Source organism: Lineus longissimus, chromosome 13 (genome assembly GCF_910592395.1).
Source record: "Lineus longissimus chromosome 13, tnLinLong1.2, whole genome shotgun sequence".
NCBI lineage: Eukaryota > Metazoa > Nemertea > Pilidiophora > Heteronemertea > Lineidae > Lineus > Lineus longissimus.
Window position 1 is genome coordinate 11,320,874 of NC_088320.1, and position 60,833 is coordinate 11,381,706.

Consider the following 60,833-nt stretch of genomic DNA (forward strand, 5'->3'; position numbering starts at 1 on the left):
TCATCCTAGGCGAGACATGTCCTAACGTCACAACCAGTTTGTTCGGGGACTGGGATGACAGTGCATAGGGGAAATATTGTCCTCTCGGAGGCATGTCCAAATGTAAGAACCAAGCTATGCACAATCGCACATAATGATGACCGGCGAAACAATGTCCATTCTGAGATAATATGTCCTAACGCCACAACTAAAGCAACTAGGATGATACTCGGAACATTGATAGGGGAACAATCAACATTGTCCTCTCGGTGTCCTACTATGTACTGCCCTATACCAAGTCCTCCATGGGCTAGATGACGGTGTAATAGGGGAAACATTGCCCTCTCTGATGTATGTCCAATCTTCGAGGTATTTGAGGATAATGTATGCTATTAATTGTATGTACAGGCATGATGAGGTGCTAAGAAGCCAACCTCTTTTTCCAGGGGGTCAATGAGCTCCCCACTTCCGGTGGTCCTCTTATTAATCCCTGGACACATCTAAAAATAAAAGCTCTGTGATTAGTTAATGACAATTTACATAAATATCGATGACGTCACTCGCTATCATGTGTCATTTTCTCATTAGCATATGATGATGAACACATAATTTTTTATTTTGCTTCTGGTGATCATATGAAGAGCAATCCAATCCTCTGGGTTGAATTCTCGTTCTTGACCTTTGGTTATAACTACTGTGTAAATTTCCCAATTGCGGCAAATAAGCAATGGATTGCGCTAAGATATTTTTACGACACTAACGAGAATATCAATGACACATATTTACCATTTGCTGCATGATTATTGTGAATTAACTGCAACAAAAACTTGTCATCAGGATTAAATGACAGTCGCGTAGATTTCTTTATATTGTCATGTTGGGATCGTACATCATAAATGGAGCTGACGAATCACATTCTTTTATATAGTTTATTCACCACAAGAATCCTAACAGCGGTGCACTTCACGGCAAAGGTTGGATGACCAGCAAGATAACTAACTCAAGGGAAACTCAAGCATGGCCTATACAGACGGAGGTCCGCGCACTTCTGATGGCTTGACCCAGTTTATACCTTGACTAGCATCCTTCCACGTGGTCACGTGACGGAGGGTCCTAATGCTGAGGCTCCTCATGGAGGGGTCTAAACTATACATAACATCCCCTTTGTTCAAATTACGGACTTGATTAAGACAATAATAGTTTAGACTTAAAGCAAGAACAAGTTGTTTTAAAATCTTTGGAAGTGTTTATACATTCCGACCACTGAGGCATTCAAACTTCCAAAGCGTTTATACAGATAATCGGAAACAGGGATACCGTGCTTGATAGTCAAGGGAAACTCAAGCATGGCCTATACAGACGGAGGTCCGCGCACTTCTGATGGCTTGACCCAGTTTATACCTTGACTAGCATCCTTCCACGTGGTCACGTGACGGAGGGTCCTAATGCTGAGGCTCCTCATGGAGGGGTCTAAACTATACATAACATCCCCTTTGTTCAAATTACGGACTTGATTAAGACAATAATAGTTTAGACTTAAAGCAAGAACAGGTTGTTTTAAAATCTTTGGAAGTGTTTATACATTCCGACCACTGAGGCATTCAAACTTCCAAAGCGTTTATACAAATAATCGGAAACAGGGATACCGTGCTTGATAGTTTAAGTAATAACGTTTAAGATGCTGAGCTAATGTCAACTAAGTTTAACAGAGTCAGAGAATGCAGTTCCACAGTGGAACATAATTAAACTGGTCATCCGAATACATCGAGATAGTAGACACAAAAGCACAAGAAAGCGAGCACAGCTGGCCTGAAATGAAATTGTTAGTTATGCAGGGCTTAGTATCACTACTATAATCTTGAAAGGATTGGCCTTGTTCCAAAAAAATGTTGTTAAAAAAAATTTGAAAGAAAAAATTTGACAACAGACATTGCCGAAAGATGAGAAATTTCTACTAAAAACTTCTCAAAAGTTTGTACAAATTCACCAATAATTGCACAAAGTTTAATTTATAAACACAGTTCTGCGCGAGAACAACAACAATGATTATCAAAGAATGCACTGTCATTCTAATGTCTATGCATCAGTGTAACCATAGTGACTGTGTACAAATGTATGGTGGCTATGGCTAATGTACACAATGTACTTTAAGGAATGCCAATATTAACATCACATGACTTTCCTGGAACTGAATCCTAGAAACAACATTGAGTGCATTGTTAGACAGAATTTTTGGCACTTGGCCCAAATAATGCAATGAAAAAAATACCAAAACACTATGCTCCAAAAATATTACACACTAATACTCACAAATCCACAAACACGCTTTATAGTGAGGCGATATGATGCTACGTACTCAAATTACCATTAAAAATTGGCCATTTATTTTTAATGAGGTAATTATGATATTTTTATTCAGTAGTTGGAGCACACCTGTGTGTACTTTCGATCCTCATTTATGACCGAGCAAAGCTTTGTATACGCATAGGTATCAAGGCATTGACTTGAAAAGTAATGACTCCATTGTTCACTAATAAAACTACTTTTTTGTACTGAACTCTGAATAATGAGCACTGCTCGCACACAATTGTGGAAGAAGAACAACCCTATAACCACAAAAGGCAAATTTATACCTCACTAATGACTTCAAAAAGTCTACATGAAATCTAACAAAAACCTGATGGTTTTCTCACCGATATGAATACCTTGAAGATTATACACATGCATGGTTTCTCTACCATGCGAATACTTGTATGCACCGTTGTAAATATTGTATCACTTACAAAGAATACAGGTGCTTGATCAAGTTTTGAGGCGATCCAAGACATCTGACTCGATTGTCTGGATCCAGGATGGCTTCAACTACTTGTGGGCAGTTGATATCACACTGCGGATCCCACCGAAATCTGTATGGCTTGTCACGCAATGGGACAGACAATAAGAGCTGTATGTTGGCTCCTTTGAACCTAGCTCTTTCAACAGTATACACAGCCTCAGAAGATGGGGCATTTTCTAAGACCTTTAACAATGTTGTTGCTGATCAGAGAGTTTGCACGGCGCAGCAAAACCATTGTTGTGTTCCAAACATTCCGCATAAGACTCCAAATCCAAAGGATTTGCCTTAGCATAGAATATCATTTCACAATCCTGAGCGGAGGGGAGCTGTTGACCAAGCTCATCTATGAAGTTGTACTCAGTAGTACAGTTTGTCGACTTGACCTCAGTGTTCTCATTGAACCTCAAAGCCTGTCGCAATTTCTGCAAATTGCTGATGTTTTCATGATCCGTAGCTTTCAAGAATGCTGGTTTTAACCGGTTGAAGTTAAAAACATCCTTCAGAATTCTACCTTCCAAGTCTGACAAGATGTAGTGGGTGCGATCAAGAACCTGATGAATGACAAAAGGACCTACCCAAGACGCAGTGAATTTCTTTGCGTTTGCAGTCAAGGAGGAGCTGGATGGTTTATGCAGATAAACCAGTTGACCTTGTTCATAAACCTGACACTTATGAAGCTTTTGAGCAACCTTCTGATACTGAGTTTGTTGTTGATGCTCTTGCAGCTGTAACATTAGCTTAGAGACATTCTGAAATTTGTCTTTCAGATGTTCAATATACTCAGATTGCGAGTGTGACAATCCCAAGACTGGTTTGAAATTTAGTCCGGTAATGTCTGTGGGTTCACGCAAGAAGACAAGGTAGAATGGGCAATGACCACCGAGGTAACTGGAGCAGAATCAGTTGAATGAATACTGAGCAACACTGTAATAGCGAGCCCAATCTTGTCCATATTGGCTGAGATTCACCTTGATCAAATTGGCAACTGACTGAATTTGACGCTCAACATGAAGAGAGCCGTGATTCCCGACTGAAATGATTTTCTGAGAGATGATAAGAGTTTCACACAACAGAGTAATGATCTTGCCGGTCAATGATGTCGCTGCATCACAGATAATGACTTCGGGAATACCAAAATCACACAGAACACGCTGAATGAGAACTTCAGCTATTGTCGCTGCCTCTAAATTCTTTAGGGGCACACAGACAATAAAACAAGTTGCTGCACAACTTACTACCATTAAGTTACGGTAACCTGATCTGGACGGAACCATTGTTTTGAAATCAAGTGAGATTGTCTCAAATGGACAATATCTCGCAGTAATCCGCTCATGGTATGGTCTGTCCTTGTCGGCTTTCCCTTTGAATTGCTGACAATTGCTACTTCATTGAATATATGATACACTCCTCTGGTACATCAACGGAAGAAGAATGGTGACGTCTGTTGGGCAATGCGAAACTGTTGACCGTCTAATGGCAAATTGTAATCCCGAATGACCTTACGCTTGATGACTTTTAGCACTTTGTTCAGTTCAGCTTGATTAGGTATGTGGCTTGCAGTCATGCGATCAATCTGTGGTACTAATGGCTCAGGTGTTAGCAAAAATTCCGGTGGACACTGTTTGATGTGTTCTTCCTGAACTTGATCATTCCTGTTTATCACTCTGTCAACCAATCTTGGCTCTGGTACTGTAATATCAGCTGGCTGGGCCTGTTGTTGGACTCCTGGTGGTGTCATCATTAGTCTCGGGGTCCTGGCAGGACTGGCTTGGCGTATGGGTGGCCGGGGTGCAGGAACAGGTCTTGGTTGAGGGACGGCCCTGGGAGGCGGTGGCACAGGATGATCTACCCCTTGTTGCTGGACTTGGGGTGGATTCACAGCTGGACGTCCGTCTTTGAACAATGTGCAACGGGTATTGCATTTTGTCGTGCAAAGGACCTGGTTACGGGTCTTGTAGGAGCACTTAACACTTTAGGATAAGCACAATCTAGGCAACCAAAATGACAACTGTCTGAACTACAGAATTCAAGATGCTGAGACCTGGGCACATGCCATTCTTGGGCTGGGAATGCAATGGGCATGATGCGATCAAATTGATCATCATCATCCAGTGGTGCTCTTGACAAGAAATCACTGACAACTAGATATGTACCTTTTTTATAGGCCAACTCAAATGAATAATGAGACAATCTCTCAAGAAGCTTTTGTAAGCGTAGTGTGCATGGCTCACTCTTACTCTTCACAATCTGAACAAGACTACTGTGATCAACATATGCTAAGAAGGAATGTGACTGCAAAAGATAACGAAAAGCTGTAATTGATGTACAGTTCAAATAACTCAAGCTCACTGGCTGAATATGCTGCTGCGGCTGGAGGAAGACGCTTGGAATAGTACGCAATGATACGTTCTTTGCCTTGAACCCTTTGTGCCAAATATGAGCCTGTGGCTATAAGCGATGTGTCTGAATACAGAACAAACTGACCTTCTGGTGCTGGGGCATACAGAACTGGGGGTGAGGTAAGAAGTTCCTTGACCTTCTGGAAGGTTTCTTCGTGCTCAGCTTGCCAGCTGAAAGTGGCATTGCGTTTGGTTAAATCATGAAGGGGTTTAACCAATTCTTGGAGGCGTGGCAAATAGAGACTGAGAAATCCAACAGCTCCGATAAACCATTTGACCTATTTTGGGGTCCGAAGCTGTGGCATGTTATGAATCGCTGAACATTTATCATTCATAGCCTGCACCTGAACTACACCTTCAGCATTGATGCTGATTATGTGGCCAACAAATGTGACTCGTTGTCGAAACAGTTTACACTTTTGTGTAGACAATTTGAGTCCATGCTTTTTCAATGCCAAGAATATGCTTTCTAAATGCCTTGCATGTTCTGCATTACTTTCACTGAACACCAAGAAATCATCATGAATGGGAATGACAAATGTGTCCGAATCAGGAATTTCAGCAAGGATTGAGTTGCATTTTTCAGCAAAGATACCACTTGATACAGTGAGACCCATTGGTAATCTGCGATACATGTAATTGGGAGAGCCAGGATAAGGACAAATGCCAGTGTAAGATTGAGATTTTTCCGAGAGGGGCAGACTGTGAAAAGCGCTTTTGAGATCAATTACTGACAAAACTTTACAGTTTGAACGACCTAAACGAGCTAGAACACTTTGTAGGCTGACAAAATTTTGATTGACAGCTTTGCAACGACTATTCAAATACCTGAAATCACTGATTATCCTCTTGTCAGTTGTACCCTTTTTGCCAATCAGCATGACCGGGCTGCTGTAGGCAGAACAGCCTTTCTTCAAGATACCAAGATTTACCAGCTTATTGAACTCTTTGTCAATTTGCTTGCGATTTTTCTCTGGGATAGGATACGGGCGGACGAAAAATGGACTGTCATCCTTCAATTGGATGTCCACTTCAAAATTGGGGCACGTGCCAATTTCGCCGTATAGGCTGAATGCCTCTTTGTTCCGTAGAAGTAGCTCATACAAGTGCTGCTTCTCAGCCGCACTAAGAGTGCTACCTTGCAGCGAGATTTGCTGCTCAATTATATCCTGGGGTGACAACTTGGAGATAGTTCATCGATATCCAGGTGAGGGTACCTGAGCAGATTTTTATAATGAAGGTCAGATACGCACTGTTCGCGTGTGACCCTATTATTCAAGGAGCCACTAGGGACTTAGTGGGTAGCATGAATATGATCTGACAAATCAGTGAACGCAACAGGAAGATTATCACGGAAAGTGACATTTTTCTTTGAATTGTTCGTAACCCGGAGAATGGCTGCACTTTTCCTGAGCTTTACCAACATGTATGATGGACAATATTTGCTGAACTGCTCGGTAGACTGCAGCAAAACCTCAGTATGCTTGAGCAACTTAGGAACTTTGCCTTTGACTACAATACTCCTAGTCTGACCTGGTCTCAGTGACTGTCTGTACAGGGGTGAACTGGATACGCCTGGGTCTGACAGTTAAGGTACTGGTTGAAAAGTCAAGTGTACCATTCAATTCCGACAGGGTCCGAGCACCCAAAAGCAAATCTGGTCCGGTAAGGTTGTCTGCAACAACAGCATGAATGCGGAGCTTATGACCTTGGATAAGAAGCTCAATATTTATAGCCTTTGTGGCATGCAAGAATTCACCGTTTCCTATGCGAAAATGTATTGGATCAATGTCCATCTTGGGCAATTTTGAAAGATAAGGAGACTTGTTGACAGATGAACCAGAAACTAAAGTGCGTGTTGCACCTGAGTCAACAACAATTACTAATCCCTGCTTATCTGGGAGGTAGCCTTTTACATAATTTTGTGTAGTGAGTTTTAGATCAATTGGCTCTGGTCCCAAGTATTCAGATTCATGGGATGAAGAATGTCCAGGATTATTATTTAAAACATTGTTACAACTAGGGGGCGACACAATATAGCCTGTTGACCGTCCCCTATCTAAAAATGTGGCTGATAACTAGTATAGTTGGTCGTCTGTTGTTGTCCTTGATTGTTGTTAGCAGAAGGGTCCCAGTAGTTTTGCTGTTGATATGGCTGCTGCTCAGACGGGCTATATGTAGGCTGGTGCTGATAATTGTAGCTTGGTGGACGTGGTCGTTGAAACCTGGTATTTGCTTCTCGGGCTGCTGGTGGGACGAAGTCAGAGGGGAGCTCTCCTCGGGCGACTTGAACCTGGAAGCGGTGGCACTAACGCCAGAAATGACCAGTGCGGCCGCAAAAATTGCAGGGGTGGCTTTCACGGGTTCGTGGACGGCTTGGGGATTGCGACCGTTTTCGCTGCTTGTGGGCGTAGTCGTCGCTTCGAGACGGGCGGCTGGATCGCGGGTATGGCGATGTGGGTCTTGGACTGCGTGGTGCGTCTATGTCCTGGCTTTGGAAAGCTGCCTGGGCCTACGGTGGCGAAGCTTTGTCCATCTTCAGGTCGTCCAACTTGGCTAGGATGGCATGGAGGACGTGGTCTGTGGCATTGGTGGCGTGAACTTGGTCCGCTACTGTTGAGAAATGTACGCGCTGTGGCGTGATATCAAGGAACCGCTGCGCACATTCGGCGATGGCGTTTGAATCGTCGTCAGCATCCATTGCCATGATAACGGCTTTCTGACAATCAGGAAGCAAGGTTTGTAGCAGTTTGTTTTTGATCTGGTTATCATCAGACCCAATGTGGAGTGCAGCCAGCCTTATTTTACTTAGGTGCTGTTGTGCAGTCTGGTTTGCGGTGTAAGTAATCGACTCAAACTGCTGTACATTGGCAAAGTGGGGGTGGGTAGGGGAAAACCTACTCAGAAATTGTGCCTTGAGGTCAGGCAAGTCCTCAAATTCTTGGTCCTCGGCCCAAAGGCGAGCATGTTTAGACAGGCGACACTTGAGAAGGCGCACAACATTGTCCATAGCATCGTCATCACCTGGTTCATGCAGGTTATGTGCCTGAAGATAGTCATGGAATGACAGCCACCAAGATGTGGAGAGTTCATGACTTAATACTTCACCATCAAAGTATGGAGGCAATAAATCAGTGGGGCGCAACGCCATTTTGGTTTATGTTGTCAATCTATTATATTATGGGAAAAAGATAATTCTCTATTGGAGGATGGGGGTGGTGATACTGTTCAGTTGGCTGGAAGAAAATGCTGAAATGGCGGTGAAAAGTTAGTTACATCAGGATGTTGCATGTACTGGAATGGGCGGAAAAGTCAGTTACAATACATTTCAGTGGCGAGGGGCGAAGGGGCTGTCTTGGTGAACTGAAACAGGGCAAGAAATTTTATCACAGCATGGTAATCATAAGGCAAATCAACAATCACATGTAAGTCTATTAAGGAACAGTTGATCCATAGTCTCTGCTGGAATGTCACTTGGTGATGTCACAATCACTAACAGTCGGCAAAGTCTTGAATGAAGATTATGATGAAACACACAGTCTTGACTAACGGAGGAGACACAGTCTTGGAAGCTGGATGAAGATTACGAGGAAACACAGTCTTGGATGATGATCATGAGGAAACAGACGAAGTCTTGGAGAATACTTGGTACTGGCATATCATGGTAAGTGTAGACATCAGGGTCAGCTGATAAGACAGATAGTGACGGCTGTCAAAACAATTACAGTGTCTCGGAAACGGGGATCACAGAGTTGAATCCACGGCGATGAAACACGTTTGCGTATAGATTTGCATGGTAATTAGTTACGGTAGAGCCAATCAGAGGCGGCGCTCACAATCACGTGGTGCTGTGACGTATAACAATCCATCGAGCAAGGCGCTCAATATGGCGTCAAGAAATCGGCACGACCAGTTTCTAAAATGATGAGTTCGGGACGGAATTGGTGATATACAACCTGGCGGCCTGTTGAAGTTGAAAATCGGTCCTACAGTAGAGAGTAGTCCGTTATAAGATGTTCCGCTTGAATATATTTGCCATTAAAGGGCATTTTGAAGGATGATGGAATATCCTAAAGTCGGAAGATAGCACATGAGCACGTGTGAGAGGATTCACGAAGTCCCGATCAGAGAAAATTTACGATAAAGCCGGTTCTCCACCATGTCATGTTGGGATCGTCAACAGAATTCGAATAGACTAAGAATATCCTCTTATCATGTTATAAGTTTATTCACTATAATGTCCTAGACAAGAAGCCACATCAGGGCAAGAGTCGGATGACCAGCAATAGACAATAGATAGGGCAACGCGTGACCTGTAGAGACGGAGGTCCGCGCACTTCTGATCGCTTGACCCAGTTTATACCTGGAGATCAGCCTCCTTCCACGTGGTCACGTGACGGAGGGTCCTAACGCTGAGGCTCCTCATGGAAGGGTCTAAACTATATATAACACTAAATTGTAGACTAAAACCGAGGCAGAGCCGAGATTTTGACCAACATTTGAGCTCCACCCGAGCTAGAATTATGCCCTGCAATAATTCATATTTATACCTTCCTATAAATTCTAACCTGAACGTCGCCTCTTTTTCATACCGGTACTTACGACGTATTAAATGTTCTACTCCCCCCCCCCCCCCCCCCCCATCACACAGCTGAGCGCAAATTTACAAATGCTCTCCTCCCCCTTACCTGCGTGATGGCCAGCTAAGTTAAAAAGTTAAAGTCAGCCTGGTAACCTTATACTAATGGGTGGAGAGAAGCAAGTAGGGTGAAGTGTCTTACCAAAGGACACACAGATGAAACAGTGTTGATTCGACTTAGTATCGAACCTACGACCTCCTGGTTATAAGCCCGGCGCTCTAACCACTTTGCCACTGATCACCGAGAGCCCTGCATTAAACACTGTGTACATTACATGTACATGGCTGTTCATTGGTTTTTGTAAAAAAGTACCCCTAGAGCCGATCAATCCTCACAAAATTTTATATGTGTTAAGAAGAACCCTTTACCAATATCATGATAAAATTTAACATTATTCCAATACTAAATGCCATGACCAAGTTGTCCCTTTAAATGCGTTACCAACATGCAGTGACGACCTGACAGTAACTTGTGTACGAGGTGCTGAAAAACATGATATAAAATTGTATAGCATCAAAATTATTGCTTAGTTCTTTGCAGGTTCACCAGTTGCAAGATGAAGGGAATTTTCGTCCTAGTCCTTCTGTTGGTGACTTCCTCCTCCCTTGGTAAGAAAATCCTCCTCCTGCCGCTAATGATCAAGAGCCACGTTTTGCAGTTGAGTTCAATCGGAGACGGGCTTCTGAAGAATGGCCACGAAGTCCCCATAGTGGTCCACTCAGGTCTGAAGGTCCCCAGTAATATCCTAAAGTCGGGCGTGAAAATCATACGATACAAAACTAGTGAAGAAGAATTAAAACTGGACACTGTTGAGTTCCAAAAGGGCTTGGCTATAGAAGGGACTTCCACAAAATTGCAAAATATATTCAATATCTTCCAGACAGATAGTGAAAACATGGTTGACAACCCGACCTTATTGAAAAGTTGATAAAAGAGAAGTTCGACCTCGCAGTTGTGGATGGCTCTGCTGGCATTTTTACCTGCCTGTACGCCATTCCATATAGATTGGGAATAGAACATGCATCCTACAGTTGGATTATGCCGTTCAACACCTTGACGATGTCACTACAGGTTCCGTTTCTGAGTCCCTCACAGTTTCATACTCTGGTCGTGTTGTTAGTTTCCTACTGGTCGATGAGTGCGCATGTGGAATGACGTCAATGGTAAGACCACTCGCCGACCGTTTATACAGGTTGTCTCATAAAATGAAGCACCTTTTAGATTGATCCAAACCCCCCAAAACAAAAAAAGTCCTTATTGAAACTCTGAAGGAAAATCTACGAATGCTTGCATTAGTAAAGCAAAGTGAGATTCAGGCAATGATAGTAGTCGCGAAATTCCGAAGAAAAACGAGTTTTTCTACAACTCTCTTTTTTTGATTTAGACTCCCTTGGCCTACGTGGAAACAGAAACGAAGTTTCTAGGATTTGTGGTTTTCTTGTGTAATTCTTGGGCCTCTTAGGCCTATAAATGAAGCCCAACTGAGGGTACCCACATTGCAGACAACCTGTGCGACAGTGGATGCTGTAGAGCTGCTGAGAAAACGACGCCCGCGCTACACCGCGACAGAAAAACTTGCCTACCTGAGAGACCGGAAGGAGGCACTGGTGAACGGTACAGTGCGCAGTATGAGAGAGTTCGCCTCCCACTATAACATCCCCGGGAGACGTTTAGAAATTGTAATATCGAGGACCTCGAGCAGAAGCAAGAACAAGGGCATGGCCGGAAGAAAACGGTGATGGAGCCCCGTGATCTGTTATGGCCACAGGTTGAGGACCTGCTTTACCAATGGCTGCAGCAGATGAGAGAGCGTCGCCTCGCAGTCTCCGTTCTCGACATTCAAGATAAGGCGTTGGTAGTGTGGCAAAGCTGGTGGAATGAGTTAGCCCAAGATGTCAGAGAAGGGATTCAGCATTGTCGCCCTCAGCTATGATATTTCAACGCATCCATAGGCTGGGTGGAGTGCTTGATGAAGAGACGCCACGTGTCCCTACGGAAGGTGACCAAGAATACTACGACCGTCCCCGCTGATGCTGCTGCAGGGATCCAGACCTTCCGAGATGCGGTTACTGGGAGCATCGATCGTCTTGATATACAGATGCAGTTCTTCTTTAACATGGACCAAACCTTTGTCCTGTTGATATGATAACCATGTACACGGCCAACACCACGGGGGAGAAGGCCATAGACGTCCGATCATCCAGGTCCAATACGAAGCTGGGATACACCGTAACCCTCTGCATCGCAGCCGCTGGAGCAAAGTTGCCGGCGCACATCACTTTCCCCAGAAGAGGTTTCGTCCGGGTGTTTGCATCCCTCCAAGACAACCCACCAGCAGATGTAAAGATTACCCAATCGGAAACTGGTTGGATGAGGGAGGAAACGGCGCACCACTGGTTAGATGAAGTCCTATCACCCTACGTCACCGACAACGAGATCGACCAGTTCCTGTTAATTGTTGATCATTATCGGGTCCACCGGGCAGAGAACTTCCGGGCGAGAGTCCGCGACATGAGAGGCAGCCTGGATTACGTACCTGCTGGTTGCACATCCCTCGTACAACCGTTAGACGTTGCAGTCATGAAGTCCTTCAAATGTCACGTACGGCGACAATGGAAATCGTGGAAGAAGGACCACACGGACGAACGAGGAGACTGCCCTCAAATCGGCCTTAGAGACGTGACCAACATCATCAGAGATGCCTGGGATGGTGTTAATGAGGTCGTTATCGTCAGCTGATTTAAAGCATCGTTTCGACCAAGGCAAATCGAAGCTGGACCACATGCTATCTTGGAGGAAGAAGAGGAGACTGCCGTGGATGGACCAGAGTTCGTGAATGTAGTCGAGGAGGACATTGTGATGGAATTGAATTGACTGTGGGTGTTGTGAATGATTGTGGGTACGATTCTGAAAGCTGGACAATCTAATAATGTGTATCTTTAGCTTTGAAAAAAAATTTAATCGGGATTCGCATCGTTCTTTTTTTTCCTTCACTGATCACTTCGGACAAGACTGTATATTCAGAGGGATGTTCGGTTTTTTCTCCCGATATGTGACGGACAACTTCTCATTCTTACCAATTTCGCACTGAAAAGTATCTTTGAAAGCCCGAAGCTGGTAAGGGATGATAAGACCCGAAGACATGCTCCATTACCTCCCTGAGCAGTGCCTCACTTTGAAAGGGCAGGTCAGTCCCTAAAACCAGCAGAAGCCAATATGTCAGTTGGACTTTTTTCATGGACACCCTGTACACTATCAGCCATTAGCACTGGGACACCCTTTACACTACCAATGACGATTAGTTGAAAATGTTCTTGGACACTCAGTACAATGGCCGAAGGCCCGATCCCATTATCCTATTCATAGGAGACCTACGAATCGGTTTCAACAACCCAAACAATAAGGATTGGACTCGAAACTGAAGTATATTGGATATGAGGCCTGGACAACCCTCTCAGGAATCCCAGCCAATGATCGGCCTTCTCAACAGCTCTGTTCGCCACCCTATGAGTCAGGGGCGGCGACACCGGCTGTTAATTAAGTGGTGTTATTTTCATGAAACTACAGTATTTATACACTTCTTTCCCATACTGCATATCTCCCATGGTTTAGATGGTACACGCACGCACAGCGCTGTATCGTTAGTTGACGTACAATGTACCTGTGAATAAACATCAAACAACACGATTAAATGCAAACATCTTTGTACTATAAAATCTCAGGTTACATAAGCTGACTTGGAATAAGACTACTTTAAACTTTATTTGTGCTAATTAGCGAAAATTGATCACAAAATGTTATTCCGACTACAGCGCTCCTTACAGCCAGTTGATAAACTATCAGCACCTCATTCCCTCGCCAATTCGTTGTGGTCGTCGGTGCAAAATTTCCAGAAAGCTCAGCACTTGTCGCAGTGGTTAGGTGAGGAACAAGGCCGGTGTAGGAGTTTAAAATGTCCTAGGATAGAATGCCCGGGAAACAAAGGATTATATTATGCGCTTCGATCTCTGAGCTGTTGACGGTCAGGGTCTCTATAGAACAATATTGCAGAATACAATAGGGCCGGACACTTTTTCCAGGGGGGCATTTGTTACTGTTACACCGGCCAACAGCGTCCGCAGTGTACCAAATTCCTGCATGAGTCATTACTATGGAATTCTACTGTTCATGTTCAAACTCTGGGCACAAGTTGATCAGTGAGTGATGAATGAGCAGAAATGATGCATGTCGACTAACACTGCGCTTTTGAGGCAGAATATATACAATGAAATAGCTTGATTGATTCCCGATCAACCCAAAGTGTATCGGCACTTCCTGTTGCCATAATATTGTGAGAGAACAGGTCAAGTCCTATTTACACTGTGTACAAATATTCCATGTCTCGTGAATGAACGTAGTTAGCTAGAAATGCATTCAACGTATACGAAGGCCCAGAATGCTCATTCAAAATTCAAAATTTGAAACTCCCATCAAATTTATCTAGTCTCTACAATATATGACCACGGCGTGCATTAGCTGCGTATTGTGTACATAATTCAGGGGCGATGGTGTCAGCGGAAAGATAGTCCCTCGAATCATAGAGACCTTCCCAAATACCTGTGAGGAATTCTAGTCCTAAATCCATGCCAGTTATTCCAGATTACAAATCCTGGCTTCTCAAATCCGGGCCCTGTCACCGTGAGTGTATACCTATCCTTACAATTTGAAAGATGTCAAGTGAGTAGGAGTAACAGGTTGAAGTTGAAGACGAGTGTCATTAGCATTTTTGCAGATATTGCAGTGACGAAGCAGAATTAGCAAGTATTCACGAGAGCTTTGTGCTAAACAACCCGACGGACATCCAGAATAAGCCCTGCCGGGCCTGGCTACAAATACTAAACCTTGCCCGAACCAACACCCATTTCAGTCGTTGGACTCCAAGCGTAGTGCGGTAGCATCTTTTCAAAAGGTAAGTGTATTCTGCCAAAAATTCTCTCATTGCCATCAGCAGAGGGTAACAACGTAGGAAGGAGGTTCTCCCTGACCAATGTGTCACCACAAAGCTATTTTTCCATACTGGTCCTTTTTTTTATTCTTCATTCGACATGTTATTCTGTACGTCAAAAAGAGGTGGTTTTGTTCTTTTTTCATCTTATCCATGCTCTACGCTTTATACCACGCTCTACGATGCATGAAAAGCCAATCACCAGGGCAAGGAGAGAAGGCATGACTGCTTTGGAGAATGGTTGAGGTATGATGGCTGCTTTGACAAAACCTTAGAGAGCAGTTAGAAACACGAGCCATCCTTTAGGAGGACTATAGAACTGCATGTTCGCGCATTCGAAGTTCTTCAGCTTCTCGGAATTCTTCATGTGACTTTATATTGGTTGATCAGGCGTAAACACACCACAGACTGCTAAGGATCCCCTGTTTATTGTGGCGATGAAAGCAAACTGGTTTAGTATACGTGTGAATTTCAACGTATTGAGATTTTGGATTTGTTTTAGGGCAGTACAATGTGGCGTAAATTGAAAAAGCATTGCATGCGTTGTCGTTTTCTGTCCGTTCGGTTTGTTTAAGGGGGCGCAAAAAGACGATGCCAAGAGTCATTTGCATTCATTGAGGTTTCCACTACATGAAATTACGATTGCGGCAACGCACGCAATTCATACGGCTTTGTTATTTTACGCTCCACTGCTCGCCCAAACACCCAGACAAACGATTCAAGCAAATTCGCGTTCGGCGACAATATATATATCTAACTCCTACACCTTTATATGGTAGGTTACCACTGAATGAAATTGCGAGAACGCACGTGCCCGCCTTTGCTCAGTTCACCGAAACCGAACCATCAAAAGCTTTTGCTTTGCGCCATTGGAAGTGGATAAATGCGATTCCGACATCGCAAGTGGCAGTGCACCATATACAGTGCAGAAATAGTTATTGTATTGGCATTTTTCGCAACATTGCGTATGTTGGCATTCTTTCAGTTAAAACCCACCTCATCCCTGGACTTCGACAGATACATGAAAATAAAAACTCCTTTGCTCTATTATGCTTCAGTTCACCCAAACCGAACCAGCACTTCAGATTATATTGGATGGAGAAATAATAGAAATTGCCAAGTGATGCACGCGGCATAGAAGTTAAGATAAAACCTTTCAGTTAATGCATGTATGTTCATTGGAAAATTGTATATAAATTGTATAAAAAATGTATTTTAGGGAGATATTCTATAAATCGAGTATTTTAAATCGGAAGAATAGTCGAAATATGATTATGGAAGTTTTTTAAGTAACTTACCTTGAAATGACAAGATCGGTAAATTGAAATAAGATTGGAAATTGGTAGTCTTCGTTGTGATCTTGTCGGCTGAAAGTTCCCTGGGTATCTGCATGCTTTTGGGAGAACTGGTTTTATAACACGAATATCAGGTAGCAGGGCGGCAGAAGATTTATGACGGTTCCTTCCATTGACAGGTCGACTGAGCTAGTACAATTTAAAAACCAGAGTCAGGCTACTAGACATGACTCCTTTCGTGAGCATGTCAGCCCTGGCTCATTTTTTGAGGAACTTTCGTGTTTTGTAGCCGAGCCCGAGTAGGAAATAGTTCAAAATACTCAATAGTAAATAAACTGAATACAATACTTCTTCTTCATCATCATCATCATGTCCCGCAGCCATGCGGCCATTGGGGCGACAATAAGCTGTTAAAGATGCGACACCACGCGGTTCTGTCCTCGGCGAGGGGTCTTTCATTCCAGTGCGTCACGTTATCCACCCGCTCTTTGGAAGGCCGCGATGGCGGCTATCTCTACTGAGCCCTGCAAGATGGCATATGCTAGTGTTCCCTTGGCTCTCGTGGCATATGGACGAACCGCCTCAGCTTACATACTTATACAGGCGAAAATGACAATAATTTAAGACAACTCTCGTTCGGGAACGAATGCAATTCTTCTGTATTGGGATATGCCGACTGTTCTAGTCAGGCCTAAGCCAAGTGGAGCTCAGGCATGAAACATCTCTGTGTTTCCCGTATTTCAGTGTTAACCTTTTTGTTCCCCTATTCACGACAACCATTCGATGTCTGATATATCATAGGGGAAATTTTCACTCACAGAAACACAGAAATTATACCGAGTTTGGTCTCGAGAAGTAGGAAACAAGAAATAATGACCTGAGAATCTTCTTTTGAATAAAACCAGTTACTGCGTCTCCAGTATCCCTTGCCACTCCACGTCAAGAGAACAAAATTAGGACGAGATCATAAAATGTGGACTGAACAGTCGAACTTCGGTTCTATTGGACTGAAGAACGTTTTCGCAGCCTGGTAAAACACGAGCCTCCTTGCGAGATCTCATGACGAGGCAACAATCCAACCTTCTATGAGGAATTGGCGCAGGCGCATATAATGACCTGGGACGAGGCTGTATATTGTTAACCATGATAAAAAGAAGAAGAGGACATGACCATGGACTAACACACAGAACACTTTATTGCTCCAAAGATGTCTTCATTCGTACAGACAAATGATATCAATAGTTTGATAATATATGGAACCCTGTACGCAGATGGATTGGAGAACACAACTACTTTCCCGGTGCACAGGTCCAAAAAACACAATCTCCTCCGGGTCCACCATTTGACTTATCGCAGTCGCTATGTTTACTGCAGGCATAACGCTTGCGGACTTTCAGGAACTCTTTGCTGAAAAAGGTAAAATCAACGTTTTAGTCACAGGCTTCCCCAAGCGGTATGTAAATGTTAAAACGAGCCAAATGAAACATGTTGTGTATTTGGTTGAGATGGTTTTATGTGTAACGACAACAACGAGCAATGGCGAGATATGAGAGCACGTGCGATGAATTTGTATTTTAGAATCCTTAATAAATATACAGTCCCTACAGAACACAGCCGAATGTCGCCCTGTATTTCCCACTTACTCCAAACTTAAGTAGCTACAGAACATTATGGTCTCTCCGACCGGATCAGGACAGTCGCCAATCGATCCGATGTGCCGGCACGGCAGTGGCAGTGATCGCAGTGATGCACTATTGATGCACTAAGCATATACAGGCATCCAATGCACGTGGTTGCAAAATGTTGTCTTTCATGCACTCCGGAGTTGTGCGGTGTGCAGTCGAGTAGTACGGTGGACCTGAGGTGGGACACTGTGATCAACAGTACTCAATACAAATGAGTAATTTGACATTGTGAGAGTTGTGCATCCGAAAAAACGAATTTTGAGTTGAGCCTTGACAGAGGTGCAGGGTGTGACTTTCTCTTCTGTCTTTCGAGGATTCACCCAACCCATGCAATGACAATTCGTGCATGGCCTGAGCAGAGTGAGTCGGACTGTCTTTAGCGTGTAGTTTGTGGAAAACCCGAGTTCCTGAGTTCCACGTGCACATGCTTTTCGAGCATCCGTTAGTTGTCGTACATTGCTGAGCAGCTCCCAGCACAGATGCATCATCTATGAGGACCAGGAATCTTGACGACTACATGAGTGAGAATCGTCGCTGTTCCAGACATCGCCGAGTTATGCAGATACGTCTTGTCGCTGAGTTAAGACTGAGTTGTGGAGGACATCTGCGTGTACTTTGACTAAATTCGTATCTGAGTGTTTTCTAGCTTTCCCCTAGAATTATGAGTTTATGCTTTGACTAAAAGATGTCAAACTTACTGCAGTGTGTATGAGTTCAACCACGTATGAATCCAAAAAGGTGATTCTTTCTTACCCTGAGTTTTAAGTCTTTGACTTCTTGTTTCACTTTCAGTATAAGTGTCCTGTCTTACCATGTGTTAAATTTATGCCAAATACTGAGTTTGCATTTTACAGAGGTATTACTGTTAGTGTATGTTTGGTAATCTTTAACAGGTAACGGTTTGATAAATCTAAAAGTAAGGATTTAGTCAGCCTAATCTGAGTTGAGTGTGAGCCATCAGAGTTTCTTTCAGTGAGTGTCAAGAGTATAAGTGCCACGTTGTGTTTATTGGTATTTACTGAATCTGGCATCTGCCATGTTGAGGCATACATGATACAGGTATTCAATTTTAATATGGATTACATGTAGATTAGAGTTGCATTTTATTTAAAACGGTTACCGGTAGTGATTCTCAAGAGTGTTTGAGTTACAGTTTGGTCTTACTACATTTGTATTTCATAGAATAATCATAGTAAATACTGTGACTAATTATTGACCTTAAGATAAAGTGACGCTGTCACAATACTTAAGAGGTGACCATGTTTGTATAGTGTTGAGTTATCGTGTGTTTATACATTGTACTTTTATAGTCAAAGTGTTTATATGAGTCTTGAGATTGCAATTCAGTTCAAATCTCAGTGGTTTTCATGAGTAGATAGTGATTTTGGTGCAATATGCAATGGTCTTTTTATGGTAATTACTACAAGGTTTATCATTCCTCGGTATACCAATTTATTATAAGTCTCAAAGTTTTACCAGGTCACAAATAGTGAGGGTTAAGTTCTCAAGTGGGTTACGTTAACGTAATAATTGTTTTAAAAATTATCAATACTGCTTCATCTGTCCTAAAATCACTGACATACATGTAATGGCGACTACTAAGGGTAAAAGTGTGGCTGCTGAGCCAGCAACGCTTGAATTCCTATTGGAAAGGAGGCGCATCAATCGGCAGAGATACACCAAGTTGGAGAAATCCTTGTTCCGATATTATGATGATGTTCTTCCAGCATTAGACGATGATGACCGTTCACCCGAGAATGAGATTAAAGTGACGGCAGCCATGTCTGCCAGAGAACAGGTGAAGTCAGCCTACATGGACTTGCAAGATACTCAAGACCAAGTGGATTATCACAGAGATAACGAGGAGAGGCTGAACGCTATGTCTGACGACCAGAGGAGAAGAGAAGATAAAGATGAGCAAGACTATAGAGAGAGGTACTTCAACTGTGATGCCAAGATCCAGAGGTTGGAGAAAGACTGGTTCAGGCCGACAAAGGAGAGGAGTGAGAGTGAAGGCAAAGGATCCCATCATAGTAGCCAGAGCAACATTGAAGTGTTAACAAAGGGTTTAGCAGAGGCTTTTAAATCCATGAACAATGGAATATCAGGAGAGCAGCTCACAACCATCTTGTCAACTTTGACCAAGAAGAAGAGAGAGCTACCCATACCAAAATTTAGCGGCGACCCGCATTTCTTCGATCAATGGCGAGAGCTGTTAGAAGCGGAGTTGGCGAAGCCAGGTTATTCGGAGGTGGAAAAGACGCACTTTACCATTACATTACTAGAGGGCGAGTGTAGAAAGTTAGTAGCGGGTATGAAAGATCCTGATTACCAAGACATCCTCCAAGTTTTAGAAAGCAAGTATGGTGACGTTGAGAGTTGTGTGCAGAAGGCTGTAATCGAGATAGCCAACATGGAGGCACCGAGCTCCCTTGCACTAAAAGACATGGAGCCATTCTGCCATAAGCTTGTGTCAGCATGGAATTATATTTTAAAGAAAACCGAGGCTCTATGTGAACTAGACGAAACAAGTTGGATTTTCACGGCATTGGTCAGGCCCAAAATTCCCAAAACACTGTTGCGAAAGTGGGATGGCGAAAAGCTGAAGGCAAAAACAAAGTCGACTTTGCCTCTGAAATTTCCCGACTTACTGGAAAGGCTACTCGACGCCCTGCAAGTTACCCGAAGGACGGAAATGGAGGGGGGAAAGCGACCAACCACAAGTAGTAGTACTTCACACTCACAGAAACCAGAGAAAAAACATACTAGTACTAGTTATGGCAAGCCAAGTGCATATGCATTGAATGTCAATGCTACAAGTAACCCTAAAGCTGGACAATCAAAACAGAAGACGCAGAGTCGAACTCCCAAGTGCCCTGTATGCCAAGAAGCACATCTACTTTATCAGTGCCAGACCTTCAAAGTCATGAGTGTCAGTGATCGCATAGACAAGGTCAAGAGTTTAAAACTTTGTTTTAACTGCTTTGCTTCGCATTATGTCAAAGACTGTAATTCAAGACACTGTCAGAGATGTGGGAAGAAACATCATACCTTGATCCATTATGATCGTGAGCCAGAGCTACCGGAAGAAGAGCAAGTACAAGGTCTACGTCAAAAAACGGAATTTCCCAAGAGTGTAGGACTTGTCAAGGCCATTACAGGTCCAAAGGAGATATTGATGCAATCCACTTTAGCAAGAATCGAATCACGAGGAGCAATTTCAGTGGCGAGAATCTTATTTGATACAGGCAGCGGTGTATCATTCATAAGTGACAAGATGGCAAGAAAACTGGACTTGCGAGGACCCAAGGTTGAGGCAGAATTTTCACTAGCCGGTGGTAACCAGATGAGATTGAAAACAGAGAGAGTTAAGTTTCATCTATCAAGCACTATTCCTAATTGGAAAGGTGAGGAATTTGAGATAGAGGCCTACACAGTTGATCAGCCTAGCATGGACCTCAACTGCGTGAGAGTAGATTTGTCAAAGCTGCAACACTTACAGGGATTGCAGATAGCAGACACATACCCCCGTGAATCGGCTGAAATTGATGTTATGTTGGGGCTAGAGGATACCACAAACATCTTACTGCCTGTTAGAAAAACTGGACCACCAGGAATGCCAACTGCCACAAAGAGTCATTTTGGATGGGTACTTTCAGGTATCTGTCCAGTAGAGGAGCCAAACCAACGACATGGAAAGATTGGTATGGTAAACACGTGTCATAGAGTTTCCTTGGAGAATGAAACTGACTTTGCAGCCAGACATTGGGACCTAGAACACTTGGGAATATTACCTAATGAGGTCAAGCACCAAGCCACAGAATTGGAGACTGATGCATTGCAGCAGCATCTTGATAATACCAAACTCGTAGATGGTCATTACGTCACAGGTTTGATTCGCCATCCGGACTGGAAGGACAAGTCTTTAGAATCAAATCGAACCTTAGCAGAGAAACGTCTCGAGGGGTTGGAAAGAAGATTACAGAGGGACCCAGACTTGGGAAAGGCCTACCAAGAACAGATCCAAGAGTTAGTTGATAAAGGGCGTGCCGAGAAAGTTGAGGAATTGGAGAAACAAGCGCAAGCAATATGGTACTTGCCTCATCACCCTGTTGTTAGAATGGATAAATCAACCACAAAGGTGCGTGTTGTGTTTGACGGCTCCGCCAAAGGACCAGAGGGGGTGTCACTAAATGACACATTGTTGAGTGGACCAGCACTGCAGCCCGACCCACTTGCCATACTTTTGCGTTTCAGAAAACATAAAGTAGCGCTTGTAGCAGATATAGAGAAAATGTTTCTTCAAATCGGCATGCAAACTGGAGATCAAGATCTACAGAGATTCTTATGGCGTGACATGGACACTAGTAAAAAACCTGATGTTTACAGGCTGAAAACAGTAACATTTGGTCTGAAATCATCTCCATTTTCGAGTATCAAAACTGTAGTGGACCATGCACTCACACAGACAAAGGAATACCCAAAGGCTACTGAGGAAATAACAGAAAATATTTTCGTGGATGATGTACTGTCTGGAGAAGACAATACCACAGCAGCAGCAAGCTTAGCAGTAGACATGAAAACAGTCTTGAAATCTGGAGGATTCCCACTCAGGAAATTTGTGTCCAACAAACCAGAAGCTTTGGCTGGATTAGAGGAGTCAGATCTTGCCTGTGGTATAGTAGTCGTCACTGAGGAACAATTTACTACAAAAACGTTGGGGATCAAGTATATTCCTAAAGAGGACGTACTAATGTTTTCCTTTTGCGAGAGGATGGAAAATGTACCCTGTGAAACTCGTAGGACTGTGTTACAACAACTTCATCGAATTTACGACCCGATGGGTTTGTTAGCACCGTTCACTTTGGTAGCCAAGCGGCTATTCCAACAGTCCTGGATGGATCGTACTGACTGGGATGAGAAGTTATCTGATGAACTTCATCAGAACTGGGTACGTTGGAAGGAGCAAGTTTCTGATCTGGATCAGATAAAGGTCCAGCGATGTATAGTTCCTGAGAGCTTCACTCAACCTAGATTCACACTGCATGGTTTCGGTGATGCGTGTGTAGCAGCATATGGAGGAGTAGTTTACGTCAGGGTTGAGGACTTGCCAACAGGGAGAGTGCACACAGCTGTACTGTGCTCTAAAACTAGAGTGTCACCACTTGGAAAGAAGAGAAGCTTACCAGAGCTAGAGCTCATGGCTGCGCTAATCACAGCACGCTTGGTAAACTACGTTCAACGTGAAATCAAGTTGGAAATAGAGGATGTACACTGCTGGACTGACTCACAAGTAGTACTTGCCTGGATTAGCAAACCTGCCTACACTTGGCAGACGTTCGTTGCCAATCGCGTGAGTGAGATACAGAATCTAGTACCACCTAGGAAGTGGAGTCATTTGCCAGGGAAAATTAACCCCGCTGATCTATGCTCGAGAGGATGTTCTGCTGAAAGCTTAGTTAACTCGCAACTCTGGTGGGAAGGGCCAGACTTCCTAAGAAAAGAAGAAGAAAGTTGGCCAAAACAGCGAATTGACACAGCTGAACTGGAATTGGCTGAACAGAAGAAAAAACCCAAGACTTTCTCAGCACTGCAAGTCAAAGAGAAAACAACTGACCAAACCAAAAGTGAGCAGCTGAAACTAGTGGAGAAATATGAGAGTTACCACAAGTTTCTGAGAGTGATGAATAGAGTCCGAAGCTTAAAGTACCGAGTGAGGACAGGAGATGGGCAACATGTTCGAGAAGAGAATGCAATCTTGACTCTCACTGATCAAAGAGAAGAGGAGTTGTATTGGTTACGTTGGGCTCAAGAACAAGCATTTTCAGTGGAAATTCATGCAGTACAGAATAATCTTTCGATTCCTGCAAATAGCCGCTTGAAACAGCTTGATCCGATATGGGATGAGAAACTGAAGTTACTCCGTGTTGGGGGGAGACTACACAAAGCACTACTGCCAGATGAGCTTAGAAACCCCATCATATTGCCTAATCACAATAGATTTGTGGAAATGTTGATAATCCACTATCACATCATCTTTGGACACACAGGAGTTGTTCAAACCTTGTCTAACTTGAGAAGCAAATACTGGTTAGTATGTGGCCGGCAGGAAGTTCGCAGAGTCCTACCATGTAAGAAATGTAGAAGTGCCAGAAAATTAGAGCAGAAAATGGCGCCGTTGCCAGAGGAAAGGGTTAATGTATCGCCACCATTTACCAACATTGGAGTGGACTATGCTGGACCACTCTATGTTAGAGAAGTACATGTCAGTGGAAAACATGGAGCTGGAAGCAACAAGGCTTACATCCTCATATTCACATGTATGGCCACCAGGGCAGTGCATTTAGAGCTGACAGCAAATTTGACAACAGAGGAGTTCCTACAAGCATTGAGACGCATGATGAATCGGCGTGGAAAGTGTTGTACCATCTACTCCGATAATGCAAAAACATTTGAGAGTGCAGCTTCATTGCTTTACCGTTTGTTCCACAACAATGCGAGAATCAAGGATAAACTCAGACTGGAAGGAATCGAGTGGAAGTTCATAACTCCTAGGGCTCCATGGCATGGAGGATTTTATGAACGACTTGTTGGAAATGTAAAACGAGCTCTCTCAAAGATTCTCAGAAAAGCCAGCCTGACATTTACCGAGCTTCAGACCGTGCTCACTGATGCAGAAGCTCAAATCAATTCTCGACCCTTATCGGATATCTCGGCTGACAAGGAGGATCCTCTTCCATTAACCCCTGGTCACTTGATCATAGGAAGAAATCTGCAGTTGCTGCCATCTGTATACAAGCCAGAGTTGTCACTTGAAAGGAGATGGGCCTATCAACAGAGGATATCCAAACAGTTTTGGAAAAGGTGGACAAGTGAATACCTTGTGGAATTACAGCGCCGTTCAAAATGGACAGAGATACGAGATAATCTGCAAGAGGGAGACATCGTTCTAGTGGCGGAGGACAACATCAGAAAACTAGATTGGGCACTAGGACGTGTGATGGCCACACACCCAGGAAGAGACGGGTTGGTTAGGTCAGTCACAGTGAAAACCAAGAGAGGATTGATGAGAAGGCCTATTCAGAAGTTGCGTTTGTTGGAACCCGCAGAATAGACATTTAATCCATACAAGATGACATACAAGAATTGGAGTTGAGTTTTGGTTACTCAGTCGTAGTTGTCAGATACATGCATGTCAACTGATTGCCAAATCTCTATCAAGGGGTCAAAATTCTTAACATTTTGGTTACATGTATTAGTATACTATTATTACTATTACTAGGTATATCATCATCAGAGTTTCTTACCAGAAGGTTGTAATTTACATTTCCCAGGTTGGTAAATGGGGGGAATACTCTTAGCATTAGATTTGTCATTATGTGTATTTGAGTTATTTGACGGTATATTCTATAGGGTATAGAATTAGGTGTAGTTGTTTACTTATGTATGCTAGGTCTTGCATTTTGGAGCTATTGTGTTCAGCATACATTTCTCAGAATTAAGCCTTACGGCGGGTTAAGTTCATTGTGTTATTGAAAATCTTGCCTCCTCGATTTTCAGGGGGGAGTGTTGTGTATTTGGTTGAGATGGTTTTATGTGTAACGACAACAACGAGCAATGGCGAGATATGAGAGCACGTGCGATGAATTTGTATTTTAGAATCCTTAATAAATATACAGTCCCTACAGAACACAGCCGAATGTCGCCCTGTATTTCCCACTTACTCCAAACTAAAGTAGCTACAGAACAAAACAAGCCAATCAAAACGAACCACATACACATTCTAAATATAAAATTAAAGATTACGTTTCGATGTAATATGATTGCAAAGCGTTAGGTTGATAATTGCATGAAATGAAACTTAGATCCTCGAAAGTTCATAGTTTGCTAAAAGAAAAAGTGGAAAAGTAGGTTGTATGTAGCCCTTTCAAGTTTATTGTTGGTTAGATAAAAAAGAAAACCTGTAGGGGCGATTGTATTTTTAGCTCCAAAGGAACATTTCTATAGACACACATTAAAGGCATTACACGCATTACCTGACATCAGGGAGTTGTGGTCATTCAGTGTTGTTCGTATAAGTCTTATTATGTTGAATGATCCAAAAAAGAAATGAGTAGTTTGGTGTGATAATCCGATGTGGTATTTGCGAGATAATCACCGACGAATTAGGGTCTTTGACAGTAATAGCTAAATGATAATGTGATTGACAGCTATTTTGCCGTTTTGTTGCCTAATGCACCACCCGAGCAACAAATATCATGAACCATTTGTTGATACTGCGGTTTTATTTCACATGTGTATAAAAAGGTCGTGGCATTCGGTGGTTTTAAGATGTTGTCTGTTCAGAGGCTGCAGTAGTGACAGACTGACGTTTTTACTGGTAATTTCTGCAGCACAGCGCTACTAATACAAAACGCTATGTCGACGCGCCAGTCTATCACCGCCTTGCCAACATGAAGCGCGGAAAAAAGTGTACAATATACTGACGCGAGGAATCGGTCTCCCATCGCCCGTCCTACATATGAACTTTGCTAAACTCGAATCACACTGAATAGCGACCGTCAACGGTGTGATATGGACCCACTCATGCCATGCATTGCGACCAAATATCGATTTTTGTTTTTCAATAACACTCTTAATCAGGTTAATGTTTATTTCTTAATGTTTATTTGGAATCATCAAAGGCCAACACGTTAAGTAACCGCATCGATTGTCGTCAACATAATTATGAACAACATATGAGAAGAGCCCGCCCAGGAAGGACACTCAATAAATGAATTGCTTATAATAATATACTATTAGAGGATTTATATAGCGCTCGGCTATGCAAGGCATATTCTCGAGCGCACCCCCCCCCCCTAAAAATGACGCTTAAGGAGTGATTTGAACTGGCCGATGTTTCCTGCCAACCTAATACTCCTGGGGAGATTGTTCCAAAGCTTGGGGGCAGCCGAGCAAAAAGCCCGGTCCCCAAAAGTTACGCAACGCGTAACCGGCACCACAAGCTAAAGCTCAGAGTCAGCACGCAATCTATGATGAGACAATGGTTGCCTGACCTTGAGACAAAAAGCCCGGTCCCCAAAAGTTACGCAACGCGTAACCGGCACCACAAGCAATAGCTCAGAGTCACCACGCAATCAATGATGAGACAATGGTTGCCTGACCTTGACTATATCAACCAGGTACTGAGAAGCATTACCCTGGAGGGCCTTAAACATTAGAAGTTAGACCTTGAAAATTATCCTGTACTTAACAGGTAGCCAGTGTAGATGTACAAGTACCGGAGTGATATGGTCAAAGCGAGGCACAAGACATACAACCCATGCAGCAGCATTCAAAACCTTCTGCATCCGACTACACTGCTTGTCAGTGATGCCATATAGAACAGCATTACAGTAGTCGAGATGGGCAGTTGCGAAAGCATGAACAAGAATCTTGGTGGTGTCCTCAGTAAGAAATTTCTGAATTTGTCTGATGTTATAAAATCCGCGAAAGGCCTTTGAGCACACTTTGCGTACGTGGGTTTCCATATTCATATTAGAATCAAACCATACGCCGAGATTTCTCGCACATTTGACAGGGCTCACATCAGTCACACCAACTTTAATTGAGTCAATGTTTACTTTGAGCAATTGTTGGCGGGAACCAATGATGATAAATTCAGTTTTCACATCGTTAATCAACAGCTGGTTGGTGATAAGCCAAGCCCTTACATCACGAACGCAGTTCTCAGCCTCCTTCACCGCATCGCATTCAACAGAAGTCGGAAGTGGGCGAAAAGACAGATATAACTGATTATCATCAGAATATCCATGAGCGTCAGGTAGATGTCGGGATATCACGTGATAGAGGCGCGAAACGTAGAACAAGAATGAAATTGGCCCTAGGCAGCTGCCCTGAGGAACACCACATTTGAGGACAAATTTAGTTGAGACTGAGTCATTGATAACAATACGCTGATTCCGACTGTTGAGATACGACTCCAGCCATTTGAGGCAAGATCCAAATATTCCGAAATCCATGTTCATGGTTTCAAGGAGAACAGTGGTATCAACAGTATCAAAAGCCACACTAAGGTCAAGCATCACAAGCAAACACACTTCTTGCTTATCCATCCTCATCAGAATGTCACTCTGCACTTTATCTAACGCTGTTTCAGTTGCTTGAGGTGCGCGTAGATATTTTTTTTTACAAAATATAGGCAACGGCAAAACTTATCCGCCACCTATGTTTCATTGTGGATCTGACAACTATCATAAATATTGAGCCCGCTGATCATAATGGTCGGACTTATCGCGCCCCCTGCAAACCAACATGAAAATAACCGTTTAATAAATTATACTGTCGAAAGGTATCGAAAAACTTACGAAAGGTCACGGAATTCAAGAACTCGAGACTCTACGAGAGGGATCGCCACTGGGCGTGTAATCCTATTAAGCGTCCCTGCACTTTACGAGTGTTTTACGAGAGATTTCGTGACCGATGCAGATTTCGAGAGTTTTCCGAGAGAATAACGAGAGTTGGTGTTCGTAGTAATAGTTCCCGATCCCGAAATAGCGGCCGAGATACAGCGCTTTTTTCACGGAGACCGACTCGAGATCGGGGAATATTTCACGAAAACTGATGACGTCATAGGCAGGAATGGGTTCTTTTTCGGTGATTTTTTCGGCGGTACCGGATAGCGAAAATTCCTTATTAGCGTGGATAAGAGGAGGCGAGGTCCATATATACGCATATATATATATATATATCAAGGATGCATTGATCAAGCTGTAACAGTCATGACTACCGTAGTTTGATTGGTAGCAGGGGGGGGGGGGGGGGGCAAAAAGCTAATTCTGGTTCAAGGTAGGAGGAACTTTCGTGGACAGATTACGGAGGATGCTGTTTGAAATCTCTTTGTGTATGACCAAAAGCCATTTTCACTCTGACGCCACCAATAGAACAAGCGAGAGAGAGGAACCCAAAGGCTGTGTAACCTACCCTTTTTCCAGATCCATTTCTTCATTCAATCCTTCCTCGACATTATCTCCTGCATGTGCTAGATAGACGGGATATGATAATTCAGGTGTTCGGTAAGGGATGTAAATTTGGGGTAAGGTAATTGCGATTGCGACCGGGCATACACTGCTTTGTCATTTTGCGCCGCACTGCACCGAGGCAATGCGAAAAATCGAATGAGTTGTGAAATACATGGGAGCTGAATCGTGTCACCAAATGCATTTAGACTTGGTCCCATGAATTTCAACACGCATGCGGTTTTTGCATTGTTTGAATACAGTGTCAGCTGAAAAAGCCCTGTGAAATAACAAATGCACTGTCGCATGCCTTGTCACAATCGCATGCCAAGTAATTAATCAAACCTATACCCCGCCCAAAAGCACTGTCTCTCGCCTCCCGGTAAATAAAGTCAGCGCGCAATTTCGGTCCACCTTTCGACGAGCCTGAGCCGATATTGGAGGAAGAATTCGCCCCGATCAGGCTAGGGGGCATTATTAGAAAAACCCCTGATTTCCGCAGGATAAGGCAGTTATGATGTTGGGCTCTAAGATCACAAAGATTAAAATATGTACTCTTTCATGAAATTGATATCATGATGAAGAAAATTATCCCAAACCCAGCGATTCAGTAGCCGTTTTACCCGCAGGCGTGAGATCTTTTTGTCGCACATATAGCAGCGATTATAATCATAGGTACAACGATTAAATCGCTCATTGCGGGGCGTTCTATGTATACCTACCAAGGACCAAGGAGAAGATCACCACCAGAACGAACAGGACACAAATGGTCTTCATCTTTTCAGTCAGAAATCTTTGCTAGAGAGACGTAACTTCCTGGAATGTAGCAAAAAGAGGTAACTGAGATTTTTGAGCTTCTTGCAGGCCAACACTCGACACTAACAACCGAATGTGTGCGAGGGTAGGAGGATACGAATGAGTCTGGTTTTTCGTTGATGTCTATAACAAGGTATCTCCCTGCTTTAACTGTCGACACAATGTACCAGTATACACCATAGGCACGTAATTATAAGAGCTCAATAACTCCCCCGCCCCTCGACTGAAAAACACACCCTCAATGACAGCACACATAAAACTGTACGAGTGTTGACACTGTTGTCAGTTGGGCTGGAGCCTTTATCGTCATATACCTGTCGATGTCCAGAAATAAGGTAGGTGTTACAAAATATACCAATGCAATAACTAGTTCTGAATTGTATATGGTGCATTGCCACTTGCGATGTCGCAAAGCAAAAGCTTTTGCTGGTCTCGGTTTGGGTGCATAGAAGCATGATAGAGCAAAGGCGTGAACGTGCGTTCTCGCAATCGTATTCAGTGGTAAACTACCATATCAGGGTGTAGGTTAAGGTTGGTCCCCGCCGAACGCGAGTTTGCTTGAATCGCAGAACAAACTCGTTTGTCTTGGTGTATTGGCGAGCGGTGGGGTGTAAAATAGCAAAGTCGCATGAATTGCGTGCGTTATTGCAATTGTAATAACATGTGGTGGAAATCTCAATGAATGCAAATGCCTCTGGGCTTGGTCATTCTACGCCCCCTGCAAAAAAACGAACGAACAAAAGCTCTTGCGCGGATTACGACAAAGCATGGAACGCTTTTTCATTTCACGCCATACTGCACTGCCCTAAAACAAATCCAAAATCTCAATACGTAAAAATTAATACATGTATACTAGACCAGTTTACTTCAATCGCCGTAGCAAACAGGAGATCTTAAGCAGTATGTGGTGTGTTTACGAGCGATCAACGAATATAGAGTCACATGAAGAATTCCGCAAAGCTGAAGAACTTCGAGTGCGCGAACATGAAACTCTATAGTCCTCCCAAAGGATGGATGGTGTTTCGAGCTATAATCGAAGGTTTGGTTAAACCAGCGATCATACCTCAACCATTCTCCAAAACAGACATACCTTCTCTCCTTGCCTTTGTGATTGACTTTTCACGCATCGTAGAGCGTGGCCAAAAAGTGACCAAAAAATAGGAAGAAGAAAGACACCTCTTTTCGACGTATAAAACAACATGTCGAATGAGGAATGGAAAGAGCACACATATGGAAAAGAAGATGTTTGTGGCGTCCATAGTAACAGTAGGTTAACACTGATTGGACAAGGCGTGAGGCGGTTGGTTTTTTTTGCTTTTACGCTGCACCCCAATGACTTGCACGAAAACAACCCTAAAATCGCATGCGTTGTGAATTTCATCTGAAACAGCGTCAAATATCATTCACCGATGTCAGGAGGCAATAACTGAGGATTAAGATTATTTTGATATATATAGGGCCCCGGTATATAGAGCCTACATGTAGGTAGCATTAGCAAGGTCGCAATCAGTAACCTCTCCAAAGGTAACGGGTATGAACTCAAATGGAGGCGGTTAAATGCTGATTTTGTGCCTAACATAATCGCATTCTTGACTGTTTGCGCCACAATCACGGCATTGTGGATGTGATGATTTTTAAACCAATTCAGCAATGTAAACCGATTTTGATTTGGGCGGCCAACCACACCACGACGTACACGTTTGTTAACTTTTTAAGAGAAATGGCTTTATGGCGACAACTTGGTCAGGGAGAACCACCCTCCTACGTTGTTACCCTCTGCTGATGTCAATGAGATAATATTTGGCAGAATTCACTTACCTTTTGAAAAAATGCTACTGCACTACGCTTGGAGTCCAACGACTGAAATGGTTGTTGGTTCGGGCAAGGTTTACTATTTGTAGCCAGGTCTATTAGGGCTTATTCTGGATGTGCGTCGGGTTATTGAGCACAAAGCTCTCATGAATGCTTGGAAATTCTGCTTCGTCACTGCACTAGTTTCAAAATTCCATTGACACCAGACTTCAACTTCAACCTGTCACTCCTACTCACTTGATATTTTTCAAGTGGTAAGGATGGTATGCACTCTAGATGACAGGGCCCGGATTTGAGAAGCCAGGATTTGTATTCTGGATGAACTGGCATGGATTTAGGACTAGAATTCCTCACATGCATTTGTGATGGACTCTATGATTTAGAATAGCATAGTGCACGCCTCTGGAATTTTATCCTTAATCTCTTTAAGGATCCTAGCGTTCATTTCGTCAACCGGGATTCTTGTCTGGTTTATTCAAGTTCGTTAGTCTTGCTTACTTCCTCTACCTTGAAAACTATATCATTAATTTCCCCCAGGTTGTGCGGTTTGGACATTGGCATGTTGGACAATACTTCCTTCGTGAAAACACGATTATGCGTTTTTAATCTCTTAGGTCCAGAGGAGATTCACCAAATTAATAACAGGAATGAGGGATCTTACGTATACAGTGAAAGGCTAGAGGCACTAGATCTCTTCAGCCTCAGACATAGGTGAGAGGTGATTTGATAAGCTTGTTCCAAATATTACATGAAACGGATTTGGCGAACCATCTGTGTGGCGGCGACGCATTACTCTCCGTATATAGGATCATGAATTTAAAGACAGACGACGTATCTGTACTCTGATATTTCCTTTAATTAATCATGCATTGCGTGAAAGATATTGTAAAATATCAGCAGCTTCAGGGTAGGGTTCATATCATTCAGCGGTTTCACAACGCAGCTAGACTCCCTGACCGGGGCAATCCATTGCGTCATCATAATTTGGTCTCCTTATGGACTGCCACAAATAGCGGGAATTCGTGCAACTGGACGATTAGCCAATGGACAATGCTGCATCTCTCCCATGGTTTAGATGGTACACGCACGCACTGCGCTGTATCGTTAGTTGACGTACAATGTGAATAAACATCAAACAACACGATTAAATGCACAAATATTTGTACTATAAAATCTCAGGTTACATCAGCTAACTGGGAATAAGACTACTTTATTTGTGCTAATGCAAAGCCATAGAATTTAATTGACTCGTGGGTATCATCATCCTTTTTAATAGTAGCAGGAGTAACAACATCAGTAATAGATCTACTGGCAGTACTAGTATTAACATCATTCGGTCTAAAAGCTCCAGTCGCACTTTGTCCTGAGAGCGTAGCCGCAGTAGGGCTTTGTCCTGAGGGCGTAGCTCGAGTAGGAGTTTCAACAGGAGCAGGCCACGAGTCACAATCTGGTAACTCTTTGTCTCACATATAAAGTTTGGCAGTGGTCATGGGTCGGGGTCCCATCATTCCCACCCGCAAGTCACAATCAGGTACTTTTTGTCTCACATATAAAGTTTGGCAGTAATCAGGGGTCGGGGTCCTATCATTCACAGCCACGAGTCACAATCTGGTAACTTTTTGTCTCACGTATGAAGTTTGGCAGTGATCATGGGTCGGGGTCCCATCATTCCCAGCCGTAAGTCACAATCAGGTAACTTTTTGTCTCACATATAAAGTTTGGCAGTGATCAGGGGTCGGGGTCCTATCATTCCCAGCCGTAAGTCACAATCTGGTAACTTTTTGTCTCGCATGGCAATGACTCATAGGCAGTGAAAGTCAGGTTATTTCATGTTTAGAACCGGTTTGAGATTTTGTGCGGAAGTACCATTAACTGGGACAATTCCTCCAAATAACAACTACAGAACTGAACAGCCCATGACGGGCGGCAACTCAGGGGTCAATCAAGTGAGAAAATTTCAATATAGGCTAGGCAACGTATTATGAAGCTTGATCATTAATCCAACAAGTCTGACGTAACGCGCGGAAGCACACTTCTCAGGTTGTTGTCGGCGACACTTCCCAGGTGTCTGGTCGTGACGCTTTTTATTAGACTATACCATTTAAATTTTGCAGAGTGACTTTATAGGTGACCTCAGTTACCTATTTTGATGCTTGGGGAATGGGTAGGCGATGCCGCGAAAGAGTGGAGACGAGGTCAATATTTCACAGTAATACAGGAAATCAACGTCTAAAATTTAAAAAAAACAACAACGGGGGAAAAACATAAATTGTTGATAACCAAAAAAACAAACTAATGGAAATTAGTGGAGTAGAGTTTGTTAAAACTGTTTGACGTTTAATGAATACTCTGTGAGCGTGTGTGTGTGTGCGCCACCGAACTAAATTGTTCTTAGTAGTCAATATCATACTGGAAAATCAACACATCGAAGTTTAATTTTATCGCGATAATTCTTTTCCAAATTGCCCAAGAAAAATGCGTTGGCAGCTTTAAAAGCTTTAGTAATTACTGGTGGCTAAAAAGGGCAAGACCACTCATTGTTAGTTCAGGAAGCAGATAATAGACGGCGAATGCATCTGGCCAACTGTGAACTGTCTACAGTGTTAGAAAATGGAGACATTGAAGAGTTCACTGTTTTGTGCAGAGCATGCTCTGAAAGTATAGCCTGGTTCCTTGGCCAATTCAATGCGTAGAATACAACTGCGCAACTATACGTCATAACCCGGGCTTTTGAATCGTCAAAAAATCAGTCAAATGTGCCTGTAGCGCCAACTGGCGGTGAAAACTAAACTAATTCCATTACAAGTCAAAATGAAAAATTATTAAAAAATATTCGGCCAGATTTGAAAACAATATTTCCTCTGTGGACCGAGGTATAAAGGAAAGAAGTTAAAACTTACCGATGACCTCATTCGCCGAGTGTATGTCGGATCGCGCTGATTTTTGGTTTCTGAGTTCCCCTTGGGCTACTCCTAATTTAACAGTGTCAACAAAGCGCCTAGGTTTTACGGTTACAAAATGCCCAAAAGTGACACGGACGGAAGGAAGGAAGGACAGACACCATTCCCTTAGTAATATTGCTAGCTTCGCTGACTTTGTCAGCTGAGCTAAAAATGAAGCCTGTATGTGCCATAGTATTAGAGACATTTAAAAAAAAACGTAATTATGGCGGCCATCTTGAAATCCAAGATAGCGAACATTTTACGGAATTTTCAGTGGGTCCACTGGATTCGTCACACCCAAAAACCTAGGGTATGCCACAAAAAGCAAGTCCGTATCACCCATAGTATTTGAGATATTCAAGAAAAACGCAAATCATGGCGGCCATCTTGGCGGAAATCCAATATGGTGGCCATTTTATGAAATTTTTCGTTGGTTCCATTCGATTCGTCATACCTGAAAACCTAGGGTAAGGCATGAAATTATACCTGCAATAGTGTCAGAGATATTCAGGGAGAAAGCCCAAAATATGGCGGCCATTTTGAAATTCAAGATGGCTGCCACTAGGGGGCGTTTCACGTTGGGGTCTTAATCGATTAGTGATCCTTAGGGGTCCAGTCACCTATATGCCAAATTTCATGTCTCCATCGATAACCAGTATGTATATATGGGGTGACAAATAATAATATTATAGGCCCTCACGGTGGCGGCCATCTTGGAATCCAGTATGGCGGCCATACTACGGCATTTCCACTGGTTCCGTTGAATTCGCCATACCTGAAAACGTAGGGTGAGCCGTCAAAATTATACCCGTACGTGCAATAGATTCCGAGATATTGCAGGAAACTGGCCAAAAATGGCGGCCATATTGGATTTTAAGATGGCGACCGCCAGATGGCGTAAAAAATTAGGTGCTTAATCGATAAATGACCCCTAGGGGCTGTTCTACCACCACAGAATTAATGTTGTTCCCTTTCCCTTTCCAATGTCTCAACCTCAAGCCTACGAAAGCCCAGAAGGCTCATTCCAAATTCCAAATTCCAAATGCGAAATTCCAAATCTGATCCGACCAATTTGATCAGGTTTTGCTTTTGACTAATCAGATAGAGTATAATAACAATATTCCAGTTCCGGTTTGCTTCGGCAGATGTGAACAGTTTGGTGATCGGTTGCATATCAGCGTTGGTTAAAGCGGATGGGGCAAAATTCCTCTGTTGCAGTGAGCTACTCTGCTACTCGGTATCCTAGGACTGGCGTTGTCTATTGCTACAGCAGTTGCTAAAAATGACAGGTTAGTGTACTTACGCTGCTAAATGGGTGAACGTCGTCAACGTGGAGGTTACTCTCACTGGTGGCTGTCCCAGATTCCTTGCGGCTGGTGTCTTATGAAAGTTGAGGATCGAATTTAACTCTATGCGCTTTTTGTGACTTGAAATCATGTATATAAATATGACCAGTGTCATTTTGGTTCGTAAAAACATCAACTGCCTATCCGTGGTCTGAATCTGAGTCAGCATTGACAATCATTGAACATAATTTATTTATAGGCCTAAATTTTTTAATTCGTTTTTCTTGCGTTCTTTTTTCAGCAATATGGTCCTTCCGCCATACACCCCAGCCCTGCTGATGACAAATGTCAACAACCTGCACCATATTGCTGAAATCTGAAGAATTGTCCCAGTTAATGGTACTTCCGCACAAAATCTCAAACCGGTTCTAAACATGACATAACCTGACTTTCACTACCTATGAGTCATTGCCATACGAGACAAAAAGTTATCAGATTGTGACTTACGGCTGGGAATGATAGGACCCCGACCCCTGGTCACTGCCAAACTTTATATGTGAGACAAAAAGTTACCTGATTGTGACTTACGGCTGGGAATGATGGGACCCCGACCCATGATCACTGCCAAACTTCATACGTGAGACAAAAAGTTACCAGATTGTGACTCGTGGCTGTGAATGATAGAACCCCGACCCCTGATTACTGCCAAACTTTATATGTGAGACAAAAAGTACCTGATTGTGACTTGCGGCTGGGAATGATGGGACCCCGACCCATGACCACTGCCAAACTTTATATGTGAGACAAAGAGTTACCAGATTGTGACTCGTGGCCTGCTCCTGTTGAAACTCCTACTCGAGCTACGCCCTCAGGACAAAGCCCTACTGCGGCTACGCTCTCAGGACAAAGTGCGACTGGAGCTTTTAGACCGAATGATGTTAATACTAGTACTGCCAGTAGATCTATTACTGATGTTGTTACTCCTGCTACTATTAAAAAGGATGATGATACCCACGAGTCAGTTAAATTCATTCTTTACATTAGCAAAAACAAAGTAGACTTATTCCCAGTTAGCTGATGTAACCTGAGATTTTATAGTACAAATATTTGTGCATTTAATCGTGTTGTTTGATGTTTATTCACATTGTACGTCAACTAACGATACAGCGCAGTGCGTGCGTGTACCATCTAAACCATGGGAGAGATGCCGCATTGTCCATTGGCTAATCGTCCAGTTGCACGAATTCCCGCTATTTGTGGCAGTCCATAAGGAGACCAAAATATGATGACGCAATGGATTGCCCCGGTCAGGGAGTCTAGCTGCGTTGTGAAACCGCTGAATGATATGAACCCTACCCTGAAGCTGCTGATATTTTACAATATCTTTCACGCAATGCATGATTAATTAAAGGAAATATCAGAGTACAGATACGCGTCGTCTGTCTTTAAATTCATGATCCTATATACGGAGAGTAATGCGTCGCCGCCACACAGATGGTTCGCCAAATCCGTTTCATGTAATATTTGGAACAAGCTTATCAAATCACCTCTCACCTATGTCTGAGGCTGAAGAGATCTAGTGCCTCTAGCCTTTCACTGTATACGTAAGATCCCTCATTCCTGTTATTAATTTGGTGAATCTCCTCTGGACCTAAGAGATTAAAAACGCATAATCGTGTTTTCACGAAGGAAGAATTGTCCAACATGCCAATGTCCAAACCGCACAACCTGGGGGAAATTAATGATACAGTTTTCAAGGTAGAGGAAGTAAGCAAGACTTACGAACTTGAATAAACCAGACAAGAATCCCGGTTGACGAAATGAACCCTAGGATCCCTAAAATTCCAGAGGCGTGCACTATGCTATTCTAAATCATAGAGTCCATCACAAATGCATGTGAGGAATTCTAGTCCTAGTTCATCCAGAATACAAATCCTGGCTTCTCAAATCCGGGCCCTGTCATCTAGAGTGCATACCATCCTTACCACTTGAAAAATATCAAGTGAGTAGGAGTGACAGGTTAAAGTTGAAGTCGAGTGTCAATGGAATTTTGAAACTAGTGCAGTGACGAAGCGGAATTTCCAAGCATTCATGAGAGCTTTGTGCTCAATAACCCGACGCACATCCAGAATAAGCCCTAATAGACCTGGCTACAAATAGTAAACCTTGCCCGAACCAACAACCATTTCAGTCGTTGGACTCCAAGCGTAGTGCAGTAGCATTTTTTCAAAAGGTAAGTGAATTCTGCCAAATATTATCTCATTGACATCAGCAGAGGGTAACAACGTAGGAGGGTGGTTCTCCCTGACCAAGTTGTCGCCATAAAGCCATTTCTCTTAAAAAGTTAACAAACGTGTACGTCGTGGTGTGGTTGGCCGCCCACTTCAAAATCGGTTTACATTGCTGAATTGGTTTAAAAATCATCACATCCACAATGCCGTGATTGTGGCGCAAACAGTCAAGAATGCGATTATGTTAGGCACAAAATCAGCATTTAACCGCCTCCATTTGAGTTCATACCCGTTACCTTTGGAGAGGTTACTGATTGCGACCTTGCTAATACTACCTACATATAGGCTCTATATACCGGGGCCCTATATATATCAAAATAATCTTAATCCTCAGTTATTGCCTCCTGACATCGGTGAATGATATTTGACGCTGTTTCAGATGAAATTCACAACGCATGCGATTTTAGGGTTGTTTTCGTGCAAGTCATTGGGGTGCAGCGTAAAAGCAAAAAAACCCACCGCCTCACGCCTTGTCCAATCAGTGTTAACCTACTGTTACTATGGACGCCACAGACATCTTCTTTTCCATATGTGTGCTCTTTCCATTCCTCATTCGACATGTTGTTTTATACGTCGAAAAGAGGTGTCTTTGTTCTTCCTATTTTTTGGTCACTTTTTTGCCACGCTCTACGATGCGTGAAAAGTCAATCACAAAGGCAAGGAGAGAAGGTATGTCTGTTTTGGAGAATGGTTGAGGTATGATCGCTGGTTTAACCAAACCTTCGAGAATAGCTCGAAACACCATCCATCCTTTGGGAGGACTATAGAGTTTCATGTTCGCGCACTCGAAGTTCTTCAGCTTTGCGGAATTCTTCATGTGACTCTATATTCGTTGATCGCTCGTAAACACACCACATACTGCTTAAGATCTCCTGTTTGCTACGGCGATTGAAGCAAACTGGTCTAGTATACATGTATTAATTTTTACGTATTGAGATTTTGGATTTGTTTTAGGGCAGTGCAGTATGGCGTGAAATGAAAAAGCGTTCCATTCTTTGTCGTAATCCGCGCAAGAGCTTTTGTTCGTTCGTTTTTTTTGCAGGGGGCGTAGAATGACCAAGCCCAGAGGCATTTGCATTCATTGAGATTTCCACCACATGTTATTACGATTGCAATAACGCACGCAATTCATGCGACTTTGCTATTTTACACCCCACCGCTCGCCAATACACCCAGACAAACGAGTTTGTTCTGCGATTCAAGCAAACTCGCGTTCGGCGGGGACCGACCTTAACCTACACCCTGATATGGTAGTTTACCACTGAATACGATTGCGAGAACGCACGTTCACGCCTTTGCTCTATCATGCTTCTATGCACCCAAACCGAGACCAGCAAAAGCTTTTGCTTTGCGACATCGCAAGTGGCAATGCACCATATACAATTCAGAAATAGTTATTTCATTGGTATATTTTGTAACACCTACCTTATCTCTGGACATCGACAGGTATATGACGATAAAGGCTCCAGCCCAACTGACAACAGTGTCAACACTCGTACAGTTTTATGTGTGCTGTCATTGAGGGTGTGTTTTTCAGTCGAGGGGCGGGGGAGTTATTGAGCTCTTATAATTACGTGCCTATGGTGTATACTGGTACATTGTGTCGACAGTTAAAGCAGGGAGATACCTTGTTATAGACATCAACGAAAAACCAGACTCATTCGTATCCTCCTACCCTCGCACACATTCGGTTGTTAGTGTCGAGTGTTGGCCTGCAAGAAGCTCAAAAATCTCAGTTTCCTCTTTTTGCTACATTCCAGGAAGTTACGTCTCTCTAGCAAAGATTTCTGACTGAAAAGATGAAGACCATTTGTGTCCTGTTCGTTCTGGTGGTGATCTTCTCCTTGGTCCTTGGTAGGTATACATAGAACGCCCCGCAATGAGCGATTTAATCGTTGTACCTATGATTATAATCGCTGCTATATGTGCGACAAAAAGATCTCACGCCTGCGGGTAAAACGGCTACTGAATCGCTGGGTTTGAGATAATTTTCTTCATCATGATATCAATTTCATGAAAGAGTACATATTTTAATCTTTGTGATCTTAGAGCCCAACATCATAACTGCCTTATCCTGCGGAGATCAGGGGTTTTTCTAATAATGCCCCCTAGCCTGATCGGGGCGAATTCTTCCTCCAATATCGGCTCAGGCTCGTCGAAAGGTGGACCGAAATTGCGCGCTGACTTTATTTACCGGGAGGCGAGAGACAGTGCTTTTGGGCGGGGTATAGGTTTGATTAATTACTTGGCATGCGATTGTGACAAGGCATGCGACAGTGCATTTGTTATTTCACAGGGCTTTTTCAGCTGACACTGTATTCAAACAATGCAAAAACCGCATGCGTGTTGAAATTCATGGGACCAAGTCTAAATACATTTGGTGACGCGATTCAGCTCCCATGTATTTCACAACTCATTCGATTTTTCGCATTGCCTCGGTGCAGTGCGGCGCAAAATGACAAAGCAGTGTATGCCCGGTCGCAATCGCAATTACCTTACCCCAAATTTACATCCCTTACCGAACACCTGAATTATCATATCCCGTCTATCTAGCACATGCAGGAGATAATGTCGAGGAAGGATTGAATGAAGAAATGGATCTGGAAAAAGGGTAGGTTACACAGCCTTTGGGTTCCTCTCTCTCGCTTGTTCTATTGGTGGCGTCAGAGTGAAAATGGCTTTTGGTCATACACAAAGAGATTTCAAACAGCATCCTCCGTAATCTGTCCACGAAGGTTCCTCCTACCTTGAACCAGAATTAGCTATTTGCCCCCCCCCCCCTGCTACCAATCAAACTACGGTAGTCATGACTGTTACAGCTTGATCAATGCATCCTTGATATATATATATATATATACGCAAGTGCGTATTATATGCGTATATATGCGTATATATGGACCTCGCCTCCTCTTATCCACGCTAATAAGGAATTTTCGCTATCCGGTACCGCCGAAAAAATCACCGAAAAAGAACCCATTCCTGCCTATGACGTCATCAGTTTTCGTGAAATATTCCCCGATCTCGAGTCGGTCTCCGTGAAAAAAGCGCTGTATCTCGGCCGCTATTTCGGGATCGGGAACTATTACTACGAACACCAACTCTCGTTATTCTCTCGGAAAACTCTCGAAATCTGCATCGGTCACGAAATCTCTCGTAAAACACTCGTAAAGTGCAGGGACGCTTAATAGGATTACACGCCCAGTGGCGATCCCTCTCGTAGAGTCTCGAGTTCTTGAATTCCGTGACCTTTCGTAAGTTTTTCGATACCTTTCGACAGTATAATTTATTAAACGGTTATTGTCATGTTGGTTTGCAGGGGGCGCGATAAGTCCGACCATTATGATCAGCGGGCTCAATATTTATGATAGTTGTCAGATCCACAATGAAACATAGGTGGCGGATAAGTTTTGCCGTTGCCTATATTTTGTAAAAAAAAATATCTACGTGCACCACAAGCAACTGAGACAGCGTTAGTTAAAGTGCAGAGTGACATTCTGATGAGGATGAATAAGCAAGAAGTGTGTTTGCTTGTGATGCTTGACCTTAGTGTGGCTTTTGATACTGTTGATACCACTGTTCTCCTTGAAACCATGAACATGGATTTCGGAATATCTGGATCTTGCCTCAAATGGCTGGAGTCGTATCTCAACAGTCGGAATCAGCGGATTGTTATTAATGACTCAGTCTCAACTAAATTTGTCCTCAAATGTGGTGTTCCTCAGGGCAGCTGCCTAGGGCCAATTTCATTCTTGTTCTACGTTTCGCGCCTCTATCACGTGATATCCCGACATCTACCTGACGCTCATGGATATTCTGATGATAATCAGTTATATCTGTCTTTTCGCCCACTTCCGACTTCTGTTGAATGCGATGCGGTGAAGGAGGCTGAGAACTGTGTTCGTGATGTAAGGGCTTGGCTTATCACCAACCAGCTGTTGATTAACGATGTGAAAACTGAATTTATCATCATTGGTTCCCGCCAACAATTGCTCAAAGTAAACATTGACTCAATTAAAGTTGGTGTGACTGATGTGAGCCCTGTCAAATGTGTGAGAAATCTCGGCGTATGGTTTGATTCTAATATGAATATGGAAACCCACGTACGCAAAGTGTGCTCAAAGGCCTTTCGCGGATTTTATAACATCAGACAAATTCGGAAATTTCTTACTGAGGACACCACCAATATTCTTGTTCATGCTTTCGCAACTGCCCATCTCGACTACTGTAATGCTGTTCTATATGGCATTACTGACAAGCAGTGTAGTCGGATGCAGAAGGTTTTGAATGCTGCTGCATGGGTTGTATGTCTTGTGCCTCACTTTGACCATATCACTCCGGTACTTGTACATCTACACTGGCTACCTGTTAAGTACAGGATAATTTTCAAGGTCTAACTTCTAATGTTTAAGGCCCTCCAGGGTAATGCTCCTCAGTACCTGGTTGATAAAGTCAAGGTCAGGCAACCATTGTCTCATCATTGATTGCGTGGTGACTCTGAGCTATTGCTTGTGGTGCCGGTTACGCGTTGCGTAACTTTTGGGGACCGGGCTTTTTGTCTCAAGGTCAGGCAACCATTGTCTCATCATAGATTGCGTGCTGACTCTGAGCTTTTGCTTGTGGTGCCGGTTACGCGTTGCGTAACTTTTGGGGACCGGGCTTTTTGCTCGGCTGCCCCCAAGCTTTGGAACAATCTCCCCAGGAGTATTAGGTTGGCAGGAAACATCGGCCAGTTCAAATCACTCCTTAAGCGTCATTTTTAGGGGGGGGGGTGCGCTCGAGAATATGCCTTGCATAGCCGAGCGCTATATATATCCTCTAATAGTATAATATTATAAGCAATTCATTTATTGAGTGTCCTTCCTGGGCGGGCTCTTCTCATATGTTGTTCATAATTATGTTGATGACAATCGATGCGGTTACTTAACGTGTTGGCCTTTGATGATTCCAAATAAACATTAAGAAATAAACATTAACCTGATAAAGAGTGTTATTGAAAAACAAAAATCGATATTTGGTCGCAATGCATGGCATGAGTGGGTCCATATCACACCGTTGACGGTCGCTATTCAGTGTGATTCGAGTTTAGCAAAGTTCATATGTAGGACAGGCGATGGGAGACCGATTCCTCGCGTCAGTATATTGTACACTTTTTTCCGCGCTTCACGTTGGCAAGGCGGTGATAGACTGGCGCGTCGACATAGCGTTTTGTATTAGTAGCGCTGTGCTGCAGAAATTACCAGTAAAAACGTCAGTCTGTCACTACTGCAGCCTCTGAACAGACAACATCTTAAAACCACCGAATGCCACGACCTTTTTATACACATGTGAAATAAAACCGCAGTATCAACAAATGGTTCATGATATTTGTTGCTCGGGTGGTGCATTAGGCAACAAAACGGCAAAATAGCTGTCAATCACATTATCATTTAGCTATTACTGTCAAAGACCCTAATTCGTCGGTGATTATCTCGCAAATACCACATCGGATTATCACACCAAACTACTCATTTCTTTTTTGGATCATTTAACATAATAAGACTTATACGAACAACACTGTATGACCACAACTCCCTGATGTCAGGTAATGCGTGTAATGCCTTTAATGTGTGTCTATAGAAATGTTCCTTTGGAGCTAAAAATACAATCGCCCCTACAGGTTTTCTTTTTTATCTAACCAACAATAAACTTGAAAGGGCTACATACAACCTACTTTTCCACTTTTTCTTTTAGCAAACTATGAACTTTCGAGGATCTAAGTTTCATTTCATGCAATTATCAACCTAACGCTTTGCAATCATATTACATCGAAACGTAATCTTTAATTTTATATTTAGAATGTGTATGTGGTTCGTTTAGATTGGCTTGTTTCATTTGGCTCGTTTTAACATTTACATACTACCGCTTGGGGAAGCCTGTGACTAAAACGTTGATTTTACCTTTTTCAGCAAAGAGTTCCTGAAAGTCCGCAAGCGTTATGCCTGCAGTAAACATAGCGACTGCGATAAGTCAAATGGTGGACCCGGAGGAGATTGTGTTTTTTGGACCTGTGCACCGGGAAAGTAGTTGTGTTCTCCAATCCATCTGCGTACAGGGTTCCATATATTATCAAACTATTGATATCATTTGTCTGTACGAATGAAGACATCTTTGGAGCAATAAAGTGTTCTGTGTGTTAGTCCATGGTCATGTCCTCTTCTTCTTTTTATCATGGTTAACAATATACAGCCTCGTCCCAGGTCATTATATGCGCCTGCGCCAATTCCTCATAGAAGGTTGGATTGTTGCCTCGTCATGAGATCTCGCAAGGAGGCTCGTGTTTTACCAGGCTGCGAAAACGTTCTTCAGTCCAATAGAACCGAAGTTCGACTGTTCAGTCCACATTTTATGATCTCGTCCTAATTTTGTTCTCTTGACGTGGAGTGGCAAGGGATACTGGAGACGCAGTAACTGGTTTTATTCAAAAGAAGATTCTCAGGTCATTATTTCTTGTTTCCTACTTCTCGAGACCAAACTCGGTATAATTTCTGTGTTTCTGTGAGTGAAAATTTCCCCTATGATATATCAGACATCGAATGGTTGTCGTGAATAGGGGAACAAAAAGGTTAACACTGAAATACGGGAAACACAGAGATGTTTCATGCCTGAGCTCCACTTGGCTTAGGCCTGACTAGAACAGTCGGCATATCCCAATACAGAAGAATTGCATTCGTTCCCGAACGAGAGTTGTCTTAAATTATTGTCATTTTCGCCTGTATAAGTATGTAAGCTGAGGCGGTTCGTCCATATGCCACGAGAGCCAAGGGAACACTAGCATATGCCATCTTGCAGGGCTCAGTAGAGATAGCCGCCATCGCGGCCTTCCAAAGAGCGGGTGGATAACGTGACGCACTGGAATGAAAGACCCCTCGCCGAGGACAGAACCGCGTGGTGTCGCATCTTTAACAGCTTATTGTCGCCCCAATGGCCGCATGGCTGCGGGACATGATGATGATGATGAAGAAGAAGTATTGTATTCAGTTTATTTACTATTGAGTATTTTGAACTATTTCCTACTCGGGCTCGGCTACAAAACACGAAAGTTCCTCAAAAAATGAGCCAGGGCTGACATGCTCACGAAAGGAGTCATGTCTAGTAGCCTGACTCTGGTTTTTAAATTGTACTAGCTCAGTCGACCTGTCAATGGAAGGAACCGTCATAAATCTTCTGCCGCCCTGCTACCTGATATTCGTGTTATAAAACCAGTTCTCCCGAAAGCATGCAGATACCCAGGGAACTTTCAGCCGACAAGATCACAACGAAGACTACCAATTTCCAATCTTATTTCAATTTACCGATCTTGTCATTTCAAGGTAAGTTACTTAAAAAACTTCCATAATCATATTTCGACTATTCTTCCGATTTAAAATACTCGATTTATAGAATATCTCCCTAAAATACATTTTTTATACAATTTATATACAATTTTCCAATGAACATACATGCATTAACTGAAAGGTTTTATCTTAACTTCTATGCCGCGTGCATCACTTGGCAATTTCTATTATTTCTCCATCCAATATAATCTGAAGTGCTGGTTCGGTTTGGGTGAAGTGAAGCATAATAGAGCAAAGGAGTTTTTATTTTCATGTATCTGTCGAAGTCCAGGGATGAGGTGGGTTTTAACTGAAAGAATGCCAACATACGCGATGTTGCGAAAAATGCCAATACAATAACTATTTCTGCACTGTATATGGTGCACTGCCACTTGCGATGTCGGAATCGCATTTATCCACTTCCAATGGCGCAAAGCAAAAGCTTTTGATGGTTCGGTTTCGGTGAACTGAGCAAAGGCGGGCACGTGCGTTCTCGCAATTTCATTCAGTGGTAACCTACCATATAAAGGTGTAGGAGTTAGATATATATATTGTCGCCGAACGCGAATTTGCTTGAATCGTTTGTCTGGGTGTTTGGGCGAGCAGTGGAGCGTAAAATAACAAAGCCGTATGAATTGCGTGCGTTGCCGCAATCGTAATTTCATGTAGTGGAAACCTCAATGAATGCAAATGACTCTTGGCATCGTCTTTTTGCGCCCCCTTAAACAAACCGAACGGACAGAAAACGACAACGCATGCAATGCTTTTTCAATTTACGCCACATTGTACTGCCCTAAAACAAATCCAAAATCTCAATACGTTGAAATTCACACGTATACTAAACCAGTTTGCTTTCATCGCCACAATAAACAGGGGATCCTTAGCAGTCTGTGGTGTGTTTACGCCTGATCAACCAATATAAAGTCACATGAAGAATTCCGAGAAGCTGAAGAACTTCGAATGCGCGAACATGCAGTTCTATAGTCCTCCTAAAGGATGGCTCGTGTTTCTAACTGCTCTCTAAGGTTTTGTCAAAGCAGCCATCATACCTCAACCATTCTCCAAAGCAGTCATGCCTTCTCTCCTTGCCCTGGTGATTGGCTTTTCATGCATCGTAGAGCGTGGTATAAAGCGTAGAGCATGGATAAGATGAAAAAAGAACAAAACCACCTCTTTTTGACGTACAGAATAACATGTCGAATGAAGAATAAAAAAAAGGACCAGTATGGAAAAATAGCTTTGTGGTGACACATTGGTCAGGGAGAACCTCCTTCCTACGTTGTTACCCTCTGCTGATGGCAATGAGAGAATTTTTGGCAGAATACACTTACCTTTTGAAAAGATGCTACCGCACTACGCTTGGAGTCCAACGACTGAAATGGGTGTTGGTTCGGGCAAGGTTTAGTATTTGTAGCCAGGCCCGGCAGGGCTTATTCTGGATGTCCGTCGGGTTGTTTAGCACAAAGCTCTCGTGAATACTTGCTAATTCTGCTTCGTCACTGCAATATCTGCAAAAATGCTAATGACACTCGTCTTCAACTTCAACCTGTTACTCCTACTCACTTGACATCTTTCAAATTGTAAGGATAGGTATACACTCACGGTGACAGGGCCCGGATTTGAGAAGCCAGGATTTGTAATCTGGAATAACTGGCATGGATTTAGGACTAGAATTCCTCACAGGTATTTGGGAAGGTCTCTATGATTCGAGGGACTATCTTTCCGCTGACACCATCGCCCCTGAATTATGTACACAATACGCAGCTAATGCACGCCGTGGTCATATATTGTAGAGACTAGATAAATTTGGTGGGAGTTTCAAATTTTGAATTTTGAATGAGCATTCTGGGCCTTCGTATACGTTGAATGCATTTCTAGCTAACTACGTTCATTCACGAGACATGGAATATTTGTACACAGTGTAAATAGGACTTGACCTGTTCTCTCACAATATTATGGCAACAGGAAGTGCCGATACACTTTGGGTTGATCGGGAATCAATCAAGCTATTTCATTGTATATATTCTGCCTCAAAAGCGCAGTGTTAGTCGACATGCATCATTTCTGCTCATTCATCACTCACTGATCAACTTGTGCCCAGAGTTTGAACATGAACAGTAGAATTACATAGTAATGACTCATGCAGGAATTTGGTACACTGCGGACGCTGTTGGCCGGTGTAACAGTAACAAATGCCCCCCCCCCCCTGGAAAAAGTGTCCGGCCCTATTGTATTCTGCAATATTGTTCTAAAGAGACCCTGACCGTCAATAGCTCAGAGATCGAAGCGCATAATATAATCCTTTGTTTCCCGGGCATTCTATCCTAGGACATTTTAAACTTCTACACCGGCCTTGTTCCTCATCTAACCACTGCGACAAGTGCTGAGCTTTCTGGAAATTTTGCACCGACGACCACAACGAATTGGCGAGGGAATGAGGTGCTGATAGTTTATCAACTGGCTGTAAGGAGCGCTGTAGTCGGAATAACATTTTGTGATCAATTTTCGCTAATTAGCACAAATAAAGTTTAAAGTAGTCTTATTCCAAGTCAGCTTATGTAACCTGAGATTTTATAGTACAAAGATGTTTGCATTCAATCGTGTTGTTTGATGTTTATTCACAGGTACATTGTACGTCAACTAACAATACAGCGCTGTGCGTGCGTGTACCATCTAAACCATGGGAGATATGCAGTATGGGAAAGAAGTGTATAAATACTGTAGTTTCATGAAAATAACACCACTTAATTAACAGCCGGTGTCGCCGCCCCTGACTCATAGGGTGGCGAACAGAGCTGTTGAGAAGGCCGATCATTGGCTGGGATTCCTGAGAGGGTTGTCCAGGCCTCATATCCAATATACTTCAGTTTCGAGTCCAATCCTTATTGTTTGGGTTGATGAAACCGATTCAGGTCTCCTATGAATAGGATAATGGGATCGGGCCTTCGGCCGTTGTACTGAGTGTCCAATAACATTTTCAACTAATCGTCATTGGTAGTGTAAAGGGTGTCCCAGTGCCAATGGCTGATAGTGTACAGGGTGTCCATGAAAAAAGTCCAACTGACATATTGGCTTCTGCTGGTTTTAGGGACTGACCTGCCCTTTCAAAGTGAGGCACTGCTCAGGGAGGTAATGGAGCATGTCTTCGGGTCTTATCATCCCTTACCAGCTTCGGGCTTTCAAAGATACTTTTCAGTGCGAAATTGGTAAGAATGAGAAGTTGTCCGTCACATATCGGGAGACAAAACCGAACATCCCTCTGAATATACAGTCTTGTCCGAAGTGATCAGTGAAGGAAAAAAAAAGAACGATGAGAATCCCGATTAACTTTTTTTTCAAAGCTAAAGAAAGATACACATTATTAGATTGTCCAGCTTTCAGAATCGTACCCACAATCATTCACAACACCCACAGTCAATTCAATTCCATCACAATGTCCTCCTCGACTACATTCACGAACTCTGGTCCATCCACGGCAGTCTCCTCTTCTTCCTCCAATATAGCATGTGGTCCAGCTTCGATTTGCCTTGGTCGAAACGATGCTTTAAATCAGCTGACGATAATGACCTCATCAACACCATCCCAGGCATCTCTGATGATGTTGGCCACGTCTCTCAGGCCGATTTGAGGGCAGTCTCCTCGTTCGTCCGTGTGGTCCTTCTTCCACGATTTCCATTGTCGCCGTACGTGACATTTGAAGGACTTCATGACTGCAACGTCTAACGGTTGTACGAGGGATGCGCAACCAGCAGGTACGTAATCCAGGCTGCCTCTCATGTCGCGGACTCTCGCCCGGAAGTTCTCTGTCCGGTGGACCCGATAATGATCAACGATTAACAGGAACTGGTCGATCTCGTTGTCGGTGACGTAGGGTGATAGGATTTCATCTAACCAGTGGTGCGCCGTTTCCTCCCTCATCCAACCAGTTTCCGATTGGGTAATCTTTACATCTGCTGGTGGGTTGTCTTGGAGGGCTGCAAACACCCGGACGAAACCTCTTCTGGGGAAAGTGATGTGCGCCGGCAACTTTGCTCCAGCGGCTGCGATGCAGAGGGTGACGGTGTATCCCAGCTTCGTATTGGACCTGGATGATCGGACGTCTATGGCCTTCTCCCCCGTGGTGTTGGCCGTGTACATGGTTCTCATATCAACAGGACAAAGGTTTGGTCCATGTTAAAGAAGAACTGCATCTGTATATCAAGACGATCGATGCTCCCAGTAACCGCATCTCGGAAGGTCTGGACGCAAGGGCCCAACGCGCCGCGTAGCGGCAAAAAAGCGAAGCTGGCGAAACATTTATAACGGGTCACCGTCACTTATTATTGGACTTATAGCGCATTTACGGGGTTGCAACTATTTTGCTTTATAGTGTCACCATGAAAGAAAAGCATGCGACCTAACGCCGATCTATTTGTATAAAGTGATAATTGGAAGGTATATAGTAGGAAATATCAATAAAATAATCATTCCATGTCGTCTTTTGAGGGCATTTTTGATTGTAAAAAATATATGTGTACGTCACCGTAGTCTCTGCAATGATAATTTTATCAGAGCAGTCTCGCACAAGTAGAAGTTCTTTACCTACTAGTTCTTCACTTATTAGTCTCAACGTCTGGCGCAAAGCCAGACGTTTTCCATTACGATTTCACTACGATGTTTGACAATAAGGAGCAGTGCGCGAGATATGCTAATGAGCAGACTTCCCTCGCTTGAGTTTCTGAAGAATGTTCCATATCGCGCTAAGCTCATCACTGCTGATTATGACAGGCGTGCAGCGGTAGGTATCTGCTCCCCAACTTCCACCCTAATAGTTTACGGTACAATAAGTTACCATTTGATGAGAATGGGACAATGCCCTCACTGTGTATGGAGTCATAGGGATAAGAAGACATTATTCATTAGTGTTGGTACAAGTGATTTTGCCCAAAAAGCATGCGCATTCAAAAAACAAAATATGCAAGGTATCACGTACATGACCATGACGACGTGCAGAAAGTGCACTGGCCAGTGCATACCCTATGGCTATGTATAGTCAACATGGTAAACATGAACAACATCATTATTCATCGGCAGTTCATTTTACTCCGAGCTTTTCCTGAAACATATTGCCATGATGATTAGGCCTACCATGTACCATGACCAATAACGGCACTAGATCATGTAGATGTCAACAAGTTCACATGAACCGTATAATCCCGCATAATCCCGCATGGCGCATGTGGGGCATGCGTCTAAACCAAAGCCCCAAAATCACTTGTTTTGGTCTATTTCACTTGTGTTTCCCCCGTCTCCCAGTCCATAATACATTTACAGTTTACAATCCCCGATCATGGCCCAACAAAAGGTCATCGGTTGACTAAAGCCAAGGAACACAACTGTTCAATGGATTTATAGTTGAATGCGATCAAACTACGTCTTTTCAATCGTGGATTGTAAATTTAACCCCATGGGCCTAGGGAAGGCCCTATAACAATACTTTCGACACAGTTATTATCTCCGCTGCCTCCACCATGTTACACACAGTGCTCACTGCTGATTCTAAAATGCGCCACCTAGTCAATTGCACTATCGTCATCACCTCATCATACTTCATTGACATCACAGGCACACATTGACATAGACCACTGTTGCAATCAACGACACAGTCGCTATCCAAGTAGCATTATAGAGGTAATTATCATTATCATACCTCATTAGCATGTGAACCAATCGCGTCGCGTCCTTTGCGATCACGGCAAAGCCTCATGGAATAATGTCTTTCAACGTTGAATAATTTTTCATATTCCATGCCTACAACTTCAATTTCTTCATAATCCATGGCTAGAAGTTCAATACTAATATAATATCCAAGATAAAGTTACAAGAAGTAGTCAATAGGGGTCTCTCACCTCTCACTGTATGTCCACACTATTCACGCTTGTACGAGGAATACATTCAATGCTGAATCTAACAACACCCAGTGCCCTTACTCTGTATATTAGTCACTGGAAGATGGCCCATTTCACTCCTTGCTTCTACTTCACCTATAGTCTCATTGCAAACGCCTCAGTTCTATGATATCACATTCACTTTCAGCTGTCATGCAACGCAACAACTGTGCTATCTGCCATCGCACATCAACGAAGAAGTGCAGCCGCCCACATTCCACCTCACGTCTGTCCGACCAGCTGCAATCCTCGAGGACGCCCCACTGTACCACGATTTCACTACGATGTTTGACAAGAAGGAGCAGTGCGCGAGATAGGCTAATGAGCAGACTTCCCTCGCTTGAGTTTCGGAAGAATGTTCCATATCGCGCTAAGCTGACCACTGCTGACCATGACAGGCGTGCATTGGACTGGTACAGGTTGGAACTGAACATTGAATATGCTGGTGGTGACGCTTTCTGATGAGAAGTTGGTCGTGACTGATGCAGTATCCTTGGACTTGTCCACAGCATCGTTCAATCATTGCTCTCTGAGCTGCCTTGATTCTGCCTTGATTCTGTACCCAAATACTAAGACCAAATGCCTGTTGACTGTGCTTTAAGAGAGACTGGCGCCATGCCTAGAGATATGACTGACCCCTATTGGCAAATTTGTATGACTTTATCTTGCCTACCTAGCTGCTGCCTATAGTCTCCCTTTAACTGCGGAACACTTCAAAGTCGATAAAATGCCATGTTCCACCTTTTAATGTGTTCAGACTGCCATTTTCAAAATAATCAAGTCAGGACACTGCCTTCTAGTCTCATAATAAATTTTGCTTTCCTCAATATATAATAACATTTCTTCTTCTTCAATGCTTTCATCATTCCAAACTTCTCCTCCTCTGACTTTTACAGGGGTACAGTCCTGGCAATCAAAACCCAAATACTGAGACCAAATGCCTGTTGACTGTGCTTTAAGAGAGACTGGCGCCATGCCTAGTCTCTCTTAAAGCACAGTCAACAGACACCAACCCCCTCAGACTCAGAAACCACAAACGCCCAACCCTTCCTGCTACCCTAATACTTCTGGATCCCTGCAGCAGCATCAGCGGGGACGGTCGTAGTATTCTTGGTCACCTTCCGTAGGGACACGTGGCGTCTCTTCATCAAGCACTCCACCCAGCCTATGGATGCGTTGAAATATCATAGCTGAGGGCGACAATGCTGAATCCCTTCTCTGACATCTTGGGCTAACTCATTCCACCAGCTTTGCCACACTACAAACGCCTTATCTTGAATGTCGAGAACGGAGACTGCGAGGCGACGCTCTCTCATCTGCTGCAGCCATTGGTAAAGCTCGTCCTCAACCTGTGGCCATAAAACAGATCACGGGGCTCCATCACCGTCTTCTTCCGGCCATGCCCTTGTTCTTGCTTCTGCTCGAGGTCCTCGATATTACACCTTCTAAACGTCTCCCGGGGATGTTGTAGTGGGAGGCGAACTCTCTCATATTGCGCACCGTACCGTTCACCAGTGCCTCCTTCTGGTCTCTCAGGTAGGCAAGTTTTTCTGTCGCGGTGTAGCGCGGGCGTCGTTTTCTCAGCAGCTCTACAGCATCCATTGTCGCACAGGTTGTCTGCAATGTGGGTACCCTCAGTTGGGCTTCATTTATAGGCCTAAGAGGCCCTAGAATTACACAAGAAAACCACAAATCCTAGAAACTTCGTTTCTGTTTCCACGTAGGCCTAGGGAGTCTAAATCAAAAAAAGAGAGTTGTAGAAAAACTCGTTTTTCTTCGGAATTTCGCGACTACTATCATTGCCTGAATCTCACTTTGCTTTACTAATGCAAGCATTCGTAGATTTTCCTTCAGAGTTTCAATAAGGACTTTTTTGTTTTGGGGGGTTTGGATCAATCTAAAAGGTGCTTCATTTTATGAGACAACCTGTATAAACGGTCGGCGAGTGGTCTTACCATTGACGTCATTCCACATGCGCACTCATCGACCAGTAGGAAACTAACAACACGACCACGAGTATGAAACTGTGAGGGACTCAGAAACGGAACCTGTAGTGACATCGCCAAGGTGTTGAACGGCATAATCCAACTGTAGGATGCATGTTCTATTCCCAATCTATATGGAATGGCGTACAGGCAGGTAAAAATGCCAGCAGAGCCATCCACAATTGCGAAGTCGAACTTCTCTTTATCAACTTTTCAATAAGGTCGGGTTGTCAACCATGTTTTCACTATCGGTCTGGACGATATTGAACATATTTTGCAATTTTGTGGAAGTCCCTTCTTTAGCCAAGCCCTTTTGGAACTCAACAGTGTCCAGTTTTAATTCTTCTTCACTAGTTTTGTATCGTATGATTTTCACGCCCGACTTTAGGATATTACTGGGGACCTTCAGACCTGAGTGGACCACTATGGGGACTTCGTGGCCATTCTTCAGAAGCCCGTCTCCGATTAAACTCAACTGAAAAACGTGGCTCTTGATCATTAGCGGCAGGAGGAGGATTTTCTTACCAAGGGAGGAGGAAGTCACCAACAGAAGGACTAGGACGAAAATTCCCTTCATCTTGCAACTGGTGAACCTGCAAAGAACTAAGCAATAATTTTGATGCTATACAATTTTATATCATGTTTTTCAGCACCTCGTACACAAGTTATTGTCAGGTCGTCACTGCATGTTGGTAACGCATTTAAAGGGACAACTTGGTCATGGCATTTAGTATTGGAATAATGTTAAATTTTATCATGATATTGGTTGTTCTTAACACATATAAAATTTTGTGAGGATTGATCGGCTCTAGGGGTACTTTTTTACAAAAACCAATGAACAGCCATGTACATGTAATGTACACAGTGTTTAATGCAGGGCTCTCGGTGATCAGTGGCAAAGTGGTTAGAGCGCCGGGCTTATAACCAGGAGGTCGTAGGTTCGATACTAAGTCGAATCAACACTGTTTCATCTGTGTGTCCTTTGGTAAGACACTTCACCCTACTTGCTTCTCTCCACCCATTAGTATAAGGTTACCAGGCTGACTTTAACTTTTTAACTTAGCTGGCCATCACGCAGGTAAGGGGGAGGAGGGCATTTGTAAATTTGCGCTCAGCTGTGTGATGGGGGGGGGGGGGGGGGGAGTAGAACATTTAATACGTCGTAAGTACCGGTATGAAAAAGAAGCGACGTTCAGGTTAGAATTTATAGGAAGGTATAAATATGAACTATTGCAGGGCATAATTCTAGCTCGGGTGGAGCTCAAATGTTGGTCAAAATCTCGGCTCTGCCTCGGTTTTAGTCTACAATTTAGTGTTATATATAGTTTAGACCCTTCCATGAGGAGCCTCAGCGTTAGGACCCTCCGTCACGTGACCACGTGGAAGGAGGCTGATCTCCAGGTATAAACTGGGTCAAGCGATCAGAAGTACGCGGACCTCCGTCTCTATAGGTCACGCGTTGCCCTATCTATTGTCTATTGCTGGTCATCCGACTCTTGCCCTGATGTGGCTTCTTGTCTAGGACATTATAGTGAATAAACTTATAACATGATAAGAGGATATTCTTAGTCTATTCGAATTCTGTTGACGATCCCAACATGACATGGTGGAGAACCGGCTTTATCGTAAATTTTCTCTGATCGGGACTTCGTGAATCCTCTCACACGTGCTCATGTGCTATCTTCCGACTTTAGGATATTCCATCATCCTTCAAAATGCCCTCTAATGGCAAATATATTCAAGCGGAACATCTTATAACGGACTACTCTCTACTGTAGGACCGATTTTCAACTTCAACAGGCCGCCAGGTTGTATATCACCAATTCCGTCCCGAACTCATCATTTTAGAAACTGGTCGTGCCGATTTCTTGACGCCATATTGAGCGCCTTGCTCGATGGATTGTTATACGTCACAGCACCACGTGATTGTGAGCGCCGCCTCTGATTGGCTCTACCGTAACTAATTACCATGCAAATCTATACGCAAACGTGTTTCATCGCCGTGGATTCAACTCTGTGATCCCCGTTTCCGAGACACTGTAAAAATTGTTTTGACAGCCGTCACTATCTGTCTTATCAGCTGACCCTGATGTCTACACGTACCATGATATGCCAGTACCAAGTATTCTCCAAGACTTCGTCTGTTTCCTCATGATCATCATCCAAGACTGTGTCTCCTCGTGATCATCATCCAAGACTGTGTCTCCTCCGTGTTCAAGACTGTGTGTGTTTCTTCATCTTCATTCAAAACTTTGCCGACTGTTAGTGATTGTGACATCACCAAGTGACATTCCAGCAGAGGCTATGGATCAACTGTTCCTTAATAGACTTACATGTGATTGTTGATTTGCCTTATGATTACCATGCTGTGATAACATTTCTTGCCCTGTTTCAGTTCACCAAGACAGCCCCTTCGCCCCTCGCCATTGAAATGTATTGTAACTAACTTTTCCGCCCATTCCAGTACATGCAACATCCTGATGTAACTAACTTTTCACCGCCATTTCAGCATTTTCTTCCAGCCAACTGAACAGTATCACCACCCCCCATCCTCCAATAGAGAATTATCTTTTTCCCATAATATAATAGATTGACAACATAAACCAAAATGGCGTTGCGCCCCACTGATTTATTGCCTCCATACTTTGATGGTGAAGTATTAAGTCATGAACTCTCCACATCTTGGTGGCTGTCATTCCATGACTATCTTCAGGCACATAAACTGCATGAACCAGGTGATGACGATGCTATGGACAATGTTGTGCGCCTTCTCAAGTGTCGCCTGTCTAAACATGCTCGCCTTTGGGCCGAGGACCAAGAATTTGAGGACTTACCTGACCTCAAGGCACAATTTCTGAGTAGGTTTTCCCCTACCCACCCCCACTTTGCCAATGTACAGCAGTTTGAGTCGATTACTTACACCGCAAACCAGACTGCACAACAGCACCTAAGTAAAATTAGGCTGGCTGCACTCCGCATTCGGTCTGATGATAACCAGATCCAAAAAAACAAACTGCTACAAACCTTGCTTCCTGATTGTCAGAAAGCCGTTATCATGGCAATGGATGCTGACGACGATTCAAACGCCATCGCCGAATGTGCGCAGCGGTTCCTTGATATCACGCCACATCGCGTACATTTCTCAACAGCAGCGGACCAAGTTCACGCCACCAATGCCACAGACCACGTCCTCCATGCCATCCTAGCCAAGTTGGACGACCTGAAGATGGACAAAGCTTCGCCACCGCAGGCCCAGGCAGCTTTCCAAAGCCAGGACATAGACGCACCACGCAGTCCAAGACCCACATCGCCATACCCGCGATCCAGCCGCCCGTCTCGAAGCGACGACTACGCCCACAAGCAGCGAAAACGGTCGCAATCCCCAAGCCGTCCACGAACCCGTGAAAGCCACCCCTGCCATTTTTGCGGCCGCACTGGTCATTTCTGGCGTTATTGCCACCGCTTCCAGGTTCAAGTCGCCCGAGGAGAGCTCCCCTCTGACTTCGTCCCACCAGCAGCCCGAGCAGCAAATACCAGGTTTCAACGACCACGTCCACCAAGCTACAATTATCAGCACCAGCCTACATATAGCCCGTCTGAGCAGCAGCCATATCACCAGCAAAACTACTGGGACCCTTCTGCTAACAACAATCAAGGACAACAACACACCAACTATACTAGTTACCAGTCGCATTTTTAGATAGGGGACGGTCAACAGGCTATATTGTGTCGCCCCCTAGTTGTAACAATGTTTTAAATAATAATCCTGTACATTCTTCATCCCATGAATCTGAATACTTGGGACCAGAGCCAATTGATCTAAAACTCACTACACAAAATTATGTAAAAGGCTACCTCCCAGATAAGCAGGGATTAGTAATTGTTGTTGACTCAGGTGCAACACGCACTTTAGTTTCTGGTTCATCTGTCAACAAGTCTCCTTATCTTTCAAAATTGCCCAAGATGGACATTGATCCAATACATTTTCGCATATGAAACGGTGAATTCTTGCATGCCACAAAGGCTATAAATATTGAGCTTCTTATCCAAGGTCATAAGCTCCGCATTCATGCTATTGTTGCAGACAACCTTACCGGACCAGATTTGCTTTTGGGTGCTCGGACCCTGTCGGAATTGAATGGTACACTTGACTTTTCAACCAGTACCTTAACTGTCAGACCCAGGCGTATCCAGTTCACCCCTGTACAGACAGTGACTTTGAGACCAGGTCAGACTAGGAGTATTGTAGTCAAAGGCAAAGTTCCTAAGTTGCTCAAGCATACTGAGGTTTTGCTGCAGCCTACCGAGCAGTTCAGCAAATATTGTCCATCATACATGTTGGTAAAGCTCAGGAAAAGTGCAGCCATTATCCGGGTTACGAACAATTCCAAGAAAAATGTCACTTTCCGTGATAATCTTCCTGTTGCGTTTACTGATTTGTCAGATCATATTCATGCCACCCACTTAGTCCCTCGTGGCTCTTTGAATAATAGGGTCACACGCGAACAGTGCGTATCTGACCTTCATTATAAAAATCTGCTTACGTACCCTCACCTGGATATTGATGATCCCATCTCCAAGTTGTCACCCCAGGATATAATTGAGCAGCAAATCTCGCTGCAAGGTAGCACTCTTAGTGCGGATGAGAAGCAGCACTTGTATGAGCTTCTTCTACGGAACAAAGGGGCATTCAGCCTATACGGCGAAATTGGCACGTGCCCCAATTTTGAAGTGGACATCCAATTGAAGGATGACAGTCCATTTTTCGTCCGCCCGTATCCTATCCCAGAGAAAAATCGCAAGCAAATTGACAAAGAGTTCAATAAGCTGGTAAATCTTGGTATCTTGAAGAAAGGCTGTTCTGCCTACAGCAGCCCGGTCATGCTGATTGGCAAAAAGGGTACAACTGACAAGAGGATAATCAGTGATTTCAGGTATTTGAATAGTCGTTGCAAAACTGTCAATCAAAATTTTGTCAGCCTACAAAGTGTTCTAGCTCGTTTAGGTCGTTCAAACTGTAAAGTTGAGCTCAAAAGCGCTTTTCACAGTCTGCCCCTCATACCTAATCAAGCTGAACTGAACAAAGTGCTAAAAGTCATCAAGCGTAAGGTCATTCGGGATTACAATTTGCCATTTGACGGTCAACAGTTTCGCATTGCCCAACAGACGTCACCATTCTTCTTCCGTTGATGTACCAGAGGAGTGTATCATATATTCAATGATGTAGCAATTGTCAGCAATTCAAAGGGAAAGTCGACAAGGACAGACCATACCATGAGCGGATTCCTGCGAGATATTGTCCATTTGAGACAATCTCACTTGATTTCAAAACAATGGTTCCGTCCAGATCAGGTTACCGTAACTTAATGGTAGTAAGTTGTGCAGCAACTTGTTTTATTGTCTGTGTGCCCCTAAAGAATTTAGAGGCAGCGACAATAGCTGAAGTTCTCATTCAGCGTGTTCTGTGTGATTTTGGTATTCCCGAAGTCATTATCTGTGATGCAGCGACATCATTGACCGGCAAGATCATTACTCTGTTGTGTGAAACTCTTATCATCTCTCAGAAAATCATTTCAGTCGAGAATCACGGCTCTCTTCATGTTGAGCACCAAATTCAGTCAGTTGCCAATTTGATCAAGGTGAATCTCAGCCAATATGGACAAGATTGGGCTCGCTATTACAGTGTTGCTCAGTATTCATTCAACTGATTCTGCTCCAGTTACCTCGGTGGTCATTGCCCATTCTACCTTTTCTTCTTGCGTGAACCCACAGACATTACCGGACTAAATTTCAAACCAGTCTTGGGATTGTCACACTCGCAATCTGAGTATATTGAACATCTGAAAGACAAATTTCAGAATGTCTCTAAGCTAATGTTACAGCTGCAAGAGCATCAACAACAAACTCAGAATCAGAAGGTTGCTCAAAAGCTTCATAAGTGTCAGGTTTATGAACAAGGTCAACTGGTTTATCTGCATAAACCATCCAGCTCCTCCTTGACTGCAAACGCAAAGAAATTCACTGCGTCTTGGGTAGGTCCTTTTGTCATTCATCAGGTTCTTGATCGCACCCACTACATCTTGTCAGACTTGGAAGGTAGAATTTTGAAGGATGTTTTTAACTTCAACCGGTTAAAACCAGCATTCTTGAAAGCTACGGATCATGAAAACATCAGCAATTTGCAAAAATTGCGACAGGCTTTGAGGTTCAATGAGAACACTGAGGTCAAGTCGACAAACTGTACTACTGAGTACAACTTCATAGATGAGCTTGGTCAACAGCTCCCCTCCGCTCAGGATTGTGAAATGATATTCTATGCTAAGGCAAATCCTTTGGATTTGAAGTCTTATGCGGAATGTTTGGAACACAACAATGGTTTTGCTGCGCCGTGCAAACTCTCTGATCAGCAACAACAAACATTGTTAAAGGTCTTAGAAAATGCCCCATCTTCTGAGGCTGTGTATACTGTTGAAAGAGCTAGGTTCAAAGGAGCCAACATACAGCTCTTATGGTCTGTCCCATTGCGTGACAAGCCATATAGATTTCGGTGGGATCCGCAGTGTGATATCAACTGCCCACAAGTAGTTGAAGCCATCCTGGATCCAGACAATCGAGTCAGATGTCTTGGATCGCCTCAAAACTTGATCAAGCACCTGTATTCTTTGTAAGTGATACAATATTTACAACGGTGCATACAAGTATTCGCATGGTAGAGAAACCATGCATGTGTATAATCTTCAAGGTATTCATATCGGTGAGAAAACCATCAGGTTTTTGTTAGTTTTCATGTAGACTTTTTGAAGTCATTAGTGAGGTATAAATTTGCCTTTTGTGGTTATAGGGTTGTTCTTCTTCCACAATTGTGTGCGAGCAGTGCTCATTATTCAGAGTTCAGTACAAAAAAGTAGTTTTATTAGTGAACAATGGAGTCATAACTTTTCAAGTCAATGCCTTGATACCTGTGCGTATACAAAGCTTTGCTCGGTCATAAATGAGGATCGAAAGTACACACAGGTGTGCTCCAACTAGTGAATAAAAATATCATAATTACCTCATTAAAAATAAATGGCCAATTTTTAATGGTAATTTGAGTACGTAGCATCATAATATCGCCTCACTATAAAGCGTGTTTGTGGATTTGTGAGTATTAGTGTGTAATATTTTTGGAGCATAGTGTTTTGGTATTTTTTTCATTGCATTATTTGGGCCAAGTGCCAAAAATTCTGTCTAACAATGCACTCAATGTTGTTTCTAGGATTCAGTTCCAGGAAAGTCATGTGATGTCAATATTTACATTCCTTAAAGTACATTGTGTACATTAGCCATAGCCACCATACATTTGTACACAGTCACTATGGTTACACTGATGCATAGACATTAGAATGACAGTGCATTCTTTGATAATCATTGTTGTTGTTCTCGCGCAGAACTGTGTTTAAAATTAAACTTTGTGCAATTATTGGTGAATTTGTACAAACTTTTGAGAAGTTTTTAGTAGAAATTTCTCATCTTTCGGCAATGTCTGTTGTCAAATTTTTTCTTTCAAATTTGTTTTAACAACATTTTTTTGGAACAAGGCCAATCCT

At 43.3% G+C, this 60,833-nt stretch overlaps 2 long non-coding RNA genes across 2 annotated transcripts; one reads left to right on the forward strand and one right to left on the reverse strand.

Moving 5' to 3' along the window:
* Nucleotides 1-17,301: 17,301 nt before the first annotated feature.
* Nucleotides 17,302-31,559, reverse strand: LOC135498444 (uncharacterized). The gene is made up of 4 exons (XR_010449055.1): nt 31,471-31,559; nt 29,559-29,652; nt 28,802-28,859; nt 17,302-17,540 (listed from the first exon to the last, which is right to left on the reverse strand). It is a non-coding gene; the product is annotated as an uncharacterized LOC135498444 (long non-coding RNA).
* Nucleotides 31,560-37,837: 6,278 nt separating this feature from the next.
* Nucleotides 37,838-44,167, forward strand: LOC135498452 (uncharacterized). The gene is made up of 4 exons (XR_010449060.1): nt 37,838-37,925; nt 39,744-39,837; nt 40,537-40,594; nt 43,929-44,167. It is a non-coding gene; the product is annotated as an uncharacterized LOC135498452 (long non-coding RNA).
* The last annotated feature ends 16,666 nt before the right edge of the window (nt 44,168-60,833 follow it).